This window comes from Ovis aries, chromosome 10, assembly GCF_016772045.2.
Source record: "Ovis aries strain OAR_USU_Benz2616 breed Rambouillet chromosome 10, ARS-UI_Ramb_v3.0, whole genome shotgun sequence".
Classification (NCBI taxonomy): Eukaryota; Metazoa; Chordata; class Mammalia; order Artiodactyla; family Bovidae; genus Ovis; species Ovis aries.
The window spans coordinates 83987549-84058447 of record NC_056063.1 but is presented as its reverse complement, the minus strand read 5'-3'; the positions used below and the strand labels follow the sequence as shown (position 1 = coordinate 84058447).

Sequence of the window (70899 nt, the reverse complement as noted above, 5' to 3'; positions counted from 1 at the left end):
ATAATATAGCCCAGCTTGGCCTCTCAACATTTGTTTTATATTAGTATTTTACTGGCATCCTTAGTTGCTATACCTAATCTGTGGCTCATCACATCATTTTGAACAAAAATCAAAATGCGTCATTTTTTTTTTCCAAGGGGGCATATCCTCCAAAATATCTGACAGACTCAAGAAAAAGTATGTTTGGAAGGAGGCGTCCCCAAGTAATGAAGATCCACCAGGTTCCCGACAGTTAGCACATCAGTGAACACGCCGGGTGTGGACTTTAGACTCTAACGGCAAGAAGCGCTGTACAAACAGTGGAAATTATAAATAAACATATTCTTTGCAAGTTACACAGAAAACTTTGTTATGAAAAACACAGTAGAAGAGGGGAGAGAGAATTAGGTGTCATGTGGGTAATGTCTTGACGCGGATGGGAGAGAGTCCAGGGCAAACTCACGGTGCCACGTGCTGGAGTTCCTCGCCCGCCGTTGGAAAGAACTTCACGGTTTTCACCCAGAATGAAACAAGGAGCCAAGTATTGCCTGAGAGAAAGCCTGCTGTGCGGAGGGAATGGAGAGACACAGCTGTCCTTTCTGGGTTAAATCAAGTCCTCCAAAGAGACACCAAAGCCCAACCCCCAATAAACTGACAGACCGCAATGATACAGCCGTAAGTTGTCTGCTCACAAAATCAGGGCTTTGGGTTTAAAACGGTTGTTTAGTGCCTAAGTCATATTCACTCTGCTACTCCATGGATTGTAGCCTGCCAGGCTCCATGGGATTTCCCAGGCAAGAATCCTGGAGTGGGTTGCCACTTCCTTCTCCAGGGGATCCTCCTGACCCAGGGATCGAACCTGGGTCTCTTGCACTGGCAGCTGGATTCTGTGCCTCTTCGGCACCAGAGAAGCCCTTTAAACACGGTGCATGCGTGCTTATTTGCTAGGTCACTATACTCGCGCCCTACTCTTTGCGACCCTGTGGACTGTTAGCCCTCCAGGCTCCTCCGTCCATGCGAGTCTCCTGGCAAGAATCCTGGAGTGGGTTGCCCTGCCCTCCTCCAGGCTGTCTTCCTGACCCGGGGATTGAACCTGAGTCTCTGGTGTGTCCTGCATTGCCAGGCGGGGTCTTTACCACTAGTGCCACCTGAGAAGCCCTTAGACGTGGTAGAAGACAGAAATCTTTTAGAACAGGAAGGTGCCTTAGCAAACATCCAACCCAGGCACCTGCGTGTGTTTAGATGCGAAGTATCACTACTCAGGGTAAGTGTGCTACCCGTAATCACACAGCTATAAATCGTAGGAACAGAAGTGGAATTCAGATGGTCGGCTGGTCCAGCGTTGCTGCCACAAGTACAGCTCACTTGCCTTGAATGCCCATCTCCGGAAATGACTTTGAAGTGCACTTCTGTTGATGTGTCTGTTAATGGTTATTTAGAACAGCTGACTTAACAGTGTTTAAGAATCAAACAATATCAGAAAAAAGTAACTGTATTATTATATCTGTGCTCTATTTTCACCCATTTGCTTTTCCCACTAAATTGCACCATTAAAAAACAAAACAAAACAAAACACCCTAAGTTATTATTGTGTCGTTTAGCAAATGCAGTCACTTGGAGATTACTTGGAGGGAGATGGGTAGCCTGTGTAGCAAATTGCGTTGAAATGTATGCTAGACGCTGGGTGGTAATTTAGGGACGCTGCGTCCCCTTGTATTCCTCTGGTTGTCGTACGTTGAAGAGAAATACCAGTCACACGTGGGAGAATCTGCACCATCGGCCCCTAGCACGCACGCTTTAGTGTTTCACGCGCTGCCTCGCATGGAGCGGGTGGAGCTCCAGCAGGGCTGCCTGTGTCTGCTGTTGGCCTTCAGGTCGCTGTTCTCCTCCTCACTGTTGTTGTTTGTTAGTCTCTGAGTTGTGTCCTACTCTTTGTAGCCCCATAGGCTGTAGCCCACCAGGCTCCTGTGTCCATGGGATTTTCCAGGCAAGGATACTGGAGCTACTTGCCATTTCCTACTCCAGAGGATCTTCCCAACCCAGAGATCGAACCTGCGTCTCTTGCATCTCCTGCATTGGTGGGCGGATTCCTTATCCCTGAGCCGCCAGGGAAGCCCTCTCTGCGGTTTACCTATTTTCAGAATGCTCATGCAGGCACAGAACCTTCTTTTCCTTCCACTCAGCATCTCAACGGAGAAGGCAATGGCACCCCACTCCAGTACTCTTGCCTGGAAACTCCCATGGACGGAAGGGCCTGGTAGGCTGCAGTCCATGGGGTCGCTAAGAGTTGGACTCGACTGAGCGACTTCACTTTCACTTTTCACTTTCATGCATTGGAGAAGGAAATGGCACCCCACTCCAGTGTTCTTGCCTGGAGAATCCCATGGAAAGAGGAGCCTGGTGGGCTGCCGTCTATGGGGTCTCGAAGAGTCGAATACAACGGAGCGACTTCACTTTCACTGTTCACTTTCATGCATTGGCGAAGGAAATGGCAACCCACTCCAGTGTTCTTGCCTGGACAATCCCAGGGACAGTGGAGCCCAGTGGGCTGCCGTCTGTGGGGTCGCACAGAGTCGGACACGACTGAAATGACTCAGCAGCAGCAGCATCTCAAAGCCGCAGGCACCGAGCAACAAAGCTGAGGGAGGAGATGGGACCTCACTTCCGTTCCGCTGAAGATGGCAGCAGACCATACGCTAAAAGACCGAGGGCTTTCATCAATTCTGGGGGAGAGCCAAGAGGCCTCTGCGGTCTGTTCTCTCACTACTGCTCCTGCGGTTCCTCTACTGGCCCCTCACTCTCCAGTTCCTTCTTCTATGGGTCCTGACACTTCTCTTTCCACTAAGAATATTCCCCTCCATCCCACGTGACTCTGGCTGGGTGGTTATGTCTGGGACCCCCATCCTCAGACACCAAACGGGCCTCCGGCAATCTTGGTGTCCCATTTGCCCTTCTCAGTGGTGGATTCAAGGCATAGAGACCAGGGAGGACCAGCTGGAGTCCTTCTGTGATAACATGGGGATGCTGGCAGAGAGGCTCTTTCTGCCTCCAGGTCACTCGCTGTAAAGACCAAAGACCCAGTCATCTTTCCAACCACGTGGAGAGAGTCAGCTTGCAGCTGTTGACAACGGAGCCCACAGGGAAAATGCAATATAAAGAGGTTGAGAGGGGGAGGGGAGGGAGCGGAGGAGAGACAGAGGCTAGATTATGTCCTACCATTTAAGCTTTAAACTCCAGGTCCCAGATCAGTAAGCGTTTTCTAAGGAAGTCAGGGCCACCTGTGGGTGCCACGGGCTTCATATGCATTCTGCATCGTTTCCCCTTTCTGCCTCCTAAAGATACTCGAGCAGGCCCCGTGACCTTTCTGTCCTCCTCGTCATGGGCACACTCACTTTTTCAGACACTAAAAATCCCGCTCCCGTCCTGATCAAAGACTTCCCCTTTCTTCCTGGTCAAGCAGCTCTTCCGTTCAGCTCAGGGATTCCCTGAAATGCGGGCATGGGCGAGGACAGAGGAAGGCTGGCATTTGTCCTCCAGGTCTCGGTGCTGTGGCTTTCCCTGGGTACACTGGCTTCCACAGAAGGGAAGGGAGACGGTCCTGCCTGAACACTGTCGTGGTCTGACTGTTCCTTGTTTGCCAACGTCTAGACACGGGGCGTTTCCGCACCCACCCCGACCCTGCTGTTCCCCTCCACCTTCCTGGGAGATGTCCTGGGGCTCCATCCCGCTCAGCGGCCTTTCCTGGTCCCCAGCTGGTCCCTGGGGAAACCTGGTGCCCTGGCCTCTCCTCCCCGATCCTGGAAGAGCGTGTTTCTCCTCCACTGCCTGTCTTTGTTTCTGCCACTGCGGGTACTTCAGCCTTTCTGCTCCTCCAAGGAAGAGCCAGTCAAGAGTCTCTTCCTCCACATACGCCCGCCAACTCCAGGAGAGCTGGGCGGCCCCCTGGGGCTCCTGGAGGCAGACTTTTGGGTGCAGTGCAGGTCTTGTGAGGGTCAGGAGGGTACCCCCTTTTCGTGAAAGTGCATCCTTGGTGGTCAAAGATTCCCCTGGATGTCCATCAGTTGACTTGAGAGCACAAAGTCCCAAGTAGAGCAGCACGCACCTCCAGGGACCGCAAGCTCGGCCACCAGCCCCCTCGACTTGCTCGTCTTCTTTCATTTTGGCTGGTGGTACGTGCGGGTGAAGGGTCTCAGAGGGCCTTCTGCAAGGCCTTTCCCATCACTGATGAGGGACAGTCCCGTCCCACAGTCTTGAACCTCTGAGGCATGAGCGAAGTTCAAAGTATTAATAATATCCCAAGACAGTGATTTCAGCTTAGATTGAGTTCATGGCAAGCAAAGGAGTCCTGACAGGTACACCTATATCTCATCCATTCCTGAGGCCTTGGGGTCCACTGTTTATAGAAACTAACTTCTCCCCGGAAGGTTCCTATAAATGTCGGGCTGATTAATGTCTCAATTCCCTCCCATCCACTTGGCATCCCCTGGGAATTCCCCTCTGCTTACACAGAGGTCCCGAACTCTCTCTTTCTCACTCTTTGGCAGCAAACGCTGGATGGATGTACAAACAGGCAAGTCAGCACAGAGATGAACCCGTCGCCATCACCCCGGTGTGTCGGGCCAGTAACGTTCCACATGCAAGTTCATGACCAGGGTTCACTACGGCCAAAAACGTCAGACGGCTTTCCACCCCCGCAGAAGAGTGCACCTCTGTCTCTGTAGAGGCTTGTCCAGCCTAGAGAAGTAAACCTATTAAATGACCTCAGAGGCAGTGAGGACTCTCAAAGAAAGGGCAATGAGTCGACATCAGCTTGAGAACAACGGAAAGGGAAGAGGGCATCCTCTGGCCAAGCCCGTAAAGCGCAGGTCTGATGATGCACTAATGAGAGCCGGCCTCAGTCAGCGCCAGTGTGTTTGTAAAGGCAACCAGGTCAGCACGTTCAACGACGCCAGCCTCCCCAGAAACCCTGGCTGTGTCCTTATCCACATCACGGGCTCTTGCCCCCTCCCCCAAAGTCACTGCTATCCTGGCTTCGACACTAATTGCTTCCTTACATTTCTTCATTGCATTGCTGACATTCAGTGGATAAGTCATGCCTGACTCTTCGTGACCACACGAATTTCAGCACGCCAGGCTTCCCTGTCCTTCACTATCTTCTGGAGTTTGCTTACACTCATGTCCATTGAGTCTATGATGCCACCCAACCATCTCATCCTCTGTCACCCCCTTCTCCCCCGCCTTCCATCTTTCCCAGCATCAGGGTCTTTTTCAGTGAGTTGGTTCTTTGCATCAGGTGGCCAAAGGATTGGAGCTTCAGCTTCACCATCAGTCCTTCCAATGAACATTCAGGGTTGATTTCCTTTAGGATGGACTGGTTTGACTTCCTTGCTGTCCAAGGAACTCTCAAGGGTCTTCTCCAGCTCCACAGTTTGAATTGTTGTATTGGGTTGGTGCTGTGTTGGGTTGGTCAGAAAGTTCAAAGATGCTATGGAAAAATCGGAAAGAATGTTTTGGTCAATCCAATAGTTAAATTTTATTGAGTTTTGAGCTCACACATCACTCCCCACCATCTAATTCATTGGCTTACTGTTCGTTCTGTTGAAGAATGTGGGCCATTCGTCCAGTTGTGTTTCTAAAGACTAGATCTTACGGATCGAGTCCAGCAGTTATCCTGTGCCTTTTGAATGTGGCTGGATTCAAAGGTCCGTTCAGATTTGGTTCAGTTCCTCTAGTGAAGCCACACTGAACCGAACCCTCAGAAGGTCTGTTAGGCCTGTTTATTTGTCCTTTTTGATGCCTCGGTCCAGTAGACTCACTGGGGGTTGGTAAACAGTTCGAGTCAAAATTTATCATTTTGTTTCCATTTCTTAGCTAGAATAAGTTTATAAGAGCTTTCTCCTCATCTAGTCTTTTGTTAAATGTCTACAGTTGATGGCAGATAAGCATTAAAAGTGTTTGATTCTACCCTTTTATTTACTGAGGTTTCAAAATAATAGACTCGTTATTCATGCCTCTCAAGAAGTGACCAATTTGGTTTTTCAAAATATCATTATGATCACGAGGACTGAAGCCAGTGTGACATGCAGCGTCTTTGTCATTTCTACCCTTATTCAAACTCAAATTGCACCCTTTTGGCCAAGGGGGTATTTGTCAAGCTGGCTCATTAGTTCTTTTGAAATAAACCCAGTCGTCTTTTATTGCTTCGTAATTATCAGGAATTACAACATGTTTAAGGCTAATTGTGGTAGTTTCCCAGGGCTTCGTAAGCGAAGTACCACAGACGGATGGTTTAAAGCAACAGAAACGTATTCTTCCAGTTCTGGAGACCAGAAGTCTGAAATCGAGCTGTTGGTAGAGCCGAGCTGTGACAGAAAGGACCAGGAAAAGCTGCTCCACACATTCCTCTTGGTTTCTGTTCCCTGCGATCCTTGCTGTTCTGACTCTAACAGACCTGCGGCTCCAGTCTCTGCCTCCATCCTCAGGTGGCTCCTCCCCGGGGGTCATCACACCATCGTCCCTCCCTCTGCGTGTCTCTGCGTCTCTTCTGTGAGGACGTGTGCACACCACCACCTAGGGCGTGTAAAAAAAAGGGAGACACACATGACCATCTGCTCTCACCCTCCTCTTTTAAATAGCTTTTTTGGGGGTTATTTTGTTTATTTTCGGCTGCACTGGGTCTTCACTGCTGCAGACTGGCTTTCTCCAGCTCCAGCAAGCAGGGGCTACTCTCCGTCACCCTGCAAGGGCTTCTTGCTCTGGTGGCCTCTTTGGTTGTGGAGCACAGGTTCCAGGTGTGTGGGCTCAGCCGTTGTTAGTGGCTTTCCTGGTGGCCCAGGGGTAAAGCCTCCACCTGCCAGTGGGGTCACAGGTTCAACCCCTGGCCCGGGAAGGTGCCACCTGCCGAAGGGCAAGCCCGCTTTGCTTGAGGGTTGCTGCATGGCGTGCTAATTCCCCAGGACTTAGTGTAGCATGAGCCTGAACGCTAAGCTGTTTCCCGGGGTCTTCAGTATCAGAGAAGCGCAGGGAAAGAGGAAGCGAGGAGAGGCGGGCATTCGAGTTGAGGTGCAGTCAGCACGAGGCAAGCCGCGGCCTCCCTGAATGCACAGCCGCCACCAACAGAAACAGAGGTGTGGCTGGAAACGGAGCTGAGGCGGGGTTGGGGGGGGTGGGGGGGGCTGAGAGGCTTGGCACAGACTCATCTGAGGGAGGGGGTCGGGGGGAGGGGGGGGGGGGGGGGGGGCTGGCCTGGGCTCTGCCTCCCTCCAGGAGCTGGTGATGCGGAGCTGATAAGGCGGCTCTGCCATCACCAACACTCCCCTACTGCCTCTGGGTCCTCGGTGGCTCCAGAAGGTACAGAAACTCAGGGACACGTGCCCTGCTCCCCGGGAGGGCATGTCCAGAACGTATCAGCCATGCCCTGTTGGCTGGGAGCCCGTGACTCCCGGACCTCGGGCCCCCAAGGAGAGAGGGAGGTCGTGAGCCCACTGAGCCCACTATGACCCCACAGAAGGGAGGGAGGAGGCGCGTCCTGACGCGGATGGTAGGAGCTGCGCTGGAAGGAAGCTGAGGAGGAGGGATGGCGGCAAACAGGAGCATCCCCACAGCTGGCAGAGGGCTCCGTGGAGGGCGGGGGAGGGGTGGACGCACAGCCGCGCCCCCAGGGGAGTGCCAGCAAGTCGGTGCTGCTGGGGCCCCTTTCTCTTACTTTAATCTTTGTTTCTGCGTTTGTTTGGGCGTGCTGGCTCCTGACTGCAGCACCTGTGGCCTTTTACTTTATTGCAGCATCAGGATCTATCGGAGTTCCCAGACCAGGGGTCGAACCCTGCAGCCCTGTGTTGGGAGCATGCAGCCTCGGCCACTGGATCACCAGGGAAGCCCCCCTTTCCTTTTCTTTAGTGTGCTTTCGATGCAAAGGAGTCGGTGTCTTCGCTCTTCAAAGGGGGTCCGACTTCCTGCCTGGTTGGTTCCCCTCCTCCCCTCTAGGCCAGAACCCCTCTGGGGCTCCACCTGGACCTCATGGTAATGTTTTCCCATCCTTGTCAAAAGGTCGGAGGCAGAATACATAACAACGGTTCCAAAGATTTACAAAAAACAATAGCTTACAGACCTTTATACCTGGGCCAAGTTTTTGTAAATCTGCAGCCAGGTACTTCCAGGAACCCTCTTAGCATCACACTGGAAGCGCCATGCTGAGCCCAGGGTTCAGGGCTAGGGAATAGCCAGGGATTTCTGAATATGGCAAGATCCTTCAAGCCCATGTTTGCTCGTGGTACCACGAGCAAGGCACCAGACGGGCTTCTCCAGCGTGGCTCTTGACAGGGGCTGACTGGAAGCATCTGAACAGCGAACAGCCAGTGGGTTGGGGTTCTGAGAGGCAGGCTGAGTTCTGGGGCTCCCTGGGGATTCCGTGTGCCGCTCTGGTGGCTAAAGGGTCTATGGGTCATTCTCTGAAACTCAGTGAATCAAGTGAAGTTGCTCAGTCGTGTCCGACTCTTCGTGACCCCATGGACTATAGCCTACCAGGCTCCTCAGTCCATGGAATTTTCCAGACAAGAGTACTGGAGTGGGTTGCCATTTCCTTCTCCAGGGGATCGTCCCAACCCAGGGATCAAACCCGGGTCTCCTGCATTCCAGGCGGACGCTTTACCACCTGAGCCACTGGGGAAACCCTGTTCCATTCCTCGGATAGTGGAATGTCTTGGGAGCCAGGACACCTGGCTTCTAGGCCTGACTCTGCCACCAGCTGCATGGCCTAGGGCAAATCACATCACCTCTCTGGGCCTCCGTGTTCACACCGGGACAATCCATTCCTCTGAAAACCCCTTCAGCATCTGGCCCTTTTCTTTCCTGTGGAATTCGCTCAGCGAGACTTCAACCCGACTTGCTCTCCCACTTCTCCAGGCTCGTGAAGCCAGCACTTAGTTACGGGCTGCGGAATGATGGGGTACTCGGATGAATGCGGAATGATGAAACTCAGAGGACTCCGCAAATCACACTCAGCTCCTTAAAGAATCTGAGGGCTGAAGGTGGTCTCAGGTCACTGTTCCTTCCCATCTCATCCCCCGTCTTCCTCCCCCAGAGCTTCTCCCCAGGAAGGAAGGGAGGGGGACCCAGGACTCTAACCTGGGTTCCTGGTGCGTGTGTTAGTCATTCAGTGACTGACTGTTTGTAACGCCATGGACTGTAGGCCACGAGGTTCCTCCATGGGATTTTTCAGAATATTGGAGTGGGTTGCCATTCCCTTCTCCAGGGGATCTTCCTGACCCAGCAGGGAAGCCCGCCCTGGTGTGTGAGCACAGCTGCACGGCTGCACCATGACCGTGAGGCCTCTCCCAGCACACGGCTCAGCACACTGCACACAGGAGGACCCAACCGGCCTTTTGCTCAGCTAATGGTGGGAACGTGAAAGAGCTACAGTGGCTGCGTGCATCCTGAGCCCGCCGGCGGCCACACAGCTTTGGGGGTGGGGTGGCCCTGAATCCCTGCTGTGCTCCTCAGTAGCTGTGGGGCTTCAGATGAAGCGCTGTCTGTGCCTCAGTTTCACCACCTATAAAATGGGGATGCTGAAGTGTTTGGGGCCATCCCCGCTGTATCTTCTATTTCCTTGTCCTTCCTCTTTGGGTCTTCATTAGCCAGGGCTCCTGTGTGCAGGAGGGTCACAGGTGCGCAGCAGAATGTGTGGACCACTGTCCACGTCCACGGACAGCATCTGCTGAGGCCACAGCGCCTCGGGGACACTGACCGTCAGACAGCGGTGGTGATGCTCATGGGCCGATCTGGTTCTTCCAGACATGCTGAGCTTGGTGGCCCGTGGGCAGCAGCAGGCCGGTGAAAAGACCAGGTGATTGCGGTGAAAAAATGGAAGGGTGTGTAGCCATAAGACATTGAAGCCACTCGGGACCTTTTAAAGCAGCATGGTTTCCATTTTGCACAGTAGCACACGTGCTTACAAAAAGATGTCCTGAAAGTGCTGCTGACGACGACCGCCTCTGGGGGGACACGCATGTCGCCTTTTGGTTTTCCCCTATTCACTCCTCTGTAGCCTAAAGATTTTCTCCCCTAAGCAATTATTCCCTCAATAATCTAGTCAGAGTACAGAGTAGCATTTTACACAGCAGCAGAGATCATCCACCGTCTCAGCAAATGTGTGTTCACACGTGGAGGTTCAGTGGCGGCAAAGCCTCATGTGAAAGTGGGCGTGTGCTGCAGGAGGTCGACGGGGAACAGGGACGTATGTTTGTTATGAAATAATTACGTGGTTGGGGGTTAAAAGCCTCTTTGGGCAATCAAATTAGGGTGTTCCCCCAGACACTGTTTACGCTGGATCGTGGGTCCTGATGCTTTCTGTTCAAGAGCATCCCGGGTGATTCAAAGTCAGGGCCTGGCACCTCCCAGAACCCCCCCAGGAGAGGCTAGTTGGTTAAAATTTTTTTGGATCTGGCGGGATTAGGGTACTACCTGGTTCTTTTCTCCTTCATGTGGGAAGGTCAGCATTTTGCGTTTCAGCCTCACCTTCCCTTCTTTAATTTTCTCCATCCATTTCTGGTCTCTTTTTGAAATAAGAACATCTTTTGGCAGCAAGATCATGCTGTAGTTTGTCTCTTTAGTGCTGTAGGGTAACCACGGAGTTACTTAAACCCTCTCGGCAGAGGTGAAGAGCTGTAATCAAGGTGCGTTCTTGTAGGTAGAATTCACATAACATAAAACAGCAATGTTAAAATACATGGTTCTGTGACATGTAGTAACATTCTCACGGGACATAGTTTTGAAACAAAATTTAAGACTTCATTTTTTTAGAGCAATTTTAGGTTTACCACAAAATTGAGAGGAGGGTTTAGAGGTTTCCCCCACCCCGCCCCCCATGTATAGCCTCTCCTGTTATCCTATCACTCAACAGAGTGATACATGTTTACCACTAGCGAACACATATTGACACATTATAATCACCCGAAGTACACTGATCACCTTAGGTTAACTCTGGGTGCTCAGTAGTCTATGGGCTTGGGTAAATGTGTAACCACACAGAACCGGCCTCACACCAAGTGCAATTTTATTCTCACTGACCTGAGAATCCTCTCTGCTCTGCCTGCCCACCTCTCCTCCCCCACAGCAGCCACTGCTTTCTTTATTTTCACTGACTGCATAGTTTTGCCTTTGCCAGGATGACATATAGTAGGAATTATACAGTACGTAGCTTTTCAGATCGGATTCTTTCACTTACTAGCGTGCGTCTCATGTTCTTTTACACCTTTCGTGGTTTGAGAGTTCATTTTAAAGAAATCAGTGAATAATATTCCAGTGTGTGAACGTACTATAGTTTATTTATCCATTGACCTATGAATGGTAGTCTTGATTGCTTCCCTTTTGAGCAATTATGAGGAGAGCCACTATAAACGTCTGTACATAAGTTTTCGACTCCTTTGAGAAAATTCCAAGGAGCATGACTCCTGGAAGGTACGCTATGATTGGGTGTGGCTTGGAGAAAGAAATGGCAACCCACTGCAGTACTCTTGCCTGGAAAATTCTATGGACGGAGGAGCCTGGTGGGCTACAGTCCATGGGATCGCAAAGAGTCGGATACGACTGAGCGACTTTGCTTTGTAAGAAATTGCCAAGCTGTCTTCCCGCCAGCCCTGCCTTCCTCTGGCATCTCCTGAAGCCTTCCGTGCTTCTCTCAAGCTCCCAGTCGCCGTCCACCCAAGTCACCCGAACCTCCCCTCCCTCCCGAGGACGCTGCTGGCCGTCCACCTCGGCTTCCCTCAGAGTTCCATGTCCTTTCTCGTCCCCGCCGCTCCTGCCAGGACGGCATTTGCAATCCATCATGGAAGAGCTTCCCTCGTTCAAGTTCATCCTCAGGGACAAGGCTCACCTTCCGTCTTCTCTGGGCTGCCTTCCGACCTCCTCTCCTCCACAAACACCTCACCAGAGGAACCAGCTCCCATCTGGACCCACAGAGGCTTCCCTGTCACCAGATCCGCCTCCCTGGGTCACTCAGCATCGCGATTCCCGAGGCTCTCCTCCATGCCTTCTCCTGATCCCGAACCCTGCTGTTTTCCTTGCTTCAATGGCTGCCTCTCCCGAGTGTCCTCTGCTGCTCCCCTTCCTGACCCTGACTTCGAAACCTGAGCGTGATCTGGGCGCTCCTCCCGATCCCTCTCTGGCTGCGAGCTCAGTGCATTGCTGCTGTTCAGCCGCTCACTCGTGTCCAGCTCTCTGCGACCCCAAATACTGCAGCATGCCAGGCTTCCCTGTCCTGCACCATCTCCCTAGGTTTGCTCAAACTCATGTCCATCGAGTCGGTGATGCCATCCAACCATCGCATCCTGTAGCCCCCTTCTCCACTTGCCCTCAATCTTTCCCAGCATCAGGGTCTTTCCAAATGAGTCAGCTCTTTGCATCAGGTGGCCAAAGTATTGGAGCTTCAGCTTCAGCATCAGTCCTTCCAATGAATATTCAGGGTTGATTTCCTTTAGGATGGACTGATTTGAGCTCCTTGCAGTCCAAGGGACTCTCAAAATTCTCCAACACTACAGTTCAAAAGCATCAGTTCTTCAGCACTCAGCTTTCTTTATGGTACAGCTCTCAAATCCGTACATGACTACTGGAAAAACCATAGCTTTGAATATACGGAGCTTTGTCAGCAAAGTGATGTCTCTGCTTTTGAATATGATGTCTAGGTTTTAGTGCATCCCACGGATATATACTCCTATATGCCTGCACTCCCAAACCGATACCTCCAGTCCAAACCTCTGTGACAGCCTACCCAGCAAATCTTTCAGCATCTCAGATCACAGCCACAAACTCACTAAGGTCTACAGAGCCCTTAAACATTAAAATACATTACTTTTACACCTCTGAATATTTAACAGAGGTTAAATAATATTTAAATATTAAATATTAAATATTTAAATATTTAATATATTTCTTAATATATTTAATATATAATATATATTTAATATATTTCTTATAAGAATATATTCTTATAATATATTTAATATATTTCTTGTGTTATATTTTCTCTGCTTAAACCACATCTTGGGATGTTATGGTGTGAATAAAGCTTTGACATGTCACAGTTGTATAATACTGCATTCATATATGGTTTGACCAGTTGCAAATTGCTGACCTTTGACTTGCTTCCAAATTTCTGCTGTTCCAGCTGAGAATGGAGGGAATGAAGGTCCTCTAGTACATACTATTTCTCACATGGACATTAGGTTCTCTTCTCAACAATAAATACTCTTGTAAGGCGATCATTTCCCATATGTACCAGTGATTCTTAGACATGAAATTGTCAGTCAAGGAGCACGGAGAGTTGTCACTTTGATAGACACAGTCGGATTGCCCTGCGTGGATGCTGCTTGGGTCTGCACCATCAGGCTGCCTTGTATGGGAACCCTTCCTGACATCCCGACAGACTCACGTGTAACGCAACTTCTTGATCGGTGCCAGTCTGATGGATAAATGGCTGCAGCACACTGTGGGTTTAGTCTGCATTTATCTTATTGTGAGAAAGGTTAAGCAGGCTGTTATTGGTTTAAGACTTTCTTGCATTTATTTTCATCACTGTGACCTTTGTGTCCAGACCTTTAACCCCTTTTTACACTGTTTGTGGTCTCTTTGTTACTGCCTTTACAGGAGCCTTGAACGTACGAAATAAACACACAGTTAGCACTTCCTCTGTGATAATGTCTGCGATTTCTTTCCAGTTCGCTGTCTGTCCTTTGATTTTGCCTTTACTGTATTTTTCTGTACAGAATTCTATTTCAGAAAGTTACATTTGTCATTCTTCCCTTTCTCCCACGTTTTGTGGTTTCATGTTTTAACATGTACATCTTTGATTCACCTGACATTTTCGTGGAAGGAGACAGGGATGCAATTTTAGTGTGTCTTCAGATATATTTTCCAGTTATGCCAACATCATTTATCAAACAGTCTATCTTCCTGAGACATGAAATAAAATGCCAGCTTTGGAGTACACCAGCCTCCCCTGTGAAGCTGGATCTATTTCTGTGCTAAAGGCCACTGGCCCTTGGCTTTGCCTGTGTACACACAGGCTGTCTCTCCCCCTGGTCTGTGAGCTTCCCCGGGGGGCTGAGACTTCACTGCAATTTCTTTACAAGCTGATCACTTAGAGACATGCTCGCTGGAAGAGGAGGTGAGCTTTGGGGGTCTCTGACTTGTGCCACAGAAAACAGCAAGACCTGCCTCTGCCCCTCTCGTCCCCTCCCTGAGCATCACGGGGTAACATGGAGCATCCCAGTGGCTGTCCCTACAGCAGGGGCTGGGTGTCCCGGCCGGTTCACCGGGCGTGGTGATCCACCTCTTTGCAGCAGGAAATAAGCAAGCCTGCTGTCTGTCCTGGAGGGAGCCGTCCATCTCTTTTTATTCCTTTTGTTGTTGTTGTTGAGTCTTCCAGCCGTGTCTGACTCTTCTGCGACCCCACGGACTGTAGCTTGTCAGGCTCCTCTGTCCGTGGGATTTCTCAAGCAAGAATACTGGGGTGGGTTGCCATTTCCTCTTCCAGGGGATTTTCCAACCCAGGGATCAAACCTTCGTCTCTTGCATCTCCGGCATTGGCAGGTGGATTCTTTACCACTGAGCCGGCAGGGAAGCCCTCATCTCTTAGGGCAACTGCTACAAGCTCAGTGCCCAGAAGGGGCTAGAGCCAAGCGGACCCAGGGGCTTGCACATCCAACTCACCCAGCAGAGGTGTGGGGACCGAGACAGCCCTGGGAGGCAGCCCCTCCCAGGAGGCACAGCTGGCCGGCTGATGCAGATCTGCATTTTGGAGCCAATCGTTTCACACACACTTTAGCACAAAGTAGATGTTTAAGACGCTGATAAACCTGATAGAATCAACTACTTTATTGGGTTAATATGAATTTATCACCAGATGATGTAACTGGGAACCATTTATTATTAATAGTATTTCCTACAAAGCAGGTAGTTCCTCATATTATAGACCTTTGGGATCATTGTCCAAAATATTAGCTTAAAAAATTAACTTAAAAATATGCTTGATAGAATTACTAATGTTTGACTAGTTGAAACGAATTTCCACTAAATGAAAGAGACTTTTTCTTTCTTTTTTTCCCCCTATTTTCATTCCCAGTGGAGTGGGTTTAAGCACTCTAAATCTCTCTTAAACAGATTCGCCTTGTTTATAAAATGGGCATTCTGTTGAAGTGAAGTGAAGCGCAGTCGCTCAGTCGTGTCTGGCTCTTTGCGACCCCACGGCTCCTCCATCCATGGGATTTTCCAGGCAAGAATACTGGAGTGGGTTGCCATTTCCTTGTTATTACAACGAAAATGTTTTAATGATGCCTTGTTACGTGTGAAACCGTAGTCCAGTCAGGACTGAGAACAGTGTGCTGCAAGTCAGCTTGTGGAGACGAGAACGTGTGTCCCCCTCCTCTGAAAGTAGCTGGAGATTGCAACGAGCACTTAGAAAAGTGAGCCCACTGAAGAATTTAGAAGAAGGGCAAAAAGAGAACCAGTGGAAAACAGCAGTGAGCCACAGGAGCGAGCAGTTTCATCATAGTTAGGAAAGACTGTGACACGAAGGACAGGAACTTCAGTGCCATGAAAATCGGGCTTGTTACTCTAACTGAACACGGATGAGGACTCGGAGGTGCTTGTGCGACCAGGTGGAAGCCCTCTGACGGCTCAGGGCCATCTGCAAGTCAGCCTAAATGTTAACTGCTCGACACCTAACATCAAGAAAGTAAACATCCATTGAAGACAAGATTAATGCCAAAGTTGCCTCGGTTTACCTTTTATTTCTTCCCACGTATCCCCTTTCTTTGTTCTAACTGCAAACGGGATTTTCATCAGAAGATTGTTCCAAGATGAAATTCATTTCCGTTTTTTTTTTTTTCTTATTACATCTTCATATCACCTTTTCCTGGAATTTTCCTGAACGTTATCAGATATGATATGAGGAACTTTACGAAACTTCCTGGGCTTAAAGATGAAAATCACTTTATCTACCATATCTTATTAGTTAGAAGAGGCTAAAATAGCAACGTTACAAACTCAAATATAGCATTAAGAAAATTAAGAAAAATGCCATATGATCAGTGTCATAACAGACAATTTTTGTTTCCAAATTACATGTGATGATATTGTAACAAAAGATACAAAAAGAAAGAAAAGAAACTCCTCCAATGTAAATCATTGAAGAAAGATAGCACTTTATTATTCAGATAGTAAACAAAAGGGGCAAAACCTATGTTCCAGATAATTCCTAACACGTTTGATGCCTAAACAGATAGTCAACATACCTTTAGTAATTCGATGCTTGCTGATTTTTATCTCTTGAATTGAGAAAGACATAAATTCAACTGCATAATAAAGAATAATCCTACTTTTTTATTATTCTATAAGTAAAGAGTAACGTAACTTTCAACAATGACACTCAGTAACAATCTGCATGTTCGTTTCTTTTTAAATTTATACCATGAGGGATACAGTTGCCGTTTTGGAACTGGAACCCACTTTTAGCGTGGAGAAGCTTTCAAACCAGGAATCTACCTGCCAAAATAAAAACAGGATAATAAAGTAAAATACCAATATATTTCATTTTCTGTGTGCTGCTCAACAGCAGTGAAAAATATGGCTGTTTAATCCTTACTACTAACTATCTAAAAAGATATTCTTGTAGTATCAAATGTAATTTCAAGAAATTTTCCGCATATAATTCTTATTTTTTCCTCTCTCTTTGAGCAAGGTGATAGGCTGACATTTCGGTGAAGAACTAGGAGCCAGGAAGATGCCAGCTGGTGCCCAGCACACCCAGCAGTGACTCCTAGAATGCGTTTATCTGAACAGAAATCTCCACTTAACATGCAACAGCCAGCGGGAAATGGTGATAAGCGGCATCTGTTTTAACTTCACAAGTTGCTCTAATTGTTTTCTTGTGAACCTCACGAATCCCTGTTTCCTCAAGTTACTTCAGTTGAGTTAATATCATTTGTGTTCTAACTGATTTACACAGGCAAAAAAAAAAAAAAGTGCTATTCATAAAAATAGCTAGTCATTCTTAAACATTGTATATGGGCTCATAGGACCCAGAAGGGGAATTAAAGATCGACCTGGATGCTCGCTTGTGTCAGAATCACATATTTATAATATTGGCATTATGGGAAAGCGATACATGTATATTATATAACAATAATATGTTGATATACTGTTATTATAATATAGATATAACTATACTGCTGGTGGTAAAGAACCTGCTTGCCAGCACAGGAGATGAGAGACCTGGGTTCAGGCCTTGGGTGGGGAACATCCCCTGGAGGACTGCACAGCAACCTTCTCCGGAATTCCTGCCTGGAGAATCCCATGGACAGAGGAGCCTGGTGGGCTACAGTCCATGGGGTCGCAAAGGGTCAGACACGCCTGGCGACTGAGCATAGACATAACTATACTAATTACATTAATATCAAGAATATAAATTATATTATTTGATTCTCACAGACTGGTGAACCTCAAACGCTGTAACGTGTAAACACATGCTAAGCCACTCTCATTAGCTGTTATTCTTATCATTGCTATTTTATGTGTTAAGCTGTTGTTTTGCTTTTCTCTTTTATCCAGGTGAAAGGTACTTGAAGAACAAATTTGGTAGCAAATAAATTATGTCTTCTGATCCCTTCACACTGTTTGGATAACTTAGCTCAAATACCATCACTAATTTGAATATCTCTGTCATTGGCACTGCCAAAAAAACTGTGACTAGAGCAATTATGAAAGAGGGTATAATTTATACTTTTAACTCTGATAAATAAGCTATGAGTTCATAAGTTCAAATTAATCAAAAAGGTAGGCACTTTTGACATTTCACTGCCATTTGCCTTTTGTAGCTTTTAAAATGTTATTGATAGTTCTGAAAATGTATTTTCTTTCCTCCATACTTTTTCAAATGTTACTTTTCAAAATCTCTGGAGATGACTTTGGCTTATTCTAAAAAAAAAAAGAAACTGATAGGTTAATTTTGTGGAGAAATACAACCAAAAGTTTGTATCCTGATTGTAACCCTGAGGTTTGCTCCAGGAAATATTTGAAAATAATCTTGTTTAGATTCTTATTTTTAATTTGTTGGTTAGGTAGTTTTCTAAAATCTTAAAGGACAACGACATACATTTTTTATATAACAGCTGTTCTCGGTAACTAAAGATGCAAAATGAGATACAAAGTGTATTAGAAAATGTGACCATATTAGCTTGATACTCAATCCAAAAAGAAAAGAAAAATTATGAAGCTTACTAACATAGTCATCCCTCATTTGTTATCTGACATTGTCTTTAGTCACTCCTTGATGCTATTTCTGTTTTATCTCAAGCAGTTTCTATAGACTCTAAGTGTAAAGATGATGCCCAGCCAGGGTCGGTGAGCTTGCAAGCAGCTTTGCACAAAAGCAGGCACCTCTCTGGCTGGGAGAGCTCGCAGGGGAGCTGGTCCTGCCTTGGGAGGAAGCCTTGCCAGTTGGTGGCAGCATTCACAAGAGCGGGTCATGTTTCCTCTCTTATCTGTAGGTCGGGTTTCAAAACAGCTCTCTCGAAAACAGACTGAAAGGCGAGCTGGAAACGGCACGTGAGCGACTGCAGGAAGGTGGGAGGCTTCTGACTACAGCCCCAAACACCAGCCCGTCTGGCGACAAGCGGGCAGCCGCTGTCCTATTTACCTCCTGAGCAGTTTTGCAAAACCAGGGCGAAAGCTGCCTCCTAGAGCAGTGAGACAGTGGCATCAGTGAACTCCAGCTGATATTTCTCCTTCCTTAACATTTGGGCTGTGTTCAAGGGCACTCCCAGCTGGCCTCACTGCCCACCCCTCTCCCCTCCCAGAAAATATAGCTGTGTCATTTTACAGCCCCCCCTTTTTAATGTCATCTGCTCAGGAAGTACATATTGAGAAGTAGACACCTTAATTCTGATCTGATAGAAACGAAACAAAACAATCAAAAAGAACATAAACAAGGCTTTAACTCAGCAGCTACAACGTCGCAGGACATCAATTTAGTCATGCAAAACCTAAGTTATATTTCAGGGCCAAGAATTCCAAGGAAGAGGGATTTTCTGAGAAGGAACAGTTTTTGTTTGTCTTGATGATTCAGTAATGTTATTATATAGCCATTAATGTAAACTTTTAATTTCCATCCTGGAAAGTCTTTGGGGGAAAAAAGTGTGGATGTGTTTTAATATAGCAACATATTCTCAAACACAACAGAATTTAGAGAATGAGTAAGAAGTCTAGGTCACTGACTGCAGTCACTATGTAATTGATTGTTTATATGTCAATATTTCTTCAATATAATTCTTTTAAAAATGAAAATGTTCTGCATATTGGATTGGCTGTCCTGGAGCTTACCACCTAACTGAACATTATTCTGAGCAGGATTAATTCGATTTATACACTTTTCAGAATAATTCTTGAGCGTCAGAGTAGTTTGCTCAAGAATATATGCTCATAAGAAATCATTTACTTTAGAAAACTCTTCTTCCCCAAAATAATATTTTTAAAAAAGGATTATTTAAAATGCATCAGGATTTTTAAAGAGCAAAATAAATACTGAAGTGGGAAGCTTTACCACTTCCAAGAAAACGATACACCCTATGAACAAATCCTGCTTTTTCAAACATTTGCAAAGCCACCCCTTGACAGTAAATGATCTGAACAGCAGTTACATTCTTTCATGTAAAACACTCTGTTGCACAGCACTGGCATATTACGAAACCCTTGTGAAATTTCAGTTGAAACATATTAGCAAATATATTTGTGAGGAAAAACTAGCAGCTAAAGTGTAGGAAGCCCCCATATGGATCCTGCTGCTGCTGCTGCTAAGTCGTGGTGTCCGACTCCGCGTGACCCCATAGATGGCAGCCCACAAGGCTCCCCCATCCCTGGGATTCTCCAGGCAAGAACACTGGAGTGGGTTACCATTTCCTTCTCAATGCATGAAAGTGAAAAGTGAGAGTGAATTCACTCAGTCGTGTGGGAAAGTCTGTCCTTGGAGTTCATTCATCACAAAAAGGGTAATGTATTACATGAGCTACTGAAATACATTATTTATTTTAAAAATTTGTTTTTTTGAAATACATTATTTAATATAGCAAACTTGATGGAATGCTGCCGCTCCTTCTAGAGACTGGGACATACACCTCTGATGTTAAAATCTCTACTCCTAAAATACATTTTAAGTTAAAGCTACTCTAACTGTTCATATAATATTTCACTGACTGATCACCTTCAGTTCAGTTCAGTTGCTCAGTCGTGTCCGACTCTTTGTGACCCCATGGACTGCAGCACGCCAGGCCTCCCTGTCCATCACCAACTCCCAAAATTCACCCAAACTCATGTCCATCAAATTGGTGATGCCATCCAGCCATCTCATCCTCTGTCGTCCCCTTCTCCTCCTGCCCCCAATCCCTCCCAGCATCAGGGTCTTTTCCAATGAGTCAACTCTTCGCGTGAGGTGGCCAGAGTACTGGAGTTTCAGCTTCAGCATCAGTCCTTCCAATGAACACCCAGGGCTGATCTCCGTTAGGATGGGCTGATCAGCTTAGTCAGTTCATAAATAAAGAGTCCATCAAGACAAAAGTGCTGTGAAACAGCTACAGGGTTAAGAATTAAAAACAAAACCAAAAAACTCTCATGTTAACTGTTCTCCTGATATACATGCTTCCTTATGTGAAAGAGAAGCGAATTAATGGTCATTATTATTATTACTCCCTGGAGAAGGGAATGGCAACCCACTCCAGTATTCCTGCCTGGAGAATTCTGTGAACAGAGGAGCCTGGTGGGCTACAGTCCATGGGGTCACAAACAGTGGGACACAACTGAGCGACTGACAGACATTATTATTACTGTTATTTGTATTATGAATTATTGTATATTTTTAATATCACACTTTATTGACTACTCTATGAAAGATAATTAAATTATTCCAGAAAGGACTTTTTGGTTTGGTAAAAAAAAAAAAAAAATCACTGTGTAAGATTTTATATTAAAACAACAACAAAACCAACCAAACAGAAAACAATATTCGTTGGAAGACATGGCCATTCTGTCATCCATTCCGGGCCATGGGAAAGCATTTCATCCAGGCTCTAGCTGGCGACAGGCCACGCAAGCAGCACCCAGCCCTGCACAGGGGACAGGTTGGCAGATGTTAGTAGCTGACTCTTGCTGGAGAACAGTTGGAAAAATCACAAGGTGTCAAACAAGCTTTAAATAAATAAATAGCTTATTTGGCAATGGAAAGGGAGAAAGACAACCAGTTCCTTCCTTGAGGAAGACTGGGCTGTTTCTAATTACAGAGTTCCTTTCTGCTGGTTTCACGGGCTGACTTCTTAATGAGAAGGGAAATTGTACTCCCACACTTGCAGCTAGAGGTTCTAGGGCTTCAGAATGACAATCAGTTTGCAGTTTTGCTGCAGCTCTGTGATCCTAGAGTATGAGAACACCACTGATAGAGAAGATAAATTCTTCACCCTGGCTTGTCTGTACCTAACCAGGGACCGACTGACTAGTACACGGGGGGTGTCAGCTGCCAGCACAGAACTTCTGACACCATTAGTGGAACGCTGGTATTGAACACCCACTGGAACAGCTTTAAGGAGGGGGGAAAAAAACAAAACCCAAGATGGTCTTGTTGACATCCAAAGGGCACAGCAACTAAATATTCAATGAGTATTTGAAAACTTATTTTGTTTGAAAAGCCAAAATCAAGCGGAAAAATCCTTTCTTTGAATAAATTATTATGGCATGATGCTAGAAAGAGGTTACCCCACAATCACCCTCTGCTTGCTAGGGTTACTGAACATTTAGGCAGGTCGGTTTACTGGAAATGATCACACAGACAACGAAATTGGGCCACACGGTCTTGAAGCTCCCAGATGAGAAGCCCCATCAACTGTCCTTGCTGGGTGGACAACTTGCTAGGCAACATCGGTTACCATAAAAAGAACAGCAAGATCTAAAAGTAATAGAACACACACAATCATACACACACACAAATATGTCCATACACACCCATGCCCACACAGAAACGCGCAGGCATACACACACACACACACACACACACACACACACTCCACCACTCCTAGAAGTATTATTTTGTAAGGCATGGTTTGTTTAAAATGAAGGATAGACTTTGAACACACCTCTTTGGGGCAAATTCTGATGATTTTTGTGTCATTGATCCGTCTTCTGTTTATGTTATTCATCAGTAACCATAATTTATATAATTTATAATTTATATAGCAACTAACAAAACTACTACGATCTTTCGGTAAGTAGGGATCTCTCGGCCCTTAATATTAACTAGCACAATTTTCAGGTCACTTTCTTACAAACATGTTAAAACAGTTATCAGTCTTTCAAAAATTACAATCTTAAATTATTTTTCTTCAATGTAAGACTTCCATGACATTGGAAACGAAGACTTTTGTAAGGTATAGATGGCATTCAAAGGCAAACTTCCAGGAGTTAAAAAAAATTTTTTTGTTTCAAATCATTTCATGAAGACGCAATTAAAAACAAACCAAAAAACCCGACCAAGGCTTGTGTCTATAGCCTTTTTCGTTTCCGCAGGATTCGTAGCCTGCTCGGATCTGAACTCGGGCACTCCCACCCTCAACAGCAGCCCTCACAGTCATTTAGGAGACGCGTTATATGGTGGGTCCTAATTTGTAATCGACTTTGAAAGTCACAGACGCCACGTAGATGGAAATATCTGAAGCATCCAAGGGGATCTTTCACGCAGCACCCGCTGCGGGCGCGTAGGTCCGGAGACGCCCACTCCCGCGCCTCGGCGCGCGGGGCCGGGGGTCGGCGGGGTGCTGGCCGGCCGCGGGGACCCGGCTCGGCTCGCCGGAGCCCGCCCTCTTCCCGGCACGATGGATACTGCAGTCTTCTCCGCCTGCTCGCCCTCCCCTTTCTCCTGTTACATCTAAACAGACGATTTCAACTTCCCGAGAACATGCAAGTGAATGGCGCTGATGACGCCCCGGAAAGGGCCCACGATCGGGTGCGGGGGAAGGGCAGCCCTGAGCGGCGGGACCCCGGGAGCGCCTGGGGCCCGCGCGGCCCGGGGCTGGGGGCGCCCCCATCCGCGCCCCTTGCCGACCACGGCTCCCCTTCCAGGAAGGGGCTAGAAGCTGCTATCGATCCTGAGCTCACCGGTGACTAATGGGATGCTTGTAAACAAGCCGCGGGCCGGGCACCAAGGGAACCACCCTGGCGCGAACCCGCAGAGGCGGGGGTGGTGGTGGTGGGGACGCGCGCCCACCCCCAGCCCGGGCGCCGGATCCGCGCGCCGAAGTGTGTGCTGCGGGCGGAGGGAATTTCGAGGGGGGCAGCCGAGTTCACTGCCTCCTCCAGGCCCCAGCCAGTGCGGCGGCGGCGAGGCGGTGCGGGGCCCGGGGGTTGGGGGGGTGCCACCGCCCCCTCCCAAGCCCCGAGCCTGGGCTGGCGGTCTTGCCCCTTGATCTCGGTCGGCCCCCGCCCCCTGCAGCGCCCCCTCCCCGGCGGAAGCTCCGAGCCCAATTAATTGAGTCAAAGGCGGGAGGGCCGGGCCCTGCGCGCGGCGGCCGGCGCCCGCCCCTCCCGCGCGCCCCTTTTCCCGCCCTGGGTGGCATCTCCTCCGCGGGCCTCCGCAACGAGCCTCTGATTAATGAGGCCCGGCCGCCCCCGCCCCGCCGCGCCCCGCCCCGCCCCGGCCCGGGCCCCCCGCGGGAGGGGGCGGGGGAGGGGACGGCGGGAAACGCGGCCCCGGGAGAAAGGGGGGCGGGGTGGGGACGCGCGGCCCGCCCTCCCCGCGGCCCGCGCCCATTGGCCGCGCGCGCCGTCCGTCGGGGGGCGCGGCGCCAATGCGGGCGGCGGGGCGGGGCGGCCGCGCCGTGTGTGCCTGCGTAACGGCGAGTCACATGTTGTTTTGCTCTTCTTAGTTCAGTCACTCGGTGCGCGATGTGTTACTCACTGTGCGGCGGGGACCGCGACGAGCCCGGGTCGCCGTTGGCAGCGGCAGTAGCAGCGGCGGCAGCGGCAGCGGCAGCCCCGGCGGCGGCGGCGCGGACCCCGAGTCCCCGGGCACACCCCGGCACCCCGGAGCGCAGCGCGGCGGCGGGACCCATTCGGCCGCGCGCGCCGTAGGCTCGGCCCCGCGGCTCGGGGACCCCGACTCTCGGCCCAGCCAGCGAGTCCCCCAGGCGCCGCCCGAGAGCCCGGGAGGCAGCGGCCGCGGGCAAGCCGGGCCGCGGGGAAGGAGGGGGGGCGGCAGCCACCGCCCGCGCCGGGCACCTTCTGGGGCCCCGGATCGCGGAGGGCGCTGCGCCACCGCACGGGTGCCTGCCCCCGCGGGGCCTCCCGTGCCCAACCTTCCCCACCTCCTGGGCCCGAGGGACGCGGGCTCCGGCGCGCGAGCAGGGGGTGGTGGGGAGCCGCCCGCGCCCCCCTGCACTCCGCCCCCCCCCCGACCCCCAGCCCCGCCCCCGGCCCCTCCAAGCCGGGCCGGGCCGCGCGGCCTGAAGCGCCCGCGATGGCGAGCCCGCCGGAGCACGGGCCCCCCGGGCCGGCGGGCGGGGACGGCCCCAACCTCAACAACAACAACAACAACAACAACCACAGCGTGCGCAAGTGCGGCTACCTGCGCAAGCAGAAGCACGGCCACAAGCGCTTCTTCGTGCTGCGCGGGCCCGGCGCGGGCGGCGACGAGGCGGGCGGGGGCCCGGCGCCGCAGCCGCCGCGGCTCGAGTACTACGAGAGCGAGAAGAAGTGGCGGAGCAAGGCGGGCGCCCCGAAGCGGGTCATCGCGCTCGACTGCTGCCTGAACATCAACAAGCGCGCCGACGCCAAGCACAAGTACCTGATCGCCCTCTACACCAAGGACGAGTACTTCGCCGTGGCAGCCGAGAACGAGCAGGAGCAGGAGGGCTGGTACCGCGCGCTCACCGACCTGGTCAGCGAGGGCCGCGCGGGCGCCGGCGACGCGCCCCCCGCCGCCGCCGCCACCTCCGGGTCCTGCAGCGCCTCCCTGCCCGGCGCCCTGGGCGGCTCGGCGGGCGCCGCCGCGGCCGATGACAGCTACGGGCTGGTGGCGCCCGCCACGGCCGCCTACCGCGAGGTGTGGCAGGTAAACCTGAAGCCCAAGGGCCTGGGCCAGAGCAAGAACCTGACGGGCGTGTACCGCCTGTGCCTGTCGGCGCGCACCATCGGCTTCGTGAAGCTGAACTGCGAGCAGCCGTCGGTGACGCTGCAGCTCATGAGCATCCGCCGCTGCGGCCACTCGGACAGCTTCTTCTTCATCGAGGTGGGCCGCTCGGCCGTGACGGGCCCCGGCGAGCTGTGGATGCAGGCGGACGACTCGGTGGTGGCGCAGAACATCCACGAGACCATCCTGGAGGCCATGAAGGCGCTCAAGGAGCTCTTCGAGTTCCGGCCGCGCAGCAAGAGCCAGTCGTCCGGCTCGTCGGCCACGCACCCCATCAGCGTGCCCGGTGCGCGCCGCCACCACCACTTGGTCAACCTGCCCCCGAGCCAGACGGGGCTGGTGCGCCGCTCGCGCACCGACAGCCTGGCCGCCACCCCGCCCGCCGCCAAGTGCAGCGCGTGCCGGGTGCGCACAGCCAGCGAGGGCGACGGCGGCGCCGCGGCGGGGGCGGCGGCGGGGGCCGGGGCGGCGGCGGGCAGCCCCCTGAGCCCGGGCCCGGTGCGCGCGCCCCTGAGCCGCTCGCACACGCTGAGCGGCGGCCGCGCGGGCAAGGCGGCGCTGGCGCCGGCAGGGGGCGGCCTGCAGCACAGCCGCTCCATGTCCATGCCCGTGGCGCACTCGCCCCCGGCGGCTACCAGCCCCGGCAGCCTGTCGTCCAGCAGCGGGCACGGCTCGGGCTCCTACCCGCCGCCCCCCGGCCCGCACCCGCACCTGCAGCACCCCCTGCACCCCCAGCGCCCCTCCAGCGGCAGCGCCTCGGCCTCGGGCTCCCCCAGCGACCCCGGCTTCATGTCCTTGGACGAGTATGGCTCCAGCCCCGGGGACCTGAGGGTCTACTGCGGCCACCGGAGCAACACGCCCGAGTCCATCGCTGAGACGCCCCCGGCGCGGGACGGCAGCGCGGGCGAGCTGTACGGCTACATGACCATGGAGCGGCCGCTGAGCCACTGCGGCGGCCGCGCCTACCGCAGGGTCTCCGGGGACGGCGCCCCAGACTTGGACCGAGGGCTGAGAAAGCGGACTTACTCGCTGACCACGCCTGCCCGGCAGCGGCCCGCGCCCCAGCCGTCCTCCGCGTCCCTGGATGAGTACACCTTGATGCGGGCCACCTTCTCGGGCAGTTCCGGCCGCCTGTGCCCATCCTGCCCCGCGTCTTCTCCCAAAGTGGCCTACCACCCGTACCCTGAGGACTACGGCGACATCGAGATCGGCTCGCACCGCAGCTCCAGCAGCAACCTGGGCACGGACGACGGCTACGTGCCCATGACCCCCGGCGTGGCCCCCCTGCGGACGGGCGGCGGGAGCTGCAGGGGCGACGACTACATGCCCATGAGCCCCACCAGCGTGTCGGCCCCGAAGCAGATCTTGCAGCCGCGGCCCGCACCCGCCGCCTTGCCCCCTGCGGGGGCCGCGGGGCCCACGCCCGCGTCGGCGGCCGGCAGAGCTTTCCCGGGCACTGCGGGCGGCTACAAGACCGGCTCCCCGGCCGAGAGCTCCCCCGAGGACAGCGGGTACATGCGCATGTGGTGTGGTTCCAAGCTGTCCATGGAGAGCGCCGACGGCAAGCTGCTGCCCAACGGGGACTACCTCAACATGTCCCCCAGCGACGCGGGCACCACGGGCACCCCGCCCGACTTCTTCTCGGCCGCGGGGGAGACGCTGCGGGGCATGCCCGGCTACTGCTACAGCTCTCTGCCCCGCTCCTACAAGGCCCCCCACGCCTGCCACGGCGACAGCGACCAGTACGTGCTCATGAGCTCGCCTGTGGGCCGGGTCCTGGAGGAGGAGCAGCTGGAGCCGGCCCCCGGCCCCGCGCAGCCGGCCAGTGCCTTCCCGGCCGCGGCGGCTGGCAGCGGCCACCCCCAGCCACCTCATCCCGCCGTGCCTTCTCCCGGGAGGCTCGGCGGTGGCGGAGGCAGCCGCCCCGACGGCTTCCTGGCCCAGCGCTGCCGGGCAGTGAGGCCCACGCGCCTGTCCCTGGAGGGGCTGCCGGCCCTGCCCCGCATGCACGAGTACCCGCTGCCCCCCGAGCCCAGGAGTCCAGGCGAGTACATTAACATCGACTTCGGGGAGGCCGGCGCGCGCCTGTCGCCGCCCGCGCCCCCACTCCTGGCCTCGGCCGCCTCGTCGTCCTCGCTGTTGTCCGCCAGCAGCCCGGCCTCGTCCCTGGGCTCCGGCACCCCGGGCACGAGCGGGGACAGCCGGCAGCGCTCCCCGCTCTCCGACTACATGAACCTCGACTTCAGCTCGCCTAAGTCGCCGCAGCCGGGCGCCCAGGGCCGCGACCCCGTAGGCTCCTTGGACGCCCTGTTGTCCCCCGAGGCCTCCGTGTACCCGCCACTGCCCCCGCGCCCGGCCGCCCCCTCCTCGGCCCTGCAGCCGCCGCCGCCGCCGCCCCCGCCAGGCGAGCTGTACCGCCTGCCTGCGGCACCCGCCTCCAAGGGCCCGGGCGCGGCCTCCTCGTCCTCGGACACGGGGGACAATGGTGACTACACCGAGATGGCCTTTGGCGTGGCCGCCACCCCGCCACAACCAATTGTGGCGCCCCCAAAGCCCGACGGTGCCCGCGTGAGCAGCCCGGTGTCAGGCCTCAAGAGGCTGAGCCTCATGGATCAGGTGTCGGGAGTCGAGGCCTTCCTGCAGGCTGGCCAGCCCCCAGATCCGCACCGGGGGGCCAAGGTCATCCGCGCGGACCCGCAGGGGGGCCGCCGCCGCCACAGCTCCGAGACCTTCTCCTCGACCACCACTGTGACCCCCGTGTCCCCGTCCTTCGCTCACACCCCCAAGCGTCACAACTCGGCCTCGGTGGAGAACGTCTCTCTCAGGAAAGGCAGCGAAGGAGGCGGCGGCGGGGGCAGCAGCGGCATCCTGGGTGGGTGCGATGAGCCCCCCTCGTCGCCCCGCCAGTTGCCCCCGCCGACACCTCAGCAGGCGCGGGCCTGGACGCCGGCTCAGCCCGGCGGCGGCCTGGTCGGCTGTCCCGGGGGCACCAGCTCGCCGATGCGCCGGGAGACCTCCACCGGCTTCCAGAACGGCCTCAACTACATCGCCATCGACGTGAGGGACGAGCCGGGGCTGTCGCCGCCCCTGCAGCAGCACCCGCACGCGCAGACGGGCGACAGGAGCGCCTGGGGCCGCACCCGGAGCCTCGGGGGTCTCATCAGCGCCGTGGGCGCCGGCAGCCCTGCCGCGGTGTGCGGAGGGCCGGGCCCTGGCGCCCTGCCCGCGGCCAACGCCTACGCCAGCATCGACTTCTTGACGCATCACCTGAAGGAGGCCACGGTGGTGAAAGGTGAGGGCCCGGGGCCGGGAGGAGGTGGGCAGGCGGGGCGGCTAGAAGCCGCTTCCCTTCGGGGGCACCTTGACCTCGGTGCCCACGTTCCGGTGCAGGGCTCTCGCTTTTTTTTTTTTGCTTTTGGGCCAGTCCCTGTCTTTCCCCAAAGACCTCGCCAGAGCGCTCAAGTTGTCTTTGAGTTAAACAGTGAGTCTTCCGACCAGGGAGGCAGACCTGCTTTCTTTGGCTCCACAGCCCCCCTCCTCTTCCGTCTGTGAACACCTGGCGGGGGGTTGGGGGGGGGGGGGGGGGGGGGGCTGGGGGGAGCAGGTCAGCCACTCCCCCCTGACGTGGCACGGGGAGGGGGGGGGTCCTCCCATTTGTGAGTTGGGAAACCTCCACTTGGAGGGACAGGCCGCTGGCGGCTCCCAGGCCCGCAGACGTCACCTTTCTCTTTGTTTTCCTGGAGCCTGGACAGGCTGATTTTTGCTGAGCCTCAAAGTTTATAAAAACAGGCCCCAAAGTTGTTTAGGAAACCAGCATCCATTTTGGCTGGCGGTTGCAGGGAGCCCTGAGCCATTTCAAGTTTACATGGGGACCGGAGGAGCTTTTCCACCAGAGGCGTGCCCGTTCTCTAGGGGGCTGAAAGGGTAACGCTGCTTAAACCCGCTCTGGAGCTTGAGCCCAGCTGGGGGTCACCTGGAGAGTCTTAGGCGGGGCTGGCCGGGCTGGGTGGCCCCATGCGGTGGGTCTGGGATGTGGCTCCCAGTGTGCCTTCCTAAGAAGCTCCCCTGCTGCGCTGGTGCTGCTGGTCGGGGGGCCCCGGCTGGGGGTGGAGTTGGGGGCACTTGTCCCAGTTAGACTGCTGGAGCAGGTCTGAGAAATGACCTGTGGGGTCAGCCGCAGTCAAGGAAAGCGGCCAGTGGGCGGAGCCCAGGCGCCAGCATTTTCCCAGTTGCCCAGGCGATGAGAATCTGGGCCTCAGAGAAGACAGTGAAAGATGACCACATGGGTCTTTTCAGGAGTAGTCATGGGGTGCCCAGTGCTGTCCCTCCCTGTCTCCTCACAGATTGGCAAGGACAGAGGTGTGCTTGCCTTGACCTGGTTGACTCAGACCCTGAATGACCAGGGGGAGGAGAGGAGGGTGGGCTCAAAGAGTTTCTTAACCGCTGCTTCCGTGCAGGAAGATAGAGGCGCTGTGGGAACCGCAGAGGACAGAGTAGTGAACGGTGCTCAGATGCTGGCCTGAGGTCAGCAGTCTGCCAGGGTTACAGGGTGATGATGGACGCAGCTTGGGGATCTGTACACCGTGTGTTCTGAAAGCAAACAGACGCATCTGATGTGGGGTAAATTCAGCATGTGTTTCCTCGCATCCATGGGATTTAAAGTTACAGCTGGGTGCAAGAGGGGTGGGGACATATGTACACCTGTGGCCAATTCCTGCTGATGTATGGCAGATACCAACGCAACATTATAAAGCCATTATCCTCCCAATAAAAATAAATTTAAAGAAGAAAAAAAAAGTTATAGCTGTAGGGTGGATGCCCTGTTATTCTCATACAGTAGAGGAAAAGCAACTGCTTTTTTTCCTAAAATCATGGACTACAGGATGAAAAGAGGCACGGTGACCTCTCAGGGACACGGCCCTTTGGCATTTAATGACGCCAGTTGGAAGCCGTCAGGATGTGCCCCGTAAATGGTGACGCTCAGCTGAAGGTCGCTTTTCTTGGAGGCACTTAAGCCCTACAGGTGCGTCTAAAGAATTGCTGGCGTGTCTGGGAGTTGAAGGATTATTAGGTGCCGTCCAAGACACGGGCCAGATAAACACAGCAGTCTAAGTAGACTTGACTGGGGGAAAAATCCGCACGCACAGGAAGGGGTACAGACCATAGTGAACACCGAAGTACATCTTGCTGAAATCTGATTCTCATCAGAAAAAACAGCCTGAGAACACAACACCTTTTACAGCCTCTGGTGGAGCAGGCAGGAAAAACCCGGACTGGATTGAGGAGGGCCCTGGGAGGCGGTTCTCGCAGCAAGCGGAACAGTGAGCCGGGATGTGTGCCTCCGGGCCTGAAAGAATCCAAGGCCTTTCGGATAAAGTAGATACATTCAGAAACGTGATTCACGGCTGATATAATGCCCTTTTCAGATGAGGGAAAATTTTAAACTGCAAGAGATAAGTTTAGTGAGAGGCCTGGTCCGCCTTGTTTTGTTCCCGATTTCCCACCAGTATAACATTCTTCTCAACCTATAGGATTCAGGGCTCTGAAATCAAAGCTGTTTGTAAGTTCTGTGGTCACTGAAATCACTTTGGATTGCTGTTTGTCCAAAGTCTCTGTGGGTGTTACAGTAAACACCCTCTTAAGAACGGAAAAAGACTATTTTTAAACAAAATAGATAACTACAATTGATCCATTGTGTCTAAACCATTTTTTTTTCCTCCTTTCTTTCAAAAAGGCCTACACGCTAAATGGATTTCTAGTAGGCTAATTTGAGCACAGAGAACAGCGGACGAGGAAAGAGGAGGGTCTCATTTTAATTAACGAGGTGGTGGTGGGGGGAAGCTTAATTGTGTTCTGTGGAGCCAGAAAGGGACTGTCGGGAAACCTTGAATCCACCTTTATTTAACTCTTGTTTGCACAGAGACATTGGTTTGTGATGCTCATATATAAAAAGTTTACAGGAGATAAGTGTTTTTTGAGAACATGATTTATGGAGGGAAGACTTGCAAAGCATTTCTTTGAAGATAAAACGGAAAGTGAGCTTCCTGAGTCATTGGGTGCATGCCCGGACCCTCAGAAGGGGCTGTGTTTCCACACCCAGCTCCTCAGGTTGTGCGTGGAAAAACTCCATGAGCTCCACGGAGTTGGCATTATTTGGGGTCGCTTAGGTAGCGTTTGGCGTTTGGATAAGCGGTGACAAAGAGTTACGGTTCCAGTAACGGGCTTGCTGATTGGTTGGTTGCAGTAGAATTGGGGCTGGGGGCGGGGTTTCAGTGCTGAAGCCAATTAAAAAGTTCAGTTCAGTTCAGTCGCTCAGTTGTGTCCGACACCCAGACATGTGTTTATGTTTTCGTAGGTCGTCCACAGAAGTTGAAAATTTAACTCTAAATTATGCCTCTCACTTGGGAGCAGGGAGAAGGTGCTTGTTCTGTGTTCTGTGGGTGTGTCTGTGGAAAAGTCTAAGCCATCTTTACCGTGTTGTTTGGGAGCAGACGTGCTCCTGCTGAATTTACTGAGCAGTCAAGCCGCTCTTAAAAATTAACTTTGTATGTCTGGTTGTTAGGGTTATAGATTGTCCTATACTGTAAACTATGCTATTTTAGTGTTTCTCTTTGGTGAGGTTTTTGTTCTAAAATTGGTGTGTGTGTATGTACAAGGCGGATTAGATAAGAATTACCCTGAAAGCATCTGTATTTAAATTTGTTTGATAAAAGGACTATTTATTCACATCCCACAGAAAGAATTGTGGGATAAGAGAGCAACACCATCACCATTTATGTTTAAAAGTGTTGTCTGTTGAAGTCTTCAAGCAGGGGACTTGAATATTTTTAGAACTCCAAGGAGATGGCTTGACAAACCACACATACTTTATTTTCTCTGTGGTGCTTGCTTTTCCGCTTTGGTTGGCCGGCTCTTATCGTAATAAGCCAATCGTGTGCCCGGCTCCCACCCTGTTCCCAGGAGCAGGCAACTAAGGTGCTGATACACACAGGCTTTCCTGAATGAAAGTCACGTGACTTGTTCTAGTTCCTTTATTGAAAGAGAAACCTTTACCAAAATAGTACTTCGGAAAAGGAGGCAGGGTGTGTGAACACCAACCCAGGAATCAGGAAACCAGGTTTCTAGTTGCTGATCTCGGTGAGTCACGTAGGAGACGAGTCCCTCTATCTCACTTTCTCTGTCCGGGGGCTTGTCCACATCCAGGGAGCTTCGGCTCCTCTAAAGAAGAATGCCAATAAATCCCGCGATGCTGTTGATACTTACTACCTTGAAACCGCGAGTATGCGCAGGAAAGACACTTCTGTCGATGTGTGTTCTTCAATTAAAAACAAAACCCCAAATCCTCATAGTTGTCTGAACGCGGAGCCAGTACCTTCCTGAGAAATGCACGCCTCTTCTGTTGGGTGTCACCGCAGTCTCTGAGAGCCTGTTTTCTCCCGACTCTGTTTCACTGGAGTGTTCTTCTTTTCCATAGATAATTATCAAGTGTCACACAGTAGTGATTTAAATTACGTAGTAGAGTAACCGCGGAGGAAAATAGCATTCTAATCCTGAAACTGTATCAGGACGGCACTTTCTGATGACCTTTTATGATGTGGCCGTATATTAAGAGATTGGCAAGATGAAAATGTGTAACTGGAATGTAGGTTTCTCATACTGACAGTGTTGGCCCTTCATCACGGGAGCATCAAGAGAAAGAGGGATCCCTGAGACTTTTAGCTGCTGAGTCATCACTGTCGGGCGGGGACTTGGCTTCTCAGGGTTGACTCCGTGAGGGCGGCCACACCTGCACTGGTCTTGGTCCGGCTGTCCCAGCTGGTCAGGAAAGCCTCCAGGGTTTGATCCTTTCATTCCTCCATGGGCCCGCCACCCTCCTGGAAAGGACTTTTAATCGATAATTAATACTTTATTTTCTTTAGACCTTAGTATTAAAACGAGTCTCTTTCTGAGAAGAACTTGGGAAAGGTTTAGGACCAGCATGGGGATGATGGCTTTTCTGTCAGTTCCCCACTAATGCATCTTCTGTTGCAGCGGAGTTCCGAGAGCCAGGTAGCTTTTGGCATCAGATTTGGCAGGGGGAGAGGGGTTTTTTGTTTTGCTTTTTTGGGGTAGAATCAAGTGTTCCCGTTTTGCCTTAGAAGCTTAAGGGAAAATGCACCCTGACTCTTTTATCTGCTTTGCCAAGTGCACAGAGTAGGGGAAAAACTAAGCGGGAAGGAGGCCATGGTGTCGTGCCCCAACAGCTGGGTCTTCACCAGGGCCCCTGTAATAGCTGAGTTTCTGTAGACTTCAGCTGCTGCAGACACGAGTAGAGTGTTTTCCCGTGCAAGTTGGGGAAGGCTTTTAATGCTGGCGTTTTTCTGAACCTGCAAAATCAGTGGTTATAAGCCTGTTACCGATCAGGTTGTAGGTTTCCTGAGAACAGCGCTCTTCACATTTCAGTGCAAAGATTCTTTCTATGTTAAGTTCATCAGTTTGGATGCGTTCTTCAAGATGGCAGCGATTATTCTGAATCACTCAAGGTTGAATATTGTAGACAGCTCGTCCACAGTAGATTTGTACATTTGTTTCTGGAGAGAACTGGTGAAGTCATCAGTCAAGATGGAGGAGATGCTGAGGCTGGTAATTGCTCCTGACTCCTCCATGTCTTTCTGGCTGGCTGGCACAGACTTGCATTAACTGTGCGTGGAATTACAGAGCAGAGAAGAAAGTGTGGACAGGGAGAGCTGGAGCCCCTGTTGGAAATGAGCGTTCGCTCTGTGTGCTTGCAGGGTGGGCTGGGGGTAGGGGTCTCATTTAATTGAATTCATTGCATCAGAATGGAATTCATTGAATTCGGCTGAAATGTAATTGGGTTAAAATTTGTAGGCTGCGTGTTTACAAGTGTTGTAGCAGTCGAGTCAGCGGTTCTGATTTCTTTTCTGTTGGATTAGGAAACGTTAAGTGTGTATCAAGTGACTTTTACCTGTCCGGAGACTTTTTTAAAAGTCGATCAGGCAAAGGTGTCTCTAAACGAGGCCCTGTGCTCTCACGCCAGGTGTGGTATTTATGCCCATAGACAGGACTTAGAAAATAGTCTTTGCTTATGGTACTTAATTTGGAATATTTGGTCAAATATGGTGGCCTACAACATACATTAAAAAATGATTACCTGCATAGCATTTGGTAAACACTGGGCTTTTTAGTATCAGTTATAATTAAAGAGTACCAAACTTTCCATAAAAATTATTTGGGGGTGACGTGTGTGTGCGCGTACATGTGTTTGGTTTCATGGTTTTTCATCCAGTTGTGCTCCAAGAGGCTTGATGTGGATTTTTTTTTCATAATTCAAGCTCCAGTGCTGAATAATAATGTTCTCTAATCATGCTAAAGCTCTATACCTCAAGCATACCTACAGTGTTGACTGTGACTTTAGTCTGCCCATTAGGTATTGGTGCAGACACTTGAGTGAATTACTATAGTACAGTGTTAAATTCCAGTTCTTTCAATGTGAAAAAAATAGGTACTATATACAGTTCATTATATTAGTGCTTTTAATAGTTACCTTAAAATCCATATGTATATCTAATAATGACTTATTTTTTTGCACAGAATCAATGCATAATTTTTAGTATTTATAAACGTGACCTGGTACTTTCGCAATGCAAATTCAAAAGTCCATGCTTACATCTGCCCATTTTTTTGCCTCCAAATTGTAAGTGTAACTAGTAATCCCCCAAACATGAAGAGCAGTGAATGAGGCTGAAAGAATGCTACTGGAAGCTGAGATGATGAAAATGCAACCGTTATCCTGGTCAGCGCTGATAGATAATTGCATGTCCCTCCCTCTCTCCCCTTTCAGCCAAAAGAAGTGTTTAAAATTCAAAGAGTAGGCTTTTTGTCACTTTATAGTATTCAGAGGTTTTGATACCTAGAGTCTCACGTGATACTCCAAAAGCCCTACCTCAGAGCAGAGCTGCCTGGGTCCCCGTTTTTGGACTAAGGAGCCTGCACCTCAGAGAGTCCCAGCAACCTGTCTCGGAATCCCTGAGCCAGGAAGGGCGGTGGTGGGTTGAACCTCACAAAGATGCCGTCTTACCACCCGACTCCCGGCCAGTGTATCCCATCTTCAGCAGGCCCTACATACTGACTGACTGGGAAGTTCATGTGCCGTAGTGATCTTGGGATTTTCTGTAGACTCGCCTCAGGCAGCTTTCAAGTTGGCAGCTGGGTTGCTGTTTCACTTGGTGCTGCTAACTGAATCTCCCTGTCTTTCCTTACACACATTATTCATTCAAAGTAAGATGGGGACAGCTAGGCAGGAAGACTGGATGGTAAAGGAAAGCACCCTCATTTTTTTAATGTATTAAATTTTTTTTTTACACTTTTGTTGGTCTGTAATTGACTGATAATGCTGTGTTAGTTTCAGAAAGCTCCCTTATTTTTTAAACTGGTTTCCACACCTGCTAGGTTGAAGAGCTCAGGATTCAATATTATTTTCAAGGCTCTGGTGGTGGTGGTGGATTTCAGAGTTGAATCAGATTGTTGGTTGGTCATCTGTTCTGGGGATCCCAGGCTGTCTTCCTGGACTTCCAGTGACCTGCAGAGTGGACACTTATATTTCTCAGCTATCTTTGTTTTCATGAAACAAACTGTATATTATACCTGATAAGATACCTCCCCCTTGCAAATGCTTGAGAACTCTCTCCACACAGTGTGGTGACAAGTAGAAAAAAAAAAAAAGATCCAAGGTCGTTTTGAGGAAAAGGGGTGGAGAACCCTCAGGTCTGATGAAACTCATTTGAAGGTTGTGAAAACAGGCGGGGGAGGTGGGCGTCTTCTGCAAGGTCACTGATTTAATTAGTTGTAGAGATGTTTGTAAACATTCTCAGGAAGGAATGGGATGTTCTGTGTCTCTGCGGGCCTCTGTGTGGTGATGAAGACCTTGCTCTCTGACACGGCCTGCCCCCTCTGGAATGATGTATTGTCGGTAGAAGTGCTATTTACTAGTCTTTTTTGTTTTGGAGCCTCTCAGGGAATTGCTTCATGCATGCGCTGCGAGGTGTGATGGTGGACAGAAGCAGAGAAAGCAGAAACACATAGATGAGGAAGCAGCCTGGAATCAGGGTGATGACCCAACACCCATGTGGGCAGCGTCTCCCGGGGGTGCAGAGGGCAAGGGCTCGGCGGTCAGTCAAACTCATGTGCTTCCTTGTAAGAAAAAAGAGAGAAGGAAGAAAGAACGTTCTTGGGGTAAATTCAGACCAAAAGGCCTCTACGATCTGGGGAATTGTAGGTTCTTCTTCGTCGGTGGGTCACCCTGGTCCACTGAGCCACCGTTAGTGGGTCTGGGGTCTCCGTCGTTCCGTGAGGGGCGCTTGAGATGCATTCCTTTTCTAAGTGAAATGTCATTTACTCCTCATTACGGATAAGTCCATTAGCAGTTTCCTAAGAAATGAGTCATCATGAGTCTGTCTGAAAGCGAGCAATTTTAGAATTTGCCTGAGGACCCGTAAGTAACTCCTCAGTGGGGCTAAGTGGTGATCTTCTCCAGAAGGGATCATTTCACCAGTGCCCTTGTTGTTTTTGAGATCTTTTTCTTTTTTTTGCGGAAAAAAATGTATTTACTTACCTTCATTGTTACAGGATGAGACATGAATTTTCAGAAGGCACTGCCTTCCTGAGGGGTGACTCTGAGCCCCCTTCAAATGGCAGAAAGGAAGATGTAAACACGTGTAATGGTGCCCACAGCAGCTCTCCATGCCCCGAAGGAAGTGTAGTCGGGGCTCTTTGGCCTCACGCCCTGGGGAGTGGTCCAGGGCTGTGTTTACACAAGCTGTCAATCTCAACAGCATCGAGCAGAGACCACTTCCTTCCTGGCAGATGAGCCTGGGGGTCAGGTGCCTGCCATCAGGAGCGTGTGCGCCAGCGATTCCCGCAGTGTCGCTGTGGCCGGCGCGGGGTAAACAGGCCAGGAGTGAATGGAATGATGAAACTGCCCCTTGGGGTCAGACGGAAGCCGAGTTCAGGGGCCCTGTCTTGGGGCTTTGGCTCTGGGGAGCACTTCCCCAGTTAGGTGGAAAGCGGATGGGAATCAAGATGCAAGTTAAAGCCGCAGCATCTCCCTGGAGGAGGTCTGACGCCTCCCCTGAAAATGTCCTCCTGCAAGGACCTGGGACGAAGCGCTGGCTGCCTGGCTGGGTGCTGGTGCTGGAAAGCCACTGAACGTGGAGGCTGAGCTCAGTGGCCATGTCCCACCGTGGAGAAGCCCCGACCTGCCCTGGGAGGGACACACCCTGGCCTGCCAGGCCCAGCAGAGGCCCCACTCGGCCCCTGCTACTTCCCTGTTGTAGGGCTTCCGGAGCCTACGGTGGGTGGGTGGATGGATGGATGATGGGGGAATTGAGAGGTGGGGGAGAAGTTTTGAAATTAGGCCAGGATGCTCTCCCTAAATTTAAAGACTATGCAGGTAGTGTTCTAGAAACTCCAGGCAATAAGCAGGATTGAGCAGGGAGTGGGTTAGAGGCTGAGGTGCAGGTTGACTTTGTTTGAAGGTGACGGATGGGGTGGTACAGCTCAGAACCCCTGAGCTGCTAAGAGGACGGGAACTCCTAGAAGGGGAACGGGGTCCGTTTCTTATGCCACAGCCTGCCTGCATTTTTTCAAAGATAAATTGTTAATGTGATCTGTGGTGGTGCCATGCTACTGTTCTATTCTTATATGAAGTGAAATGAAGTCGCTCAGTCGTGTCCGACTCTTTGGGACCCCATGGACTGTAGCCCGCCAGGCTCCTCTGTCCATGGGGTTTTCCAGGCAAGAATACTGGAGTGGGTTGCCATTGCTTTCTCCAGGGGATCTTCCCAACCCAGGGATTGAACCCGGGTTCCCCACATTGCAGGCAGATGCTTTTACTGTCTGAGCCAGCAGGGAAGCCTCTTATATGTTGCAGGTACTTTTTTAAAGTTGTTTTCCAGCGTGAAAGAGACTAAAATAACACTTGCCATGTTATGCAAGTGAAACAGAAACAAAGCCATAAACTGCTCATATGCCCTTAACTCATAAGCTCAGTTATACTCATAACCAAATTTAAAAAACAAATATCTAATCAAATATTTCTATCAAATCGGCTTGGCGAAACTGCTACAAAGAACTCTTCTTACTTCGCCAGTTAAACTGGTAATAACTGTACAGTTCAGTTGCAAATATTTAGATGGATTTTCACAAAATATCTTAGTAGCAAAACTCCAGTGTCTGTTTCCTCCTTCGTTCGAATATTATAAAACAGGGGTGGATGTTTAGCTCAGTCAGTTTCAGAAAACCCACCTTAACTGGTTTATTAAACAAACAAACAAAAAACTTTAATAGTGAATGATGTGAATATATTCAATATGAAATATCAACACACTCCTATAAATGGCATTCATGGATTTTGAAACATTCTTTCAATATCATTTATTTTGACAGCTGTTTGAAGTGAGCATTTTCTTTCCAAGGTGAAAGTTCATGTAGTTTCCAAGTCGATAGATGTTCCGGTGTTGAGGATCCTATCGGAGCTGTCAAGATGCAGAATCAGGGACAGAACTGAATGCCGCTTTAGTTCTTGCCTCTTGCCAGAAGCAGTTTAGCCTGTGGGTCGTGCTGGTTTATGAACAGACTTGGTTCCAAATGAAATATGCACCCTAGTAAAATACCCACGTTTCCCCAGCGTGGAGCGTTTCATTCAGCCCCTAGAATAATTCTGGGTGATGAGCATGCATCTTCGCCACTCAGCTGGGATGCTCAGAGTTCATGTTTGTGCTCCCGCTTGAGCCGTTCTCGGCCAGAGACGCAGGATGGACCGTCGCTGCTGGGTCTGCGGGTGGCCTTTGCTGGAAAATCCTGGTGGGACCACAACTTAGAGTGCCCCCCCCCACCCCTGCTCCGCCCCACACACTCACCTGGGGTCCATCCAAGGAAGTGGAGTTTCCACGCCAGTTTTCTTCTCTGAGAACCCCTAGGTTTGATCTGCTGCGGTCCCAGCCCCAAGCTGCCAGCCCCTCAGCTCTGGGCCGTCTCACGTCACGACTCCCAGCATCACTCCATGCGTCTTATCTTTGCTGTCCAGCCCCAGAAACTTCGATAGGTCCCGGGACCCCTTGCCCTGCTTTCTGAGTCTCCTCTGCTCGCCCATGACTGCTGCTGGAGAGAGACGCTCCCCTGCGGTCCGTGCGAGGGGCAACTGGACCCACGCCCACCCCGGTCACCTGTCCCCGCCTCTCGGAGCCACGAGCGTGAGTGCGCGGTGTGTTCCGGGCTGTTGGCTGTTCGTGAGGAGTCAGCATTTCGATTTCAGTTAATATTTTTCTCATAAACGATCCGTAAACATTTCACATAATCACAATTCTATTTATAGGTCAGGCTTCAACCTTGCTCAGCTTTTAGATGTCTGGACAGTTTCTAAGCAAATTCTGTTTTCTTTAGGCACTCCTGAAACTGCTTGGCACACCCTGACTTGAGCCTTTTTAAAAAAGTGTGTGTTTTACCTTTTTTTTTTGTTCCTCAAAAAAGCAAGCAAACAAATGACAGGAGCTTCCTTTCAGGGGCTCCCGGAAAGAGGGAAAGGTGGGCTTGGGAGCAGGAGCGATGGGGGCTGGGGAGGGTCTTCCTGCCTTCAGAGCCAGGCTCAGCCAGCTCGCCGTGCACGCGCTAAGCTGATTCAGTCGTGTCCCCAACTCTCTGTGACCCCATCGACGGTCGCCTGCCAGGCCCGTCTGTCCATGGGATTCTCCAGGCAGGAGTACTGAGTGGGTTGCCGTTTCCTCCTCCAGGAGGTCTTCCCGACCCAGGGATCGAACCCATGTCTCTTATGTCTCCTGCCTTGGCAACCAGGTTCTTTATTACCAGTGCCACCTGGGAGCAGAGATGCAGATTGTGACATGCTGTGCACTTTAAAACTCTCTCACCCATTTGAAAAAGACCAGAGTGCAAGCTGGGATGAAAGAGGTTTGTCTTCCAAGTGGAAAAACAAACAAAAAGCAACCCCCACCCCCCACCACCACCGAAGCCAAAGGTATTGAATCTTCAAGCCCACCTTTGAAACTGAAGAAATATATCTAATACTGACGTGTGTTCAGAGTGTGAAGTAATATAGGTGATAACAAGTGTTCCAGAAACTAAAACAAGGGAGAGGGGGGCAGAGCGTGAACGGGGCTTGAGGTCTGGAGATATTTATGGGGAGAGTCCCTGTGGGCAAAGGGAGTGACTCGGGGTGAAAGGCCCCCCCCGAAGAAAGTGGCTGGTGTGCCCCAGGACCAGAAGGAGGCCCATGTAGCTGACCGGGAGGGAGCAGGGGGAGAGCAGAGGCTGCTGAGAAGGCATGAGCAACCGCCCGTGGCGCGTGGAGCCAGTGCAAGACTGTGTTGCCACTAAACATCACAGGCAGAAAGCGTAGTTGCTTTGGAGCCACATGTAAAGCGTTTAAAAGCTTTTCATATCATTTCCCCGTAGCATCTTTTTTCTTCCACTTAGCGTGGTCTGTGTCTCCTCTGGACTTTCTTTCTCAAAGATGGTGCATCACACGTGGAGAGACCCCAGAGGTCTCTGGGGGAAGGAGGCCGCTGAGGTGTCACTGGGGTGGGGAGGGCAGAGGGGGACATGTCGCAGGGTGAACAGCCCTGTTCAGCCCCAGAACTGCGAACCCCACTACACGGATACATCTGTATCTGGAAAGCGCCTTATGATTTGTAACACGCGTTTAGTTGGTATTTCATCCTCAGGCCCTCCAAGGAGGACGAGTCCCCGTTCTTGCTTTTTAAAGGGGCCACCCGAGGGGGAAGGGGCTCTGCTTGCTGGGCCGGGGGGAGCCTCTGCCGGGCTGTGGGGAGCGATGCTCTGGACGGCTCAGGCTGCCTGGGGCTCCATGTCCTCTGGGCACCCCGGGACCTTCCTTTGAAAAACTGGATCCGTTCCTCCCTCCCTCCCCAGGGCATCCGTCCGCCAGGGTTGCTGTCCTGTAAGGAGCCCCAGGTCAGGCTCTGCAGCAGATGGATTTCCTTCCTCAGCTGACTGGGAAACTAAAGGGATAGATAAGTCAGTATTCCCTGTATTTCTTGGGGATGGGACCGCCATAGGAAAGGGCTGATGGGGTGATTTTGGAGCTGAGGGTGTCAGAGCCCAAGAAAAGCTAGTGAGTCCCATGGGAAAGACCCTCCCCTCCTTTCAGCCTGTCTTCGAGGAAACCGCACACTTGATACATAGACTGGTGTGTGGTTATTTGTAACTTCCTTGACTTTTAAGGACTTAACATGGGTTTAAGTCTGTCTTTAGAACGTAGGCTGAGTTTTACTTAATTTTTCTTAAATGCATAAGAAAGCGATGGTCTGGGTGAAGTGTCTTAGTGAACTTCGTCCATTTGAACAAGAGAAAAGCGGCGATGTCGTCCTGATTATTTTTTCATCTGTATTAGCTGTTATTTTTTTCCTTAGGGGCTGCCGTGGCGTTGTCCCAGATGGGAAGGATGAAATCCTGTTTTCTCTATCAAGTGTGTATCTTAGGAAAACGCTTACGCGCGTGGGTCTCTTGGTGTCTCTGGTTCATAAAGTCAGTCTAGAGAATCTGATGGGTAAGGAGGCCTGGCAGGAGGCTGCACGTTCGTCCGTCGGGCGTTTTGTGACCAGGGCCCGGGGTCTCGGTGGGGGCCATGTGGCCAGGGGCTGTGCCTGTTTCTTGGTGTCTGCCTCCCCAGCCCTGCAGGCAGACGGCTTGTGTAGACTTGGAAATAACTGGACTCACGCGTCATCTCGTCAGAGCCGTCCAAAACGTCTGACGTGTGAGGTTCTCTTGTTCCTCTCAGTTACGGTTCAGGACACCGTGAAGCGGCCTGCCCCATTCACGTTCAGTTTGATACAACAAGTAGAAATTGCAAAATGGCCAGCTGCCCTCTACGGACGACGGAGGAAACAAGTTACCTTAATTCACGTAGAGCGAGTGTCACAGAGTCGTAAAGCTGTGGAGTGTGACAAGGCAGAAGGGATCTCCTGGGTCGGGGCATCCTTGTCTGCGCGGTGCTCTGCTGGGGGGCGGCCCTCTGTGTGATCTTGGGACGTCACTGTGTGCGCACTCCGAGTCCTGAAGAGGTGGGTAGGGGACACCTCTGTTCCGGGAGTCGTAGAGAACTCCCGCCCAGCTTTTGGAGCCCAGGGATGTGTTCTTGCCAGTCGGCACTTCCTTCCACTGTAAGAAATGTCTTTACACCGAGCTGATCGCCTCCCCGCGTTTTCTCTTAACTGTAAGCGGCTTGGGAAGCTGTCTTGGCGTGGCTGAGTGTTGAGTTCCTGCCCTCTGCCTTCTCTCTAGGGGAGAGGGGCGGGGGAGCGGGTTTGTGACCAAGGCCCTCCTAGCTGGTCCCCTTTGAGTGCCGTCCGGACAGGCCTGGGTGTCCTCCGTCTCACGTCTGCGGTCCTCCCACCTGGAGGCACCTCCCTGCTCCGTGTCTGACAGCTGGCTGCCCTGGGCCCTCCAGGAGGGGCCGGGGGCCAAGGGTTCCAACTCGAGGCTCCCACAGCTCCCCTGAGGGGCCCGGCTGCGTGGGGTTCCTCCCAGCAAGTGGGCCGAGGAGGAATTGTGCCGAGGTCAGGCTGTGCTGAGGCTCCACAGTTCTCTCGGCAGGTTCACCCAGCCGAGGCTCCAGTTCTGAAGATATAAAGACGCTGCGGGTGTGGGCTGAACATGGGTATCCGGCAGCCTCACCTGGCCGGCCAGGCAGCTGATGTCTGCAGGTGAAGCTGGGCGGGGAGCAGGCAGTCATCTGCAGATCAGGGGGTACTGGGGTCTGGGTTCCCCTGGCCCCTCTTCCCTGGGAAGGCATGGCCATCAGCTGCTGTCTTTCCCCTCACTTTTTTTTTTTGTTTGTTTCCAGTAAATGAAGCTGATAAAGGTGGTCTGGAACTCTGGACCTTCCACTTTTTGTTACTGAAATGTCAATCAGGGGTACTTTGATCAGGCTGTGAATGGCTCTCATCGGCCTCAGGGGGATTGAAGCGTCCGTCTGCACTGGGGGCACGGCTGTATGTGAGCCCGAGGGAATCGAGGTCTTGGGCCCCGAGGCCCACCTGCTGGGGGCCTCCGCCCAGACGCGCGGGCCATGCCCAAGGCGTGCAGAAGGCGCCCGAGCCAGGCGTTCTGTGCTGCATCCGAGAACGTTCGCTTCAAACGGCCCGGACTTACCCCCGCCCCTCTCACCCTATCAAAAAACAATTCTGCTTCTGTTCTCCTCCTTTCCAGTGAAAACAAGTTTATTCATTTTTTTCCGGGAGCTGTTTGCCCGCGTGTTTGTGCATTCATGGCCTGTTTACTTGCTGCCTGAAGCTGCAGTTGCTGGTGACGTCACGCACGGGCGGAGGTTTGAATGAAGCAAAGGCCGCGATGGCAGGTGTGCCCCAAGACTCTGGAGCACGGGGCTGCCCGGCTGGGGACCCGCGGCCTCCCCTCTGCAGGCAGAGCCTAGATCTCAGCCTGAAGGCCGGTGGATTCTTCCCCCAAGGAGGGGAGCCGGCCGCCCAGTCAGGGATGTGTCGTCAGGGAGGTTGACCCACAGTCTGGACGCCGAGGCTTTTGAGGCCCCCGCAGTATGTGTCAAGTGCTGGAAGACGGTTCAGGTCACTGGCTGGGGTTGGTGGTGGGTCAGAATATGTTCCCCCTTTTTTCTTGAAATCCTTTCTTTCTTCCGCCTTACAACGATAAGTCTTTCATGGCTCCTGTTTTTAATACATTTCCAAGTTCTTGCATCATCCTTAAGTAGAAAAAACAGAGTTTCAGATTCCTGAAGGTGTATCTTTCTGACTATACTCATAAGTATGTTTCCGATTCAGTGATATTTTAGAGGGGGTTTGAGCTGTGTTTGGCATAATTACAGATTTCTGGAAAATGCTTATTTCCGTTTCAATAATAAAAACAAAATGAATCAAACTGTAAAACAGGAAAGATCTAATAGAAACTCTTAAATACTTAAATACCCGAAGGAAAGATCGGTTCATGTGAAATGTTATGTTAACAGCAGGATATCTGGGGATGGTTATATTTTGAATAAATTGCTATTCTACATTCCTTTCACTTTATAGGTAGGTGGGCTTAGTCACTATGTCCTGTCCAACTCTTGCGACCCCACAGGCTGCAGCCCGCCAGGCTCCTCTATCTGTGGGATTCTCCAGGCAAGAATACTGGAGTGGGTTGCCATGTCCTTCTCCAGGGGATCTTCCTCAGTCAGGGATTGAACCCGGGTCTCCTGCATTGCAGGCAGACACTTTACTGACAAGCCACCAGGAAAGCCCTTTACAGGGAAACTATTAGGTTTGAGATATATATACATATATATAAAGTTTTCACTTCATGAGAAAAGTATAGTATTTAGGCTTGAGAACATCACCTAGACACGGTATTAACATTTTTATAGTGTACCAGAATATACAGCTAAGGAAAGAATTGTATCATTCATAGCATAGTTGGAATTTTAATGCATGTTCTATCATTTGGCCCCAAAACATTTATTGTTTTCAGGGGCAGACACATAATTACAGTTGCATTTTACAATGACCCAAGAAAGAGAAGAGATTTAGACCCTCTTTGAGTTGCAGGTCTAATGTAGGTAACTTCTTTTCGAGTTGAAAAAGCAGTACTGTAGGATATATTTAGTTATAATCCGATTTATTTGATCCTGCTATGTTATTCATGAAACATCAAATAGACGTGTAAGGAAAACCGCTTACAAAAGAGCGTGGTGGCTTCATAAGTGACTCCATGACTTGCTTCCTCCTTCTCAGGAGGGTCTGTAACAGGATAGCAGGCTGTAAGTGGATGGGATCAGATCTCGAAAGCATGCAGGCTCGCAGATAATTTTCCAAGGGGCTATCGGTGAGTCTCGAGGTGTAACACGCAGAGGGAAATGCGTTGTAACTCTCACAGATTTACCCTTTCTCCTCCTCCTCGTGTTCCGGGGCCTCAAGGTCTCTGTCCCCCTCCCTCTACCCCACCGTTGAGAGTGAGAAACAGCTGCATCTGAGTGAGTGGCAGGGGCCACGTTCTGATAAAACTCCGTTTCCAGACACGGGCAAGGGCTGCACTGGCCTCTCTCTCCGAAGGCCACTCGTGTGAGGTGACAAAGGGCTGCTTTCTCCCGCGTCTTGGACAGTCCCGAGTTGCTTCTGGGATCCTTGAGAAGATTTTCATCCCACTTTTATGCCTGTGAGAACTGACACCCACCACGTGGGTTTTGGTTTCCGTTGAACTCATCAGGGCTTCGTGAAGGGCTAACAGGCCCGTGCTGAGTGCCAGGCATGAGATGGTCCAGGCGCGCCAAGCAGAGATCCACCGTCCGCCAGGCTTCGCGTCCTGCAGGAGTTTAGATGCAGCTGATGGCCATGGGTAAATGTTTAGACTCCAGGACCCAAAAGGAGTCCTCCTCACTCCTCCTCGAGTCCCTCCCGTCTTTTATTTGCAGAAAGGGGTAGCAGCGTCCCCAGCGCTGCAGTGATGGAACTTCTGGGAGGAGTTACGGCTTATCCTTTCTTGCCGATTAGCCCTGAGGTGGCTGGCAGGTCACGGAGGGTCCCTCATCTGGTTTTATCCAGAAAAGGCCTCACTTTTCATAATTTATGAGAGAAGGGTCTGGGCTTCCCAGAAGGCTCAGTAGTAAAGAATCCACCTGCCCACGCGGGAAACATGGGTTTGGTCTGAGTTGGGAAGATCCCCTGGAGGAGGAAATGGCAACCCACTCCAGTATTCTCGCCTGGAGAATTCTGCAGACAGAGGAGCCTGGCGGGCTTCAGTCCATGGGGTCGCAGAGAGTCAGACACGACTGAGCAACTCAGCACGCACACACATGGGAGAAGGGCCTGCTGACATTTTAGGGGCATTTTTGCCTTTTGGGTCTTTTGAGTTGAAGCAAGTGCTTAGTTGCTCAGTTATGTCCCACTCTTTGTGATCACATGGACTGTAGCCTGCCAGGCTCCTTGGTTTATGGGGATTTTCCAGGCCAGAATACTGGAGTGGGTTGCCCTGCCCTCCTCCAGGGGATCTTCCCAACCCAGGGATTGAACCCAGGTCTCCTTCATTGCAGGCGTATTCTTTACCATCTGAGCCACCAGAGTTGGAGCAGAATCAGTAATATTTATCCTGTCATGATGGAAATGTCTTGCCTTAAAAGAGTAGCTTATAGGATCCACACATCAGGCTTTCAGATAACAAACAGGCAAGAAATGAATACTTAAGTGTTAAGACATGAAGCCAGTGCAGGCTACTCACTGTAAAGTTCATGAGAATTGCTGTGGATGATTGGGAAGGCATGGGTGGGATTTGAAGTGTGTGGCTCAGCTGGTAAGGAATCCACCTGCAATGCGGGAGACCTGGGTTCGAGTCCAGGGTCAGGAAGATCCCCTAGAGAAGGGAATGGCAACCGACTCCAGTGTTCTTGCCTGGAGAATCCCGTGTACAGAGGAGCCTGGTGGGCTACAGTCCCTGGGCTCGCAAGGAGTCGGACACGACTGAAGTGACTAGCACACACACACACAGACACACACACGCACACACACACACACACACCAGTCTAGAACACCTGACTGCTCTTGTCTCCAGTGATTCAGGTCTTGTGTGCAGGGTTAAACATGAGCTGGAGGAACAGAGACGCCGTTTATTAACCCAGCCTCCTGTGAGCACTTGGGTGTCTCATCCTGTCTCCTGTCTTGTCATTAACATCAAGTTGCAACTTGATGCCAGGAAATGTCTTTAATCACAAGCATTTGGGATGAAATGATTTTAATTGTCCGTGATGAGCTCACCTCCAGAAGGTTCTAGGTCCTCCACAAGTTGGGTTGGTCAAGTCACTGGCTGCACCGGTTTGTCCTGGGGACTCCGTGCTTCCGTATTTTCCTTGTGAGTTATTTTTTTTTTTTCCACTTGTAAAGTTTAAGTAACCGTTTTTCTTAGAATCTTTGGGTTGCTTGTTATCACAGCCAACCTTACTTTTTTTTTTTTTTTTTGTATATCCTAAGAGTGGTTTTGCTTTTATTAAAGTGGGGAGATACTGAATTATCAGGTTGCCTTTTCTAGGAATTTCTCATGTAACTGAAAAGTTTATTTTCTCCCATCATTCTGTGTTTGACATAAGAAGTCTTAATGAACCAGGACATGTTTGGGCTCACCAGAGGGTTTAGCTCTTTTTTAATCGTGTTTGCTACTAGAAATATGAATGTTTATTTTAAAAAGTATAATGTTTCCTTTTTGTCATGCAAACAAGTGTCTGTACTGCCCCTTATTCAGATCTGCCTGAAAATACCAAACTGTGTGTACCTGCTGCCTGGGTTTGCTTTCTGTCTGATGCAGTGCTGTTTACCAAAGCCCTGGGAGGCCCCCGGTCCCTCCCAGGCAGGGAAGTCTACAGGAGCCCCACACGGGACTCTTGTCTACATCCAAACCCAAATAATCATAAGAAATCACTTTAATAAGCCATGAGTCAGAACATGCTCCAGAATGCTGTTTGAGGTTTTTTTTTGTTTGTTTTTTGTTTTTTTTGGCCAGAGCACATTTCCCCGATTTATTTCTGAAACCTTCTCGACCCACTGCTCACCACATTTTCCGCCTCGGTGTTTGAAATCTTGGAGGCCAGCTCGGTGGTGGTGTGACATGTGTCCTATTCTGAGGCTTGGTGGCTCCCCTGCTTATCTCAAGCACAGAGTTTTTCAGTGATGTGTTTCCTTTTTCTTTCTTTCTCTAAAAAATAGAGCAAATTGGAGGTGGGCCTTTGCTGACAACACTTGTGCTCATCTGCATTCTGGTTGATCTTTTAAATGGAAGAGAAAGGGCAGAATTAGCCCGGGTCCCCAGGGAGTTACAGTAACTGACAAAGGACTGGATCCATCACGTGGATGTCACGTGTCACCTATGAGAGTGAGAAGAAGAAGGTGGGCGTGGCTGGGCTGTGTGGTGTGCCCTGTGGAACAGCTTCAGTCTTTCTGCTGAAACTTTTTTTTTTTTTTAAATCAAGTAGCTCTCGATAAATGCTTCTGTGAATGGGTCCCTTTACACAGCAGTGTCTAAGCTGCAGAGCAGCGCAGCGTGTAATTATGCGACCAGTTCAACGTGCGCCAGTAACTTTCCACTGTTTCTAGACGCGTTACCTCCAGGAGCAGAGTCAGAATTAGCCTCTGTTGCTCTGTGATTGTATTCATGGGCAGCACGTGGTCCTGGCCACGTTTGTTCCTCATGTTACCCCGGCACCCCCTCAGTGCAGAGAACATCTCACATCACAGAGATCGGCACTGCGGAGAGATCAGAAAATTAATCTTTTGTTCTTTGCCTTTAGTAGGATTAACATAGATAATAAGATACAGTTTTGCTGGAATCCATTGTTAATAAAGTTGAGGGGTGGTGATCTAGAAGTTTTTTTTTTTTTTTCCTAGTTGGCTGAACCAGGCTAATTTTCAGGGAGAGGAGTGATTTTAAGCTTCCCTGGTGGCTCAGATGGTAGAGAATCCGCGTGCAGTGCGGGAGACCTGGGTTCAATCCCTGGGTCAGGAAAATCCCCTGGAGAAGGGAAAGGCAACCCACTCCAGTATTCTTGCTGGAAAAGTCCCCATGGACAGAGAAGCCTGGTAGGCTGCAGTCCATGGGATTGCAGTCGAACATGACTGAGTGACTAACACTTTCACTTTCAAAAGTAAATAAATACAAGGAAACAGTGGACTCTGGTCCTAGGTCCCAGCTCCTGCTCTGGCCCCTGCTTCCCGGGATGCGGGATGGAGCGACGGGACCGAGAGTGGTTCTGGATGCTCGCCGACTGCAGAGGGGCTGCTTGCTCAGCGCACTTGAAGCCTGAGGATCCTGGTCAGGATTCCTGCCGGAGCACATGCAGGGGGACCACCCTGTGAGTCAGGGGTGCGCCTCGGGGGTCTCAGTGGCAGGTGACGCGGGCGGCCTGGACTGACATTCCGGGGCCGGGGGGGCCTGTGGAGGCTCCCTGCCCTGACCCGAGGTGTTCCAGGGGGAGACAGCTGGCGTCCACGTGGTGCCGCTGTGTCGGTCCAGGACACGTCTACACGCTTGGATGCATCCGCTTGTTAAGCGCCGCACACCTCTCGCCCAGATGCCCATCTCTGAGCTGACGCCTGTCCTCTCTCTGGCCTCAGCCTGCCCACATCCTCCCCACGTGCCATGAGCACACCCTGCTGCCTGTGATGGCTGAGTGCGGTGTGTGTGCTTGTCTTCGGGGCTCCCTCACCACGTGCGGGGCCACACCCCTGTCCCTGCCTTTCCTTGGAAGCCTGGGGCTGCCTAGCCGTTGGCTCAGCGCCTTGGGGAGCCCTGTTCCTCACTGTGCCCACGTCTGGCTGTGCCCCTGGGTTGCTGACGGCCCGTGCTTGTGCCCTTGGAAGGATTGCTCCTCCCTTCGCTGGTGACCACAGCTGAGCGTCCTGCGGGACGCAGGTGTCTGCAGAGGGCAGAGCACCTGTGAAACAGGCCGGGAAAACAGCCGTCCTGTGACTCCCGTTCTGGCGGGAACCGCCTCCCTCACCCTCCCGCGAGCGTCCCAGAGGCGCTGCTCGAGAGCAGAACTGGGAAGAAGGCCGGAAGGTCACTGGGAATAAATACACAGTTCACTTCTTGCCTCCTAGCAGCTCTCTGCTTTCATAATGCTACTGCTTAGAAATTAAAAGTTTTGACAGTTACGCAGTTTGTGCTTCAAAGAAATGACCCAGCCAGCTTGATTAGCAGTGGTGGAGTTCTACTGGTGGGAGTTATTTCATAGCCGTAGAGCGTCCTTAGAAGCAGAGCAGAAACGTGCATGGCTCTCTGAGCCTGCAGATGGTAAAGGCGAGTGAGCTGTTCAGCAAGCATTAACCCTCGTGTATGTGACTGTGTGTAGAGTTTGAGGGGTTAGAGAACTTCTGTGCTTAGCTGTTTTCAAGGTAATGGGGTTGAGTGTTAACACGAGATGATTTAGCCAAATTCAGCTAATCATTAGTATAAAAATAGACTCGGAATGGAACTCTCTCTGTAAGTGTGACCCGCAGGGTGGTGACTGCCTCTGCGGCGGCCACAGGGCTCTCCCCATGGTCAGGGCCAGATTGACCAAATGCAGACTCGTTTTGGGGGAGACTCAGTTCCGGTTGCTGCTGTTCAGTTGCTCAGTCGTGTTTGACTCTTTGCCACCCCTGGACCGCAGCACGCCAGGCTTCCCTGTCCCTCACCATCTCCTGGGGTTTGCTCAAGTTCATGTCCATTGAATCGCTGAAGCCATCCAACCACCTCATCCTCTGCCGCCCTCTTCTCCTCTTGCCCTCAATATTTCCCAGCACCAGGGTCTTTTCCAGTGACTTGGCTGTTCACATCAGGTGGCCAAAAGATTGGAGCTTCAGCATCAGTCTGTCCGGTGAATATTCAGTGTTGATTTCCACTGGGATTGACTGGTTTAATCTTGCAGTCCAAGGGACTCTCGAGAGTCTTCTCCAACACCACAGTTCGTAAGCATCAATTCTTCGGTAGTTCAGGTAGATTTAACAACTGCCTCTGTAATTAAGGGATGCAAACCCTTCAAGTGCTCAGCTGAGAACCTGAAATAGATGGAGCCACGTCTTTGCTTTGGAGGACCTCTGGGGCCCTCTTCTCTATTTCATGTTCTGAGTAGTTTATGTATCAAGTTTCTTAAAAGATATGTCTTTTTTAATATATTAAGATAAAGTGGCACTGTCTCAAAATACCGCATGGTTGGGAACTTTAAGTCATGAAAAATGACAGTGTTTACATTGTGGGTAGACAGCCCGCATCTATGCTGGCTCTGGCCTGGGCACCGCCTGGCTACAGAGGAGGTGCCCAGTCTCGGCCGTGGGACACCCTGGATGTTTCCGTCTCACTGGGATTATCACTCAGAACTCAAGGTAAACAGAAAACAGTAGGTGTGCAAAGAAGTAAATCTGGGAGTGTGAACCGATCACTAGAATCCTAAGTGATTTCAGAATAATATGCAGAGATGCTGGTTAAGTAACCTACAGCCTCGCAGGACGACACTGTTCTGTTTACGACGGCGCGAGACCCGCTGGGCACTCATGTGGCCGAGTAGTTACCAACGTGGGGAGGGTGCTCCACCTGGCGTTTCTAAGAGCCAAGAGGCTGGAGAAGAAAGAGGTGGTGCGCTGCGGCACGTCAGCCTTCCTGGTCGGTGTGTCCCCTGAAGAAGGAGCAAACACATCCAGTGGCAGTAAGCTGAGGGAATTTGGGAAAAGCTGAGGAAGTTTAGGGAGGAAGCCGTCGGAGCTGGTGGGCATCCTGCCAGGTCAGCGCCGGGGGGGTCGTCGGCAGAGGAAGCAGTATGTAATGGGAGGTTTTGAAATCTAGGGTCATTTTGGGAACAGGGACTATCCATTGGAAGGGCTGATGTTGAAGCTGAAACTCCAATACTCTGGCCACCTGACGAGGAGAGCTGACTCATTTGAAAAGACCCTGCTGCTGGGAAAGATTGAAGGCAGGGGAAGGGGATGACAGAGGATGAGATGCTTGGATGGCGTCACTGACGCAATGGACATGGGTTTGGGTGAACTCTGGGAGTTGGTGATGGACAGGGAGGCCTGGCGTGCTGGGATTCATGGGGTTGCAAAGAGTCGGAGACGACTGAGCGACTGAGCTGAACTGAGTGAGGAACAGGGTTGAGGATCCAGTGAGAAGGGCTTCCTTGCGGGCAGGTGTGAGGACTCGTTGCTTCTCCCCCTTTCTTGCTGTGACGTGTTCGTGTCATCTGTGGTGGCAGTGCGCTGTGATCCTGGTGGGGCTTTCATTGTCTCCGCAGCCCCCTGAGGAGGGCAGCGGCTCCTCGCGCTTCCCCCGGCTATCCACATGATGATCTGAGCCCGGGGCGGCGAGGGGGCCGTGGCCAGGTCATGCGGCCTCGCCCCCGCCAAGGGGAGAATCCCGGCTAGTTTTCTTGCATTGAAAACATGAGCCTCACTTGTTGGGTCTCACCAGCACACTGGGAATCCATCAGCCCCGCTTCCAGGGGCAACAGTGGGAGGTTTACCCAGCGAGCTTGTCTCTGGAAAAATGGAGTGAATAAACTTTGCTTCCCAAAGAGGATCGTTTCCTGAAAAGTGGCAAAAGACGGTGGAGAGGGGGCCCTCACCTCCCCACCCAGGGTGGCTCTGTGTGCACAGAAGCCCACTAACGATCTCCTTCCTCTTACAGAGTGAAGACCTGTCCAGCTTCATTCCCGTGACGACACGCATCACAGAAAACCATGGGAGGAAGATGCTCAGCATTTTTTTTTTAAAACACATCGGAAGCTGCTTGCCATTTCCTTTTGGATCTGAGCGATTGTCACGTGTGGATGCGCCTGTGACCCAGTTAGACGTGGACACGCCCGTCTCCCCCGGTCTCCGGGGGCTGGGGGTGCAGTCTGCCTCCTCGCGTTTGGTTTTCGACGACATGAGCGGAAGGAGCGACTCACGAGAAGGTCGGACAGTCTTGGTTGTGGCCAGTGTCTGTTCCTCCTTGCCCTCGTTTTGACGCAGCAGATGTATCCCGCAGCATGCTAGGAGATTCTCCCAGCTCACAGTCAAGTGGTAAAATCTGGTGTTTACGGACATCCGCTCAAAACTACCACCGTCCTACCTCAGTCCCAGGTGAAGCCGGGTCGGCATGGTTGGTGGGGGGAGTCCCCCTCTGCTGGCTGAGTCTCCAGAGCGGTCATCTGCCTTATCCCCCAGCCCCGGACACAGCTGCTCATCGAAGTCCAGCCCAGGGACCCACGTGTTTACTCCCACACAGAGCCCCGCGCGGGACTGACGTCTCTCCACGGAGATGCAACTTCAGATTGGACTCCGAAGATGGATGGATAAATAATAATTATTATATGTAACGGAAGCAAGCTACTTTTGCAAATCATCAACTGTACGGGGTGGGGGAGGGTGGGAGGGGCAGGGTCTGGGAAGGCCGGGTGGGGGATGGGGGTGAGTATCTCTTTTTACCTTTAAGAGACTTGCTCAAGCTTCTCTCTGTAGACGTTTATGTAGGCACTTCAGATTGCAGACACCTTTGATCCTATTGACAAGCTCAAACGTCTCTGCCGTCCTTAACCTTGAGCTTGCGTTTCTCTAACCAAAAATTCACGTAGGCATGCGAGCCGTTCCAAGATGGGGGGTCAAGGGTTTGGCAGGTCTCTTCTAAAATGTATTATCTTGACGACAATGCACTCGTGTCGGGCCACGAGGCTTTCCCAAACGACGACAAAGACGCAGAAAAGGAAAAGGAGCAGATACAGAAGGCATCCTGGAACACAGAGAAAGCAAAGCGATCTCACAGCGCATGTCACTTGTCAGAGAAGTTCCCAACAAGGCGGCCCCTCTTGCTGTGTGTCTTCAGGGTTCCAGAAACACCAGTGTTGTGGCGATCGCCAAGGGTGTCCCCAAGAACCGCCGCCCTTGAGCTGCAGAGTGTCAGGTCACCTCCGTGCTCCCTGGACGCACGGGGAGGGGGCTGCAGGGCCCCCCACTCCCACGGGCTCATCCTCAGTGCCTCTTCTCTGAGAGTCCTGTAGATGTTACATGAATTTGTTGGAGATACGAGTTGGGGTGTTTTTTTTTTTTGTGGGAGGGTGGTAGGGGGAGAAAAATATATATATAAATATATAGATATATATCAGTATAGAGTAATGCATTCATAAAATGAGGCTTTTCTAGAGGAAGACCAAAAAGATTCAATGTCTTAAACCTATATTTAATCGCAATGCAAACGTCTTTCTCCTTCATGCTGACCTTTCAGAACAGAGGATTGTATCGCAAGACAAAGTTGAATGTAAAGTGGCCGCCCTGGACCTTGCTCGTCTCATGCTTCTGGAATCACACAGCGAAACCGTGCACAGACCGTCTGATGTTGGTTTGAAGGTCATTTTCAGCGTGTAATATAGAGAGACTTTATGGAAAAGATGTATAAAGTTTTGGCTTAGTTCTGGGACTCGGGATGGATGGAGTCGCTATGGAAACCGCCCCTCCCCGCAGGACTGGTTGTGGACAATGCTGGATGCAGCGTCAGACTCCCCTCCCCGTGTGGTCCTGCCGCCCTCCCCGTGGTCATGTTCCTCTTGCCGCTTCAAACGAGCGACATAAAAAAGTTGATAATGTACTAAATTTTCTTCTGTACATTTCAGAAAAATTTAAAAAAAGGCATATGCAATATTTACATTTTAAATTTAGTTTACAGAATGGAACCAAAATGTATAAATGTTATGTTTGTTAAAACTTCACAATGTATATTGGGTCTTTGTACATTTTGCCTGACTTACCTTAAATTTAAAATATTTTTTGCTATATAAACTCTAACAGTTAGGACACAGTGTTTTCTTTTCGGGGGTACGCATTGTTTCTGGAGCTCGAGATGTTAAATATATTTCTTGCTATTGTGACATGACGAAAGACTGACCTCTGCTGTCTTCCACCACCTCCGCTGTACATAAGGACCGACATGGCACCGGACTCCACGGAACTAGACTAGCGCATTGTATTCAGTCTGTATTGATCATGGATGCTCTCCTTAATAGCCATATGCAATACAATAAAATGCATTATTTATGAAATGAAGACCGCCTGCGCGATGCTTTTTCCTGTGTGGATAATGAATTTGACATCAAGCCATTCTCCTGGTGGTCGGAGCCATTAAGTAAATATTTGGCTCTTTAAAAACGTTTTGTTACATCTTCATTTAATAGTTGTATTCTGGAAACCAGAAAACACCCGCCCCCCGCCCCCCCCCCCCACTGCCCCATGCCACAACGTGCATGAAAAGTTGATGTATTAAGAAAACAACAACAAAAATTCACTTTACCAAGCGTAGAATCATTGCAGGCATACAGGATGCTGTTTTGTTTTGTTATTTTCTTTGTTTATTGCCTTAATGTTTTTTTTTGTTATTTGATTTTAGTTATTTTCTTGGCCGTGCAGCATGAGGGATCATGGTTTCCCCATCAGGGATCGAACCCCAGCCCCCTGCAGTGGAAGCTCAGAGCCCCAGCCCCTGGACCACAGGGGAGTCCTGGATGCTGCTTAAATGCTGTGCAAACATTAATTCCCTTGTGGCTCCTGATAACCTTGGGTGGTAGGGATTGCTGTCCCATTTTATAGATGAGTAGACTGAGGCACAGAACAGGTAAAGGACTTCCTGGGGTGGGGGGCACAGAGCTCAGGAGGGGCGGAGCCAGGACTCGGGTGCAGAAACACACCCCCGTGTGCCTGCTGTGGCCCAACTCCCGAGATGCAGGTGTCAGACAGACAGCATCCAGGGTGTGGGGTGGTCAGCATCGGAGCCGGGAGGTACAGAAAACAGGAAAAGGACCGCCAGTGATTTTTATCGCGGACAACCTCACCTCCGTGTTAGAAGTCACTTTTTAATACATCCACTTCACTGGCATTATACCATTGAAATGCAGTAACAGGGGTGGCATCTCTTTTGAACAAATAAAACCAGAGCAATGTGGAAGGTGATTTTTGATTGATGGCTTTTAAATCTCAAGCCTGTAAGCCCTGTGCGGCATCTGGGAACTTGGTGATGACATGTGGCCTGTTGGTGCCCAGACTGGTTGATCTGGGGGGTTCCCGTTAGACACCAAGGAGGAGGCATGATCTACAGGGTTTGATGCCCCTGAAATCTGTGATGAGAGGACTGTCATTTTAGGGGAGACATACAAGGCAAAAATCAGAGTGTCTTTACCCAGAAACATTGACTGCAAGTAAAGGAGGGAGGGGGTTTTATCAAGGTCCCATGGAAGCTAGAAGTGTTCACCAGAAGCCAATTTCTGAACTTGGAGGTGAATGCTAGATTAACAGGGTATCATCCCAAGATGTAGGCTAAAGGCCCCCCACGTTGACTGGGGAGAGCTTGATTCTGAGCCGTTTGTGGGCAGCATGGAGGATGTGGGTGGGCACCTTCAAGGATGACAGCACCTGTGAGCTCACTGGCAGGATCATAGCTGGCCCGTCCCAAAGCCCCGAGTCCCACGTTAGAGGTCACTTGGCAGGCTTGCAGGCTGCTTGGACAGGCCGTTCGCGGATTTGTGTGTCTAACCGAGAGCTGGGCTGGTATTTCACTTCCTCATCCATTCCACCCTCAGGGCCACCAGCTGAAAGGCAGAGTGGGTCGTGGCCTGTTCAGACCTTGACGGTGCTGGCTCCACCGCCCCTCGTTTAGACCGTGTGTGGGATCAGTCCGCGCGATCCCAGATCTCCAGGTTGTGTGTTTTGTCCACGGCTGCATGGTATCATCGGCTCAGTGTAATTTCCTCATCCGTGGGTATAATTGTTACCACATTGCTGTGATCTTGTTACGATGACCATCAGTGCAGTAAGCCCCATGCTGTCCAGACAAAGCGAAACACACAAGACTCATGACCCTCGTTCTCACAGGGTATGAGCACTTCTGGGCGTGCTGGGGAGCGGAGATTGGCACCTCCGTTAAAATAACTGAAGATAAGCTTCTAATCAAGTGATGCTGGCTCCCTCACCACGTGTTCCACCTGCTGCCTCCCTCCACCATCCGGCGAGGCCAGAGGATACCCTGAAACCATCACGCCCGCAGCGACTTTACAACAGTAGAGATTTGCTTGATAAGTGTCATGCTGGTGTGCGGAAACCGTTTTCCCCCTTAAAAATTGAGAGAGAGAGGCCAGGTTGTTAGTAATTTACGAGGGCATCACACGGCAATAACCCAGGAAAGGCCCTACCTTTACAAAATTTTTTATGGATGTGGTCGCAGCCCTCTCAGACTCCTTGAAAGGGATGGGGGAGCCTGGGGCTGGGACCCAGCCTGGCGCTGCTTGAGGAACCCTGTGGTCCCTCGTGCAGGAGTCCTGTCCTGGCAGAGCCAGGAGATGCCGCCTGGCCAGTCCCCACATCCTCATCCGTTGGGGAGCTGAGCCCTGGTGGGTTTATCCCGAGCTCCACAGCCGGCCTGGGCTCCTCTGTCTCTTCTGAGGGTGGGGGGAGCAGGGGCCCCCGCCCTGGGCCCGCAGCCCTCCCACCACGCTCTGAGCATCCCCCAAAGGGGCTCAGCAGACTCCAGGCTTCGCAGGATCCGTGGGAGATGTCAGCTCCTCCCAGACCTGAGCTCCTTCCTCCCGTCCGGTCTAGTTTTTGAAAACACTCAGCTCCAGGCCGGCAGACCTCGCTTCCTGCTTTCATCTGCTCGGCTTGGACGGAGGATGTCCAGCCCGCGGCCAGGGCAGCCCTTCCCAGGGCAGCAGAGCACTTAGAGCCGGGCAGAGGCCAGGCGACCTCATCCCCTCTGCTCTGGGTTGCTCGCTAAGTTCGGTGACTTTTGCAGACTTGCCCAAAGGGCGGTGAGTCCTGCTGGGGTCACGGGGTCATACTGGGAAAACAGTGTATCTGCCTGCCACTCACGCCTGCCCTCACCCACCCGGGTGTGCAGGCTGGCGGCTCCCGGGGGCCCTCCAGGGTTTGCAGGAACTCCAGAGTCGCTCTGGAGAGGGCCCCTGTCAGGCCTCCTCCAGTGTCCTTGGATCCTGGAGGAAGCTTTCCGCTGCAAATGTTTCCAGTTAGCAAGCAAAGCCACTCCCCGACCCCTCCCCCCACTCAACCTTCCTGCACGCAGACTCCCCTCAGTGAAAGGGATGCTTGCCTTTTGCTCAGTGTTTTCTCCTGATCACCAGGAGGCATCCAGGTGTGGCTGAAAATCTGCTCCAGCCCTGGAGTAAATATCTGCCCCCTGAGGGCAGCTCACAGCCGGGCAGGCCACTCTCCACACCCAGCGTGGCTCACCCGGTGACTCAGGCGGGAGGCAGGGCCAGGCAGTGGCTTCGGCAGAGGCTGCAGGGCGGCTGGTTGGTTCAGTTCTTCTGGGAAGGGGGTTTCACACTCTGCATTCTTTCTCTGGGGGCTTCGCAGGTGGTAAAGAACCCGCCTGCCAATGCAGGAGACACAGGAGATGCGGGTTCGATCCCTGGGTCCAGAAGATCCCCTGGTATAGAACATGGCAACCCACTCCAGCATTCTTGCCCGGAGAACCCCATGGACGGAGGGTCCTGGTGGGACACGGCTGAGCGACTAAGCACAGCACAGCGAGTACCCCTCCTAAGCACCCCCCTGCAGCAGGCGCGGCTCAGTCGCGCTGTCGTGTCTGACTCTGCGACCCCAAGGACTGCAGCAGGCACAGGTCTTCCATGAAGTTCACTAATTTCATAATAAATGACAAGCAGAGATACGTCAGATAAGAAGCACTGGAGAAGCCTCCCCCAACTCCCTAAACAACATTCTGTGAGACGGACGAACCTGTCAACCAAGCTACTCGTTTGGTATCAGGAGCTGAAAATGACCCGCGGCCAAGGTCTCACGGGGCCCTGTGTCCGCCCCCGAGACGTGATGGGAGGCCTGGCTCATCAGGAGACGGAGTGTGGGCCTCCTCTCCTGACCCGGGCCTGGCTGTGGCCCGCTGTGTCCGGGGGACGTGGAGCCAGTGGCAGGCGCCGGGCCTGCTCCTCCACGGGCCCGGCAGCTCCTGCCTGCTCTCCCGGGGGCCGGCCCTGGCGGTGGAGCAGGCCTGGGCTGGTCTCCTGGCTGACGGGGGAGCCCGTGGAGCAGACACCGGTCAGGCCGGTTGTCCCCACCCCGGACGGGAGCCCAGGCTAGACGAGGAGTCACCCCGCTGACTCACAGACTCAGGGCCTGCCCTTCGGAGCAGAGGGAGAGTGTGTGCTCCCCTGGGCGTCCCTGCTGGTTCTGTAGGCAACGTCGCGGGGCAGGGGGGTCTCCTCCGGCACTGCCTCCCCCTGTCCCCACCCAGCCCTGCCCTACCCTCAGTCACCGCTGCACTTCCCTTTCCTCCAGCCCCCAGCCCGTCCCCCCTCCACCCCACTGGTCCCACCTGCCTCTCCATCCGCATTACAGAGTCCAGCGGTCAGCCCAGAAAGTCCGGACACAGCTCACCTCCTGACCAGGGGATCCCCCAATCAGGGCCTCCTACAGGGGACACCCGCCCTCTGTTCCTGCCCCCCCAGGATGCCCACCTGGGTTTTCTCATGCTCCCCCAGTTCGGCCTCCTCCCTCAGCACCCTGTCTCAGCACGGGAAGGGCGTCCCCGTTTCCACACGGTCGAATCCCCCATGCAGAACACCCACCCTCCTGCCTCCTCTCGCTGGACGATCAGCGGGTGAGCTGACCCTGCTCTGGGACTGGGAGGTCGAACCCATTTGTTTGAAGCACTCTCAGGCTAGCTGGGGTGGGGGGCTGGGGTGAGGGAGTCAGCGAGCCCCCCTCGGGCCTCTTGAGGAGAGCAAAGACCGGCGGAGGCGGGACCCTGGAGCCCCCCCAGGCTGCTCTGCAGTCGCGGAGAGCTTCTGAGAGAGAACTCGTCAGCTCCGTCTTGGAAAGAGGATGGATTCCCCCTCTTCCGGGTGGAGCAGGGCAGACCCTCGGTGACCCCAGGCCCTGCCCACCGGCGATGGAGCCGCAGCCCCTTCTCTGCCTGCCTCTCACGACGAGACCCTCCGGTCTGCGGCCATCCTCACGCAGCTCTCCTGAGAACACGACGGGGGGAGCTGGGAGGCAGCTGCCCCCGTTTCCCCAGGTGTGTGAGTTCTGAAGAGCACTCAGACGGGCACGGATCGTCAGGCTCCACACCTCCGCAGGCAGGGCTCTGCCTCCCCTGGGCTCCGGCTGCCCAGCTGGCCGCCGCCTCCTCCAGCCCTCCCTGCGCCCTCTGCCCTTTGGCCCTCGTGGACCCCCGCGTGCCTTCCGTGACCTCCTGGGTCTGCGTTTCCCTCCTCTGTGGCCTCCTCCTTGGCCTCTGCTCCCGCCTCTCTGCACTGCTCCCCAGCCCACAAGCCAGGACTGCACACTGCCAGGCCTGCAGGCTGCCTTCGTCTGCATTTCTTCTTGTTCAGTCGCTCAGTCTTATCCTCTGAGTCTTTGCAAAACCTCATGGACTGCAGCACGCCAGGCTTCCCTGTCCATCACCAACTCCTAGAGCTCGCTCAGCCTCATGTCCATCGAGTCGACGATGCCGTCCAGCCACCTCATCCTCTGTCAACCCCTTCTCCTCCCGCGCCCCTGCTCTTCTGAATGGCATCCTAAATCTTACATGCCTGCAAGCGTATCCCTGTCTTCCCTGAAAACCAGTTCTGCCTCCTGACTGTTTCCTCTGAGTCAATGAGGCTGACACTTTCTTCTGACAGCCCCCGTGGCCCTCCCCATGTCCCATCCATTTCTGTCTTTGGGGTCTCTCTCGGCTCCATCCCTTCCTTCCCTAACACGTCGCTAATTCCATCTGCTCCGGTGGACTCTGCTCCAGCCTGTCTCCGGTCCTCACCTCTGCGTGTCTGCAGATTCTGTCGTTCTGATGCTCAGCTCAGATCATGTTGGTGCCTGATGCATAGACCCTCAGGAGATCCCTCTTGGTAACCAACAGAGTCCAAGCTCTTCTCCTTAGGGTTCCAGGCCCTCACGATTCAGCCCCATCTCCAGCTTCTCATCTGAGGATCCCTGGGGCCGTGTGCTCCAGGGACAAGAAGAAATCATTTACGTGTAGGGAGCAGCCCCCTGGCCCGACCCCAGCAGATGTATATGTTTAGGTAATTGACTCAGAATAACAGTATGGAAGTAACTGTGGCTTCCTAACTCAGGGATAGTCCTTGTAGGAGTGTGAACATTCCCTAGAAGAGTGGATGGAGCAGTGATCTGTGGGTGTGGAGGAGCGAGCAGCTTGAGGGGAGCTTCAGCCTTCCGAGGAGCCGGTCTCTCCCTGGCCAAAAGTTTGCCCCTGTGCTGCTGGAGCTCAGAGAATGTGGATGTTTGGGTCTTCAGAATCATTTGCGGACTGGGGGGTTGATGTGAAGAGGCCGTTCTGTAGGGTCTGGGGCTTGATGAACGACGTTCATGCCCAGTTTGCTCAGCAGCTACACTCTGCTCTCTGCTCGGGCAGGTCTGTTCTTGGGTGATAGGATTATGACAAACATCGTAAGCGCGCATCATCTCTTTTTGGGCATTTGGATTTGATAAACCTTTCCGTAAGAAAACTCCTAGATGTTTCGTTAGACGATCTAACCAGTTGATATTGGCCGTTTGAGAAGCTCTCTCCCTGAATTCTTTCATTCATTGGAAATTATGTTAAAACTCAGAACGTGCACATTCATTTTTTTGAGGTGTGGAGACTTGAAGGGGAATGAAATCAGTTTGCGCTGGGGTTGAGGGGCATCAGGTCTGGTGTTCCCTCCCTGAAGCCGATGCATCTTAATGGAAAACGACGGACATCACTCCCCAAACCTGCTTCCTGCCCCATCAGCAGCAGATACAAGGATCTCCTCACTCTAGTAATTTGGACGCTTCGTATTCTTCCTCTGTCCTTACGGTGTGCCGTCCTGGATTGGCATCAGAAGGGCAGACACACAAGCAAGGCACAGGAGGAGGCTGGTTTTCTGACCACCCTTTCCTGTGCCTCCAGCTTCCTCATGCTCTCCACCTGCCTGCATCTCTCTCTCTCCCCTGTTCCTGTTCCCAGCTCTCGCTCTTCCTGCGTGACCTTTCAATGGACCTTTCAATCATGCAAATTTGACCTAACGCTGCCTCGGACCCCCTGCCCCGCCTTCCCCTTGACAGCACCTCTCCACGTGGTCCTCAGAACCGCCCAGGGCCCCCCGCCCCGGCCTCGGGCTTGCTCCCACACTGCCCCGCTCGCTGCTCTCTCTGCCTTTCCGTTCATTCTTCATTCGAAGCATCGTGACCCTGTTAAGAAAACAGCTCAGATGCGTCCCTGCGTCACTTGGAGGCAGTGTCTATGTCCTGGAAACCTTTCCGGCCCCATCGCTAGCTCTGCCTCCCCGCCCCCGACTCCATCCTTGCATCTCCCGAAGTCTCCCTGCAGGGGCTGGTGCCCGTGGACACCTGCCTGTGCCCACCGCGGAGGGCAGCCCCCTGGGCCTGTTCCCCGCCCCCCAACTTCCCTGCTGGGCTCCCTGGAGTTGTCTCCCGGAGAGACGGGGCGGGAGACGGAGGTAAGTTCGCTCCGTCCACACTTCCTGGCTGTTGCCTAGAAAGGAAACTTGAGCGTTGCCTCAGGGCTTCATATGCACCTTCCTGTCTTGCTTTTTCTTGCTTGTCCCTCTTCCCAAGGCCGTGTGTTTCCCTGATTGATCTCGTGTACCGTCCATCTTTCCTACAAGGACGTAAGTGACCCGGGGCGGTGAGGTCTGCCTGTTCACACCTGTTCTCCAGACCTTGGATACGGGAGGCATTCATTAAATGCTCGGTGAATCTTCCATCCTGGCAAAGTGGGACCATCTCAAACAGGTGTAATGTCACAGGCTCTTGGAGTTGGAAGGAGCCTCGGAGTGCTTGAGTCCTATTTTCTCGGTGTCCCCTTGCGTTATTTGGGGGTTAGGGACTTGAAACGGCACACAGCCTGTTAGAGCCCCAGCTGCAGTCCACAGACACTTCTAAGAGAACGCTGATGCCCACGCAGGCCTTAGTGGATGTGGGCATGTTCTCAGGCCGTCCGCCTAGGACTCCAAGAGGTGCCAGGCAGGATGGATGAGCCGGAGGGTTGAGGCTGGAGACTGATGGGCCCTCCAGGCCGTAGGGGGCCCTGCCTCTGGACTATGTTTCCTTATTAAATAAACTAGTTTGGTACAGGGTTCCTGCGGCCCTAACTGGCTCACGCTAACCATGCAGGCTGGGGGAGGGGCGTATACTGTAGACATATACTCAGAGCATAAGTCGACAGTGATGGAATTTGTGCTGGCACTTTGTGTTTAGGGGTGAATGAGCACCCCCAAATGCTCATTACAACGAATCTCGACCTTCACTCATGTCTTTTGAGTTTTATAAATAGACGCTGATCTTCCCGACCTAAGGATTGTCAAGCAGATTCTTTACCACTTGAACCACCTGGGAATCCCAAGTGAGGAAATAGAGTAGCTCTATTTCCAGTAAATCAACTGGATTTCCTTATTTATACTGCTGTCTACTTCCACACGTTACATAGATTTTGGAGTAAGCTGCTCTTTGGCTTAGAAACTGAATCACCTTTGTTACAGATGACCAATTAGCCTTATATCTTGAGTTGTTGAATTTAAATCGCCTGACCCTTGATTTCATAGGGAACAAAGTTATCTAAAATCACAAAGAAAGACGTATCCTTAACATCATCCAAGCAGTTTACGGATACAGTCCAAATTGTAATTCAGAACTGAAAAGGATGTGTTAGGCTAAACGATCTGAAACCTAAGGCAATAACTATGACTTAACTTTGTTATCCTGGTGGCAGATACATGAACCACGTGTATGTAACGAGGAGGTCCTGGCATTATTGTATATCTTAAGGACCACTACGAATCTTCAGTTTAAAAACGTGACTATAATATTAGAAGCTGCAAACTGAGGATGCAGAGACTGGAGCAGGCTGCTGGAAGCTGAGTCTGTCCTACAGTTTTATAAGTCGAGGGTTCAGGTTTCTGTGGTTTTCAAACTCTGAGCCACTGTGATTCCCTAAAAATATATCATCTAGACAAGCCAACTTATTCCTTTTTTTTTCACTTAAAAAAAAAAAATACAGTTGCTTTAGTTTCTGCTGTACAAGAAGTGAATCAGCTCAATGTAGTCCCCTTATTCTTGAAATGTGAGTTGTTTGTGAATTTTCCAGACATTGCTGGAACAGGAAACAAGAAGAAAGGAACAGGCTCGTGGATGAGATGCCTACGGATCCGGGAAGAGACGGACGCCCTTCCGGCCCTTCCTTCTGCAGCTCAGCTCCCTTGAATCGCACCGGACGCCCGTCTTTGCAGGGGAGTAGGTGGGGGAGGGGGAGGAGGTGATGGATGAATTCTGAAAAGCTGTGTTGAGGTGTGTCTCCTCCAGCACGATGCCAGTGAGGGTGGCCAGGGTCCCAGGGCAGACTCGGGAGAGGTTTACTCCTTGAACTCTGCACGAGGGCGGCAGGGGCTCCACGGGGTGGCAGGCGTGAAGGGCCTTTGCTGAACCCTGCCAGCCTGCAGGCATTCCTGATCGGGGAAAACACTTTAATTAATGTGTAAAACAGCAATGGGAAGAGCAGCCAGGTTAATCTCCAAACCACATCACTGCCGGCTGCATTCCGGTTGTGAAACCCGGGGACCCTTCCCGGGGTTGCAGTTAAAGGCACAGAGGTGCTTTTGTAAGTGTGGGAGCCGCCTCCGAGGTGCCCGGGGCCCTTTGATCTGCCCCCGCTGTGGCATTCCTCTTCTCGTGCTCAGCAGCGTTGCCTTGGCCGGGCAGCCTGTTGTTTTTCATCTGCAGCACGCCCTCCGCTTTCTCCCAGGGGCTGCTGGCAGTTGCTAGGACCAGCCTGAAAGCGCGTTGATGGGGGAGAGTGGCGGCCTTTTGTTCTCTGTCCTGCTGCCTGCGTCTCTCGGCTGCTGCCTCTACCTGCGGAATGTGCAGAGGGGCCCTCCCTGTCTGGGCTGAGACGGGAGCTCCATTCCCCCGCGGAGGTGTCCAATCCTGGGCGGAGTGTGTCACGTCCGCCCTATGCTGAGCATCACGTGGTCCCCCCAGGGAGAGGTGTGTGAAGGAGCTGGAGCCTTCCCTGGCTTGGACGGGCCCCGCTTGCCCTGGCGCTGGACTGCTTAACCCAATTAAAGAGCAGGCGCAGCTGAGACGCGCGGGCCAGTGGGCGCGTGTGCCCTCCTGGCTCGGCCGGCTCTCTGGCGCGTCTGTAGGCCGCCCTTCTCGGAGGCTACCCCCCGAAAGGAGAAGCCTCTCCACAAGTGATGGCCTCTACTTACCTCTCGTTATCCGGTCAAGGACCCCGTCCTGCCCGCTGGACGCCGCATGTCTCCGAAGTCAGATAGGGACGTTTTCTTGGGTCATGGACATCTTTTAATAATTGAAGCTCCGCCCCCAGGAAGAAAACCATATTTTTGCCTGTGTGCAAAATTTGCCCACGTCCAGGTAGTGTTTCACAGAGCCCGGTTCCAGCCCAGTTAAGGTGTCTCCACCAGCTTGCTGTCCCCTCTCCTCGGTCACTGCTGCCACTGGCAACTCCACTCGCCACCTGGCTGTTGCCTGGCTGGTTACTCTCACCCCCTGCCCCCAGGCCTGGCACTTGTTAGCTCCCCATCCGAGATCCTGGCAGGTGTCTTGCCTTGAGCCCCAGGGCCCCTGATGGCCTTTACAATGAAGCCCCAGCTCCAGCTTGGCAGCACAGCCCCTTGAGTCCCTCCCCTCCTCTGGGTGTGCCAAGCGCCTCGGGTTTTCCCACACTCAGCCACCTGGCCCTCCTGACCTCCCCACACTTCCCGTTGGCCCCGTGTGAGTCCCCGGTTTGTCTAACATGCGGGCCTCTCTCACTCCCTCTGGGAATTCCTTGCTCCGAGGGATGCGCGTGCTCCCCAGAGCACCACCCGGTCAGCCCCCGACGCCGCTCAGTGTTCTCACTGGTGGCTGAGCGCCTTTTGCCCTCGACCTTGAGCTTCTGCAGGCACCATTTCTGTCGTCTGGGCCCTCCTCTCAGGACCAGCCAGGGCAGGGGCAGCCTCAGGTTTCCACGGGAAGGACTGCTGAGGGGCGGTGAGCTGGGGAGGGCGCTTATCCTGAAGCTGAATTTCATGGCAAGGACCACGTGTCACACCACGTGAAGTCCCTTCAGTCGTGTCTGACTTTGAGACCCCATGGACTGTAGCCTGCCCGGCTCTTCTGTCCATGGGATTCTCCAGGCAAGAATATTACAGTGGATTGCTGTGCCCTCCTCCAGGGGATCTTCCCAACCCACGAATCGAACTCACGTCTCTCAGCGTCTCTTGAATTGGCAGGGAGGTTCTTTACCACAAGCGCCACCTGGGAAGCCCGGAAAGGACTATGTTCTAGATTATATCCAATATATATTCGGGGCGGCTTGAGGGTTGGAGATAACACAGGGCAGGAACTAAGGCCCCAAGCCCAACCCTGCAACTGTTACCCAACTGGTCGACCAGACCCACACCAGGGCCTGGTTCTGCAGCCTGGCTCAGGGTGCACCCCACAGGACGGCTCTCTGTCCACCTGCATTCAGAATCCTAGGGAGAGGAAGGAACGTGGGGTGAGCAAAATGCTACATGTGTCCATGTGTCTTGAGCTGGGCCAGGTACTCAATCTCCAGGAGCCTTGCTTATCCAGCTTGTTGGTTCAACAATACTACATCTCAGGGTCATCATGAGGATTAGAAATATCACCCCAGTTGGTTCAACAATACTACATCTCAGGGTCATTGTGGGGGTTAGAAATATCACCCCAGTTGGTTCAAGAACACTACATCTCAGGGTCATTGTGGGGGTTAGAAATATCACCCCAGTTTCTTCAACAATACTACATCTCAGGGTCATTAGAAATATCACCTGCTTAAAACAGTCAGCACATTGCCTGCCTTTATATTCTACATAAAATATATGGAATAAAAGTGGGATATTGAGGAAAGATGGCTTCATTCTGGGACCATCCCTCGCCTGGGAAAGGTGGCTCCTTAGAGGTCTGGGGGTGGGGATAGAGTGGCACCCTGCTGGGGACTAGCCCATCCCCACCATCACTGGTCCTCACCCATCTCTTGCTCCTTGACCAGTGGCCACAGCCTGTCCATTTGTGTGAAGGCAGGGGGTGTCCATGGGGAAATGGGGCTTAACGTTTAAGGCTCATTCACCTCATTAGCACCCAGCAAGATCCGCATCCCTCTGGTCAGAGATGCTGGGGCTCAGAGAGGCTCCTTCCTGCTGCTAAGGTTCATTTTTGTGTGGTTCTGCTCTTTCTTCCTTGTTGAAGTTTTCTCCAAGACTTCGAGGAGGTCTGCAAGAAGGTGGAATTCTCCCTCTCGTTGCTGATGATGCCAACTTTGTACCTCTTTCTCACAGGTCCCCACTCTGAGCTCCAACCTGGAGAGTGTCTCTGTGGTGCTTATATTAGGGTAATTATGGTCCCCCTTGTTTAGGGGGCCTTTGCTGCTTGGCATGGACTCCCATCCATTACAGTAACCCAGAGGCTTATAGTGATAATAACCGTGGTTTGCAGAGTACTCAGGTGCTGGCCTTGAAGCCTCACAGAGCCTTTGAGGTAGGGGGTCCCGATTTGCAGTCGTGGAGACCACGGCTTGATGAGATGAGGGTCTCACCGGGAAGCCAGCCCCCCACCCCTGGCCAGTGGCACCGGCAGGGTCCCTTCAGGTCCAGGCTGGCTTTCTCCCTTACAGAACCGGGAGCGTTCAGTTGATGTTGTTGTTCCAAATTGGATTACACATAAATTCTCTCTCCCTCCAACATTCAGCAAGCTTCCTGGCAGTCACTGAGGACTCCTGGCCTAATTGTTGCCACGGGTGATTTTCTCAAATCGCTGCCCTGGGCCCAGGGCCACCGCGCCGATTCACCACGCTCAAGAGATGCCTTGTCAGAGCACAGGTGACCTCAGGTCATCCACCCTTTGATCCACCTCCTGCTCTGAGCCCCAGATTAAACTTAGGAGTTGTGTAAGGCAAGGCGGACCCTTCTCGTTCCTTCGGGAGTGGCGGTCGGCGTGAGCTTCCGGGGTGGGCGGCTGTGCTCCTCCGTGCCTTCACCCCAGACCGGAGCCGTCTGGGGGCCGGCCAAAGGTTCTGCGCCAACATCATGGGCGATCGCCAAGGACTTAGAATAGCCTGAAGATTAAAATTCTGGACTTTGGATTCCAAGGGGTCCCACTGCCCTGTCCTACTCTATCAGAACACTTGGCACCCACTTCCTTTCTTGACAGATAGATTTATGTACTTGAGTTACTTTTTTTTTTAAACACCAAAAGCATTTTGTGTTGGGGTATAGCTGATGAGCACTGTTGCGACAGTTTCAGGTAAAGAGTGAAGGAACTCAGACATATGCATGTACTCCCTTCCCAGCCAGGCTGGCACATAACGTTGAGCAGAGTTCCACGTGCTATACAACAGGTCTTTGTCGGTTATCGATTTTAAGTATAGCAATGTGTACATGACCTTCCCAAAGTCTTTAACTATCCCCTCCCCCTGGCAACCATGAGTTCATTTTCTACGTCTGTGAGTTTGAGTTACATTTGATGGTTAGAAAAGTAAAAAATAATCAATTTGGAGGGCCCTATATGGTTTTATGGTGGCTTCCCAGATGGCTCTTGTGGTAAAGAACCCTCCTGCCAATGCAGGGACCACGGGTTCAATCCCTGGGTTTGGGAAGATCCCTGGAGGAGGAAATGGCAACCTACTCCAGTATCCTTGCCTAGAGAATCCCACGGACAGAAGAACCTGGTGGGCTGCAGTCCGTAGTGTCGCAAAGACCTGGACTTGACTGAAGTGGCTTAGCCTGCACGCACGTGGTTTTATACCTCCTTGCAATTCTGCTTTTGGGCTCGGAAGCAAGTGAATGAGTGAGTGAGTGAATGATAGCTCCGAACCTAAAGAAATCAAGTGCTTGAGTATAGAAATGATGATAAAATATGTAATTGAATTTCTGCATAGGGTCAATTAGAGCTTCTTAAAAGCTTGGGGGCACACTGGAAAGCATTCGCAATTTATGGAGAAAATAAATCACACATTTTCAAACATCTGACACCAAATATTAGCTATCTGAGTTTTCAAATGTCTCTACTGAAATGATAACCGCCCCCTGCCCCGACACCGTTGGTAGGAATGTAACGTACATTGGCGCAGCCATCATGGAAAACAGCAGGGAGGGTCCTTAAAAGAGTAAAAATAGGATTGCTCTATAGTCCAGCAACTCCACTCCTGGGCGTAGATCCTGAGAAAGCTCTTTTCTGAAGGTACACGCACCCCAGTGTCCACAGCAGCACTGTTCAAAGCCGCCGAGACACAAACGCAGCCCAAGGCCCATCGACAGCGGGGTGAATGAAGAAGATGTCGCGCTTTATACCTCTATATACAGCAGAGTATTGCTGAGCCACAGAAACGCGTGGAGGAACGCATTTGCTGCAGCATGGACGGATCTAGAGGTGATCATTCTAAGGAAAGTCAGACAGAGAAAGGTAGCTAAATGCTGTCACTTAGGGATGGAATCTATAATAATGGTACAAGGGAACTTGTTTACCAAATAGAAACAGACTCAGAAGCGCAGAAAACCAGCTCCAGGCTGCCACAGGGGAAAGCGCGGGCAGGCCTAAGTGCGGAGCTTGGGATTCGCAGATACACGAATACATAATAAAAGATAGACAGCAAGGAACTGTACAGCCAGGGAACTGCATTCAGTATCATGTAATAAACCTTTGTTACATTATATATTACGTTAATACAGGCTGAGGGCAAGAGGAGAAGGGGGCAACAGAGGATGAGATGGTTGGATGGCATCACCAACTCAATGGACATGAGTTGGAGCAAATGCCGAGAGGTAGTGAAGGACAGGGAAGCCTCGCGTGCTTCAGTCCATGGGGTCACAAAGAGTTGGACATGACTAAGTAACTGAACACAACAATAAATCACAATGGAAAAGAATATATATATATACATATAATTGAGTCACTGTGCTATACACCAGAAATTACCTCAACAGTGTAAATCAAGTATACTTCAAAAAAACCCCAACAGCTTGGGAGTACAGCTTTCAAGAAATAAAGTAGAATGACTCTGCCGTAGACCAGGGCTGCCCTACGACTGGGACAGTCAGGGCCACACTGGGACCCGCAGAATTTCTTCCAGCCGCTCGAATGGTTTCACCTGACCACCTTTCGAACCTGCTTGTCATTCATTTCCCCCTGTTTTTCCTTTGTCTTCTTGGGAAGTATCACCTTAGTAGGGGGCACGCCCATCACGTTTGACCGAGTGTTGAATTTAAGGGAGCCCGGAGGTGAATCCTTCACATTGAATTTTGCCTATTAATGAAAGTCCGTCTAAATCAAGGCTCCCACAGCTCTGATATGAATAAAATATTGCACCTGGAGGCACCAGGACACGCTGTATTTCACTGTCTTCATTAATCTGCAAATTTGCCGTTCAAGGTAGAGGCTGCTCGTCACGGCAACGAGGAGATAGTCTACCGTTTTATTGGATCAAGATAATGTTCTTTCGTAAGAAGCATCTCTTTTCTCTGATAAACACCGTGCTGTGCTTTTCTGAGGATTTGCAAAGTCACTTAGTCATATTCTGCTTTAGGGCTTGGCTAAGTCTTTGAACCCTATCTTTAGGCGTCTACTACCCAGAACCTGGACAGCATCCGCTAGACATCACTTTGCCGACAAAGGTCCATATAGTCAAAGCTACGGTTTTTCCAATAATCATGTAAGAATTGTGAGTTGGACCATAAAGAAGGCTGGGCCCTGAAGAACCGATGCTTTTGAACTGTGCTGGAGAAGACTCTTGAGAGTCCCTTGGACTGCAAGGAGATCACACCAGTCAATCCTAATGGAAATCAACCCTGAATCTTCACTGGAAGGACTGATGCTAAAGCTGAAGCTCCAATACTGTGGTCACCTGATGCAAAGAGCTGCCTCATTGATAAAGACCCTGATGCTGGGAAAGACTGAGGGCAGGAGAAGGGGACGACAGAGGATGAGATATTTAGATAGTATCACTGACTCAGTGGACATGAGTTTGAGCCAACTCTGGGAGATGGTGAAGGACAGGGAAGCCTGGCGTGCTGCAATCCATGGGGTCACAAACAGTCAGACACGACTTAGTGGCTGAACAGCAATAGCAACAACTTTTTACTCAGGTCAGACATGGGGTAAAGACCCCAGTGCGGTCAACAGAGTAACGACTGGATCCCCAGATGC

At 51.9% G+C, this 70899-nt stretch overlaps 1 protein-coding gene across 1 annotated transcript; it reads left to right on the top strand.

Moving 5' to 3' along the window:
- Positions 1-24225: 24225 nt before the first annotated feature.
- On the top strand, positions 24226-54762 carry IRS2 (insulin receptor substrate 2). The gene is made up of 2 exons (XM_027973785.3): positions 24226-28484; positions 52373-54762. The coding sequence occupies exons 1-2, from the start codon at positions 24521-24523 to the stop codon at positions 52375-52377; spliced, it is 3969 nt and encodes a 1322-aa protein (XP_027829586.1). The 5' UTR covers positions 24226-24520; the 3' UTR covers positions 52378-54762.
- The last annotated feature ends 16137 nt before the right edge of the window (positions 54763-70899 follow it).

What these genes read in the sequence shown, in the direction of transcription:
- IRS2 (XM_027973785.3), top strand. Translation starts at nt 24,521, where the DNA reads ATGGCGAGCCCGCCGGAGCACGGGCCCCCCGGGCCGGCGGGCGGGGAC.